The 72,089-nt window shown below is 35.9% G+C and overlaps 4 protein-coding genes, 1 long non-coding RNA gene and 1 other non-coding gene across 6 annotated transcripts; 5 read left to right on the top strand and 1 right to left on the bottom strand.

Moving 5' to 3' along the window:
* Window positions 1-17,575: 17,575 nt before the first annotated feature.
* Window positions 17,576-20,415, top strand: LOC110888925 (probable LRR receptor-like serine/threonine-protein kinase At5g48740). Its single transcript, XM_022136421.2, has 3 exons — window positions 17,576-18,469; window positions 18,584-18,634; window positions 19,375-20,415. The coding sequence occupies exons 1-3, from the start codon at window positions 17,576-17,578 to the stop codon at window positions 20,413-20,415; spliced, it is 1,986 nt and encodes a 661-aa protein (XP_021992113.2).
* Window positions 20,416-24,036: 3,621 nt separating this feature from the next.
* Window positions 24,037-24,999, bottom strand: LOC110891334. The gene is made up of 2 exons (XR_002565240.2): window positions 24,666-24,999; window positions 24,037-24,566 (listed from the first exon to the last, which is right to left on the bottom strand). It is a non-coding gene; the product is annotated as an uncharacterized LOC110891334 (long non-coding RNA).
* An 11,081-nt stretch (window positions 25,000-36,080) lies between these two features.
* On the top strand, window positions 36,081-41,886 carry LOC110888924 (receptor-like protein kinase FERONIA). The gene is made up of 3 exons (XM_022136420.1): window positions 36,081-36,191; window positions 40,358-41,269; window positions 41,860-41,886. The coding sequence occupies exons 1-3, from the start codon at window positions 36,081-36,083 to the stop codon at window positions 41,884-41,886; spliced, it is 1,050 nt and encodes a 349-aa protein (XP_021992112.1).
* A 6,181-nt stretch (window positions 41,887-48,067) lies between these two features.
* On the top strand, window positions 48,068-50,460 carry LOC110891333. The gene is made up of 5 exons (XM_022139021.2): window positions 48,068-48,166; window positions 48,301-48,661; window positions 48,743-48,814; window positions 48,953-49,080; window positions 49,790-50,460. The coding sequence occupies exons 1-5, from the start codon at window positions 48,099-48,101 to the stop codon at window positions 50,193-50,195; spliced, it is 1,035 nt and encodes a 344-aa protein (XP_021994713.1). The 5' UTR covers window positions 48,068-48,098; the 3' UTR covers window positions 50,196-50,460.
* Window positions 50,461-61,953: 11,493 nt separating this feature from the next.
* LOC110891332 (pyruvate kinase 1, cytosolic) lies at window positions 61,954-70,476 on the top strand. Its single transcript, XM_022139020.2, has 16 exons — window positions 61,954-62,258; window positions 62,429-62,525; window positions 63,657-63,754; window positions 63,876-64,031; window positions 64,795-64,872; window positions 65,032-65,163; window positions 66,274-66,354; window positions 66,459-66,530; window positions 66,623-66,712; window positions 67,237-67,381; window positions 67,461-67,549; window positions 68,862-68,957; window positions 69,055-69,122; window positions 69,239-69,338; window positions 69,428-69,487; window positions 70,118-70,476. Exons 1-16 carry the CDS (start codon window positions 62,190-62,192, stop codon window positions 70,268-70,270), a joined length of 1,584 nt encoding a protein of 527 aa, XP_021994712.1. The 5' UTR covers window positions 61,954-62,189; the 3' UTR covers window positions 70,271-70,476.
* A 1,031-nt stretch (window positions 70,477-71,507) lies between these two features.
* On the top strand, window positions 71,508-71,580 carry TRNAR-UCU. Its single transcript has one exon. It is a non-coding gene; the product is annotated as a tRNA-Arg (tRNA).
* Window positions 71,581-72,089: the final 509 nt, after the last annotated feature.

Raw genomic sequence — 72,089 nt, 5'->3', positions numbered from 1 at the left:
AGTTTAAGTAGCGGAAGCATAATATGAAAACCCAATGTATGTAATAAGTTCAAGTGTTATAAAGTTTAACATAACATTCATGATCCATGCTCCACAACGACCTACTCCTTCCTATGCAAGCTCCATAAGTACCTAAGGTCCTGCAAGGCATGCAACAGAGAGTCAACAACTAGTTAAGCGAGTTCACAGTTAATAGTTCAGTAATCGTAATAGTATAGTAAGCCTTGTGTTCGTTCATTAAGTCATGTATCATATTAGTTCGTATCGCGGCCCTCTAGGCATGTATGCGAAGATTAGGGGAAGTTTCCCAAGTATTCTAGACTAGGTATATTTGTATCGCGGCCACCCGGCATGTGTGCGAAGTTTAGTGTACAGTTCGCGGCCTTCCTAGGCATGTGTGCGAAGATTAGCCATATTATCGCGGCCAACCCCGGCGTGTGTGCGAAGATCAGTTCTATAAGTATCATTAGTCTAGTCGTATCTTATCAATAACCCTTCCACACCCGAGGACCATATAACTAAGTTCCATATGTTAGGTAAGTACAAGTAAATAATCCAGCCCATTCCCACCCTAGGAACCCCATGCCTTGGCTGTGTGAACTCACCTTGGTTTGCTCGGTATGCTAAAGAATACACACGCTCACAGTCAATCAATCACGACCTATCGTACGTACGTATGTATAATCAGTTTTCGTTCGTAACAATCTTGCACACAAATCTAACGTCACATAGTGTGTTTGGCAGTTAATCATCAAGCGGCATTTAAGCAGTCAGTCAAATCCATGTAAATTCATGCTTGACAGGATAAACATGCAGTTAACATACTTTACCAGGTTAACACATTTAACAGGGTTACATGCATATCTTAATAGAGTTAACATCTAACGGAATTAATAAACTAATAGAGTTTACTAAGTTAACAACGTTAATAATGAACAGGTTCAATAAACTAACAGTGTTTCATGCTGAACAATGTTACCAACATACTTAACGGGGTTAACATATTTAATATAACGAGTTTACTGTACTAGCATCTTGGACAAAAACACAACAGACTTGTCCTATATGTCATTCAAAAACTCGGATCATGCGTTAGAATTTAAAGCTCGGATCATTCAACACTTATAACTTCTGATCACAAGAAATATAAAACTCAGACCAAGGGGTTTCCCCCCTTTAAAACTTGGACAAGGGTTATCCCTTACAAAGCTCGGATAAGGGTTACCGCTTACAAAACTCGGACAAGGGTTTCATCCTTGTCAAAAAGTCGGACACCCCACATGGGTTACACAAAAGTCGGACAAAGATCTCTTTGATATAAAAATTCGGACAACAGCCTTTTTAAAACTAGGACCCCCTTATGTCAATAAAGTTCGGACATATATATATATATTAAAGAATTCGGACCCCTTTCCATGAATTAACCAAAGTTCGGATCCCTTATAATGAGCAAAAAGTCGGATCCCTTATAATGAGCAAAAAGTCAGACAAGTAACAATCACATAAAATTCGGACAAGTGAATTACATAAAGTTTGGACTCATGAGCATCTCATAAACTCGGACTCCTTATACCCTTCATAAAGTCGGACATCATGTGTCCTTTATAAAACTCGGATCTACATGATACATGATCAAAGTTCGGACAATGCATGTTAATCAAAACTCGGACCTTTAAACTCATATCAAAAGTTCAGACTTCATATTACTAATCAAAAGTCGGACTAGGGTAAAAACTCAGAGTAATCAATTCAAGCGTGAATTCCAAAACCAGTTTACAGAATCAATGGAACAGTTACATTCTTTCGTTCATACGATCAGGAAAACCCTAATTCATTAATATGAAATCCAATTATCATTCAACAATTCTAACATATAAGGTATCTTGACATCAGGCAATGATTGCACACTAATCAAACCATTTCACAATAATCAGAATTCAATCAACACAAAACCATTACATGTAGAATTAGGGTTTTAGCATGAATCACATAATCAAGGATTAATAACAACAAACAATCATTAACAATTACATTGGATGGTTTCTAGACGGATTGGTAATCAAACTTGATGCAAAAGAACTTGTGAAGCCAAGGATGATGAGAAGATGGTTGTAGGAGAGGAGCGGGGAATGTGAAAGTACGTGTGATGATCTTTGTGAATGATTAGGGAGGAGGTTAGGGTTAAGAATGATTAGAATTTCACTAATTACTCTATTCATCCCTAACTATCATTTCTTACATAAAACACCCATAACAATGTAATTTTAAAGTTTCATCACCACATTCAAGTATTTGTCAAATCTTTCACAAGTAACACATAACCATGCACAATTACAATACACTTTATCGAATCCAAAACAAATACAGTTACAAAGCAAACCAATTGTGCAAGTAAACAACTAAACAAACAGTGAACGTGCAATAAATACGAAAGTGGAATCTCGGAAACTCGAGTTGTCACATTATCCCCAACTTAAAAGAAATTTCGTCCTGAAATTTAGCATGTGGTTACCGAGGAAGCTAGGTAAGTTGTATCGTTTACGGTTTTTCCTGGGGTGTCACATCATCCCCCCGTTGATTTGGAATTTCGTCCCGAAATTCTGCAGTAGTAGCTTCAGCCTCAGTAGTGGTTGCACGGTTCTCGAATAACTGGGGATACTTGAGTTTCATTTGGTCTTCTCGTTCCCAGGTGAACTCTGGGCCACGACGGGAGTTCCAACGAACTCGTACAAGAGGTATTCTAGTGTTCTTGAGGACCTTGACATCCCGGTCCGTGATTTCAACTGGTTCCTCGACGAAATGTAACTGTTCGTCGATAGTGAGCTCCTTCAAAGGAACTATGAGGGTCTCATCTGATAGGCACTTCTTCAGATTCGACAAGTGACATACATCGTGGACTTCCCCGAGTTCTGCTGGTAGATTCAGTTTGTAGGCTACTTTGCCTATTCTCTCAATGATTTCGAATGGTCCAACGTACCGCGTATTGAGTTTGCCCCGTTTGCCAAAACAAACCACACCCTTCCAGGGTGAGACTTTAAGTAAAACCCGGTCCCGGCCTGAAATTCCAAGGGTTTCCTACGCTTATCAGCGTAACTTTTCTGACGGTCGCGAGCTGCCGCCATACGTTGACGTATCTGTGCAATTCGTTCGGTAGCATCGACTACAAGTTCTGGACCTGTGATTTGACTATCCCCCACCTCTGCCCAACAGAGAGGCGACCGGCATTTACGTCCGTACAATGCCTCGAAGGGAGCGGCTTGTATGCTGGTGTGATAACTGTTATTGTACGAGAACTCCACTAAAGGGAGGTGCTTTTCCCAGCTGTTGCCAAAATCGATAACACATGCCCGAAGCATGTCTTCTAGGGTTTGAATCGTGCGCTCAGACAGCCCATCCGTTTGAGGGTGATAAGTTGTGCTCATATCTAACCGAGAGCCAAAAGATTTGTGCATCGCTTGCCACAGTTCTGAAGTGAATCGTGCATCACGATCCGAAATAATAGAGGTGGGCACCCCGTGCCTTGAGACCACTTCCTTAAGATATATGTCTGCGAGAGTGGAGAACTTATCCGTTTCCTTAATAGCCAAGAAATGAGCAGACTTTGTGAGTCGATCAACGATCACCCAAATAGTGTCATTCCCACGCTGGGATCTAGGCAGGCCAGTAACAAAATCCATAGAAATTTCCTCCCATTGCCACTGCGGTATCTTGGGTTGCTGACGTACGCCCGATGGTTTCTGATATTCGACTTTGACCCTTGCACAGGTCAAACATTTACTGACGTACATTGCGATGAGAGCTTTCATGCTTGGCCACCAATACGTAGTTCTGAGATCGTGGTACATTTTATCCGACCCTAGATGTACTGAGTAGCGAGACTTGTGCGCTTCATCCATCACAAGTTCGCGTAGACCGCCATAAAGTGGGACCCAAATACGCCCCGTCACATAGTAAGCACCGTCTTCCTTTTGTTCTAATCGTTGTCTTGAACCGCGCAAGGCTTCAGCCTTGACATTTTCTGGTTTCAATGCTTCTACCTGAGCATCTCGTATCTGTGCAGGAAGACTAGACTGAATAGTAAGCTGTAGGGCTCGCACGCGTCTAGGTAAAGTATCTTTTCGACTGAGGGCATCAGCCACAACATTGGCTTTGCCTGGATGGTACTTGATGGCGCATTCGTAATCGTTTAGTAGTTCAACCCATCATCGTTGACGCATGTTCAAATCCTTTTGCTTAAGGATATGCTCGAGACTCCTGTGATCGGTGTAAATAGTGCACTTGGTACCGTACAGGTAGTGTCGCCATATCTTAAGCGCAAAAACAACAGCTCCCAACTCTAAATCGTGCGTCGTGTAGTTTCATTCATGAACCTTGAGTTGGCGCGAAGCATAAGCAATAACTTTATCCCACTGCATCAATACGCAACCAAGCCCCTGTATCGATGTGTCACAATAGACCACAAAATCATCCGTGCCCTCTGGCAATGAGAGAATAGGTGCACTGCAGAGTCTATCCTTTAAGTACTGAAAAGCGGTTTCCTGGGAATCTCCCCAACGGTAGGTGACACCTTTCTCTGTCAGTAGTGTAAGCGGCTGCGCAATCTTTGAGAAATCTTTGATGAACCGTCTGTAGTAACCCGCCAAACCCAAGAATTGGCGTATTTTCGTTGGTGTACGCGGTGCAGGCCAGTTCCTGATCGAATCTACCTTGGATGGATCAACATGAATCCCATCCCTGTTCACCACATGGCCTAGAAAGTGGACTTCACGAAGCCAGAAGTCACATTTTGAAAACTTAGCGTACATTTGCTCCTTTCGAAGAAGTTCCAAGATAAGACGCAGGTGCTGCTCGTGTTCCTCCTGACTCTTGGAGTAGATCAGAATGTCGTCGATAAAAACAATCATGAACTTGTCTAGATAAGGCTTGCACACCCTGTTCATAAGATCCATGAAAACTGCCGGTGTGTTTATCAACCCGAATGGCATGATAAGAAAGTCGTAGTGGCCGTAGCGAGTTCTGAATGCTGTCTTGGAGACGTCCTCATCCCGGACTCTCAGCTGATGATAACCCGATCTCAGATGAATCTTGGAGTAGAAGCTCGACCCTTGCAACTGATCGAACAAGTCATCAATACGTGGAAGAGGATAGCGGTTCTTCACTGTGACCTTGTTCAGTTCACGGTAATCTATGCACATTCTGAATGTACCGTCTTTCTTCTTCACAAATAATACTGGAGCTCCCCAAGGCGAAGAGCTAGGACGAATAAAGCCCTTATCCAAGAGCTCTTGCAATTGCTTAGATAGTTCTTCCAGTTCGGTTGGAGCTAAATGATACGGTGCTCGAGCTATGGGTGCTGCTCCTGGAGCTAGCTCGATTTGAAACTCGACCTGGCGATGAGGCGGTAGACCAGGTAAATCTTCAGGAAACACTTGAGGATAGTCGCGTACCACTGGGATATCTTCCAATTTCTTTTCTTTTGCTGATGCATCGGTAACAAGTGCCAAAATAGCAGTGTGGCCCTTTTGCAAACATTTCTGAGCCTTCAAGAAGGAGATGATGCCAACCACAGCACCACTCTTGTCGCCTTGAACTTCGAGAGGTTCTTGACAAGAACGAGGAATACGAATGATCTTCTCTTTGCATATGATCTCTGCTTGCTGCTTGGATAACCAATCCATACCAATGACGATGTCGAAACTACCCAGAACTATAGGAATGAGGTCGATAGAGAAAGCTTGACCAACGAGGATAAGATTACAACCCCGAACTATGTGTGCGGCCTCTAGATTTTTACCATTAGCTAACTCTACGACATGTTTGGTGTTTAGGGGTGTTGGTGCACGTTTTAACATTTGACTAATCTTTAAAGACACATAACTGGTATCCGCACCCGAATCAAACAAAACAGTAACGTAAATGTCGTTGAGAAGAAACTTACCCATGACCACGTTAGGATCGTTCCTTGCGTCACCTCGACCCAGCACAAAAGCACGACCCCTAGCTTCATTGCCGTTATTGTTCCCACCGTTGTTGTTACCATTGCCTTGGTTGTTGTTGTTGTTGCGATTCTGGTTCTGGTTTAACTGGGGGCAAGTACGCTTGAAATGACCTTCAGCCCCACACTGAAAACATCCCCTGTTGCCCCGCTGTTGCTGCTGCTGCGGGTTCTGTGGAGCCGGTAGAGGGAGTTGCTGGTTCTGATTCGCAGGTCGCACACTCCTGCAGTCTTTAGCTTCATGCCCTAACTTGAGACATCTCTGACAACGTTCTTTGCGACACCGCCCACTGTGGTGTCTGTTGCACCTGTTACATAGTGGGTGATTTCCCCGATATCCACCCTGCCCCTGACTGCCTGATGATTGCTGACTCGGATTCTGATAGTCATTTGTCTTGCACTGCTGTGCATGAGACTGAACCGAAACTGATCCCTTGCTGGAATCCCCATCCCGTTTCCTCTTGTTGTCACTGGGAGTAGCAGAAGTAGTAACAACAGTAGTGGTAGCACTAATGCGTTTTGGCAGCTTGTTCTGTTCCACTGCTTGATCGGTGAGTCGATGAGCAAGACGCTGAATATCTTGGATGTTGTTAAGGTTAGCCGATGTCACATGGCTCTGGATCTCTGGCGCAAGTCCCTTGAGGTACAACTCAATGCGCTTAACTGGAGGGTCCACCATAGTTGGACACAGGATGGCCAGCTCGTTTGACCGCTTCGTGTAAGCTTCAATTTCCGACCCAGTCATTTTCAGGTGATACAGTTCCACCTCCAACTTATGGATGTCATCACGCGTGCAATATTCTCGTTTGATCAGTTCCTTGAAATCTTCCCAAGGTGTGGCGTTAGCAGCTGCCAACCCTAGGATCTGTACTTGCGCGTTCCACCAGGTTAGTGCTATTCCTTCGAGAGTGCCAGTGGCGTACTTCACCCTGCGAGCCTCAGGGCATTCACACATTTCAAATATTGACTCTAGCTTCTCAAACCAATGGAGGAGTCCCACTGCCCCCTCGGTGCCACTGAAGGTGCTTGGACGACAGTCCATGAAGTTCTTGAATGTGCAGACCGGTTGTGGAGCGTTTTGACCTATTCTGCATAGAATAGGACAATATTAAATACAAAGGTTGATTTAGGAATGTAGGATTCAAAGATCCTAATGTGTATCCCATCCGCAGGGTATACTACCTGTTTGTGCAGCTGCAAGTGCCGCAGCTACTTGTTCAGCAATGGGAGCCGTCAACTGGGCTTGAGTCATGTTCACACATCTAGACATGATCTTCATAGTAAAAGTAAAACAAGTAAGAATGGTTCGTGAGTAGTGCGATGACAGAAGAGAGTAAGCACGTAGGTGTTCTCAAGCAATAGTGAATAGTAGGCAATGTAATCTAAGCATACCACGGGCAAGGTTCTATGTAATTCTAGCAAGTAGGCAATAAACATAAACCTTATTACCTAGGATGTCGAGTCTTGCACGTGGAGCGAAGCGTCGTTGTGGATCGTTGAGAGCACTGTTCTGGTTATAGTCTGGTGTTAATAAAAAACGTTTTCCCCATATTAAAACCAAGTTCTCTATAACCATATAAAAAACTTATGTCAATAAAGTTCGGACATATATATATATTAAAGAATTCGGACCCCTTTCCATGAATTAACCAAAGTTCGGATCCCTTATAATGAGCAAAAAGTCGGATCCCTTATAATGAGCAAAAAGTCGGAAAAGTAACAATCACATAAAATTCGGACAAGTGAAAAACATAAAGTTCGGACTCATGAGCATCTCATAAACTCGGACTCCTTATACCCTTCATAAAGTCGGACATCATGTGTCCTTTATAAAACTCGGATCTACATGATACATGATCAAAGTTCGGACAATGCATGTTAATCAAAACTCGGACCTTTAAACTCATATCAAAAGTTCGGACTTCATATTACAAATCAAAAGTCGGACTAGGGTAAAAACTCAGAGTAATCAATTCAAGCGTGAATTCCAAAACCAGTTTACAGAATCAATGGAACAGTTACGTTCTTTCGTTCATACGATCAGGAAAACCCTAATTCATTCATATGCAATCCAATTATCATTCAACAATTCTAACATATAACGTATCTTGACATCAGGCAATGATTGCACACTAATCAAACCATTTCACAATAATCAGAATTCAATCAACACAGAACCATTACATGTAGAATTAGGGTTTTAGCATGAATCACATAATCAAGGATTAATAACAACAAACAATCATTAACATTTACCTTGGATGGTTTCTAGACGGATTGGTAATCAAACTTGATGCAAAAGAACTTGTGAAGCCAAGGATGATGAGAAGATGGTTGTAGGAGAGGAGAGGGGAATGTGAAAGTACGTGTGATGATCTTTGTGAATGATTAGGGAGGAGGTTAGGGTTAAGAATGATTAGAATTTCACTAATTACTCTATTCATCCCTAACTATCATTTCTTACATAAAACACCCATAACAATGTAATTTTACAGTTTCATCACCACATTCAAGTATTTGTCAAATCTTTCACAAGTAACACATAACTATGCACAATTACAATACACTTTATCGAATCCAAAACATATACAGTTACAAAGCAAACCAATTGTGCAAGTAAACAACTAAACAAACAGTGAACGTGCAATAAATACGAAAGTTGAATCTCGGAAACTCGAGTTGTCACACTATGTGTTCTAGGTTCGCTTGAAAAAACAACCTATATATAGATGAAGGAGATTCGCTTATATGGTCAAGTCAGAATAAGCGAACCTGCAAACATCCATAAAAGCGAACCTGACCTAGATCTATGACATACAAGCGAACCTGACTTGTGACACATGAGCGAACCTTATACAAACTCTTGTTTCTAGGATTTTGTGCCAGATCTAACTTATACAACATTAAGACTCAATGAAAGACGTAGTCGACAGACGTAAGTGCACCAACATTTTTGTAATTCTCCTCCCCTTTAAATCTAATGTCTATTTACCCAGATTTCAAGAACACTCATCATCTTTATCCTTCCCATTTTCACTTTCTTAAAACCCTAGCCCCAACTTCCCTATTTTTTCTACAACACACACCTTATCTCCATTTTCACCACACATAACAGGTATCCATTTACTGAAAAACGCCAGATCAACTCGGTTTTATAAAATTCTTGTGTTGCTCGACAATTCTCATGGTTGTGATTCTTTACTTGATATTCCATATACTGGAGGTGTTGCTTCCATTCCTGGTAATTTTCTATCCAATAGGTGCATATAAACGGATCTGTACAACTATTGTGCTACTGAATGTCTAAAATCGGATACGAAGTGATGGACACCTGAATGTGCAATGATAGCAAGAACTTCGAAAAAATAGGGAAGTTGCTCTTTTCTTAATCACTGATTCGAATCTGCATGTGCAATGATTCGAATCAGATTTGGGGGTGTATGGTGGTGATTTAACGAATCTGAATCACCCAGATCTGTTAATGTCTGATTCGAATCGGATTTCGTGGGTTTCATTCGAACACAAACACTGATCTGTTAATGTTTGATGCTGGAATTGAATGCTTGTGTTGTGGTTTTGAGGAATTTGGTTAAAATGCATTCTTGAAGAATTAATGATTTCATGTTAATTGGACTTTCTGTATCTGCAAGAGATATCGTTGTTGAAATGTATTATGATTCGAACTGTTGATTTGTTCTTGTTCTTGAATTTGGGTTTTGGTTAGGGGATGATGATGATGGTTGAAGGTGGTCATGTCCTTGAAGATCTGGGTTTGAAGTGTTCTTGAAGATGATGATTGTTCTTGAAGATCTGGGTTAGAAGATGATGACGTGCAGATGATGGGTTCTTGTTCTTGAATTTGCGTTTTGTTTTTTTTTTATTTGTTCAAGTTCATGAAGATCTGAAACTGAACTGTTGATTTAATTATTGTTTTTTTATTTGTTCAAGTTCATGAAGATCTGAAACTGATCTGAAACTTTTGGTTTTTTTTATTTTGTTCAAGTTCATGCAGATGATGAGTGTTCTTGAACTCTGGGTAAATAGAAATTAGATTTAAAGGAAGGAGAAATTACAAAAATACCTTTGCACGTGACAAATAATAAACCAGGGTTATGAGTTGAGTTAGACTTAGGGGATAAAATGGTTAGTTATAGAGACCATGGGGACATATATGTTAAAAATTCTTATTTTGTGCTAATATAGTAAAAGTGGTATAACCACAGGGGCCAAAAATGTAATTTACTCTAATTTTTATTTAATTTAAATTATTAAATATTAATTAAATTAATATAAATCTTATCAACTCTAAATTATTGGCATGAACTTAACTTCAAATCGTAAAGTCTTATCTAAACTAAAAGATATTGTTTCACTTAACATAGATAAACATGCATATTATTTATTGTTAATGTTAATGTTATTATTCTTAACTATGAGAAATTATATTAAACAACTTATTAATCAAACCAAAAATTTAAAATAGTATTAACCTAATTTAAAAAATAATAAAAAAAATCAATTTTGATTCAGAAAGATTTTTTTTAACAACAGATAAACCCGTGTAATACACAAGGTTTTTAAAGATATAACATTTTTTATTATTTTCTATATAAAATTAGATTTATTTAACCCGTACAATACACGGATTTTTTTTTAAATATAAGTTTTTTTATTATTTAGTATATAAAATTACATTTCTTTCACGTGTGAATACACAGGTTTTTTTTTAAATATAACTTTTTTATTGTTTAGTATATACAATTACATTTAATCAAACCGCACAATAAACGAGATTTTTAAAGATATAACTTTTTTATTATTTAGTATATAAAATTATATTTACTTAACACGTATAATAGAAGGGGGTTTTAAAAATATATTGTTTTTTTCTGTATATAAAATTACATTTATTAAACCCGTGTAATAAACGGGGTTCTAAACTAGTTGGGAATTCAAACGAATACTTTTAGGAATATTTCTTTTGAAAAAATAATTTGTATTAAGTTAAAGATTTTTTTGCTTAATTTATTTTATTAATGTGTATTGTATTGTAGATTTATAGATAAAAAAAAGTTGTCAGCTAATGGACAAGTGAAATCATGTAGCATAAAATATATAACAAAAGTCTTCTAAATTGTTATGTTATCTAACAATGTGACAACACGCAGTTGTTTATATTCTCTTTATTTAAATAATAACGAATACTTTTAGGAATATTTCTTTTGAAAATTTGTATTACGTTAAAGATTTTTTTGCTTAATTTATTTTATTAATGTGTATCGTATTGTAGATTTATAGATAAAAAAAAGTTGTCAGCTGATGGACAAGTGAAAACAACATGTAGCATAAAATATATAACAAAAGTCTTCTAAATTGTTATATTATCTAACAATGTGACAACACCCAGTTGTTTATATTCTCTTTATTTAAATAATTTTCATTTTTAAATATGGTTTCCTAATATACCTACCACACATGTATAGCTGGATTATAGTTTTCATAATTTATAACATAGCCGAAGAGTGCAATTAATTAAAACTTTTGGGTGGTTTGGCAACATCTGAATGATTAAGCGTTGAAGTAAATCATTAAGTGTTAAACCGTTAAGAGGTCTGAACCAATAAAAACCAGTATAATGTTTAACCGTTCAGAGGCAAATGTCTGGCCAATTCAGATTAGAGGTCTAAACCCTTCCGACCCAGTATAATGTTTAACCATCCAAAGGCAAATGTCTGAACTATTCAAACATCTGCTCGCGAAACAAACAACTATTAAGTGCCGAACCATTAAGAGGTTTGAACCATTAAGAGCCTCATTAAAAGCTAAACAAACAACCCCTTAATATATAAAAGTGTGGAACAAGCGAGATTTATTACTAATTTGGTGATACTACCTACTAATCCGGTTAGCAATATTATAACAGTACGCCGTTAAAAAAACCAAAGTAATTAAGAGTGATGAATTACTTTCGGATAGAAAGAATTTGATAGTTTAATTACTTGAATTTCTTGATCGGATAAAACTCTGGATGTAATTACGAAAAAACAATGATACGTGATTTTGACCAAAGGGATTAATACGTATTTAATTATCAGAAAAAATAATTTCTCTCAACCAGTTAATTTTTAGGGCCAATAACTTCTCGTTATATTTTTTAATTATATTTTGCTTTAAAATCGTAGCTAAATTCTATCCTGAATTTTTTTAACGGGAAATTTTGAATCCATGAAAGACCACTGGAGTATTATTGTGTCATCAACGGAACCACCTGATCATATCCATCTCCATTAGGCTATAATGTTATACACGAATTCAGGAGAAATCTAATAAATCTGGAAAAACCCTTTCTTGTGAGAATCGAACATGGGATGTTTTGAGAATCAGACAAAAAAAACGTTACAAACCGGCACATAATAAGCCATCCTAACAATACCAAAAGAGGATACATCCTGGGGAACCGGGAGAGACCAAGTGGTGGTCTCTCCCCCAAATCTAAAACCTTCAAAGCTTGCAAATGACCTAAGGGTACCACCTTCCCATGGAAATCCAACTTCATGTGGAAGGTCACTTGCAAACGCACACGATCAAACGAATAACCCCTTCGTTTGGCCACTTCAAACGAATGGGTCTAAACACATTCGTTTGACCGTTTCACAAACTATTACATAATCAGCAGAAATGTAATCTAATATATTTTGGATCAATGAAGGACCACTGGAGTATCACCGTATCATCAGCGAAACCACCCGATCATATCCATACCCATTAGGCTATAATGTTATACATCAATTCAGGAGGAAACCCAATAAGTATGGGAAAACCCCTTCTTATGGGAATCAAACTCAGGACCTACTGGTATCTAAGCCTTATCTCACTCCTAAGATGCCACTAGGCTATAATGCCATAGGCAAAAAAACAGAGAAACATGAATCAAACAGGGGATGTTTTAGGAATCGGACAACATAACGTTACAAACTGGCACATAATAAACCATCCTAAGTCCTAATAATACCAAAAGAGGATACATCATGGAAATCACCCTTATTTGGATATTTGTGAGATTGGAAAGTCAAAGGAACATTTTGAGAATATTCCTTTTAGAAAAGAAAAATACAATTAAGTTGTATTACATTAAAGATTTTTATTGCTTAATTTATTTAATTGATGTGTATTGTATTACAGAATTTTAGAAAAAAAAAAGTTGATGGACAAGTAAAACCAACTTATGGCATCAAATATAAAAACAAAGTCTTCTAAATTATTATCTTATCTAATAGTAATGTGACAACATGCGAATAATTTTCATTTTTAAACATGGCTTCCTAATATACCTACCACATGTAAAGTTGGATTATTTTTTTCATAATTTACAACATAGCTGAAGAATCCAGTTAAAACGAAACATATAAAAGTGTGGAGCGAGTGACTTAAGCCTTATACTTCCATGGTGACTTCGAACAAAACCAAACTAATCTAAGAGTCGTGAATTACTTTCGGATAGAAACATTCGATGATTTACTTGAATTTTCTCAATCGGATAAAATTCGAAAATAATTATACAAGACCATTGATTTGTGTAGAATTCGTTAGCTTGAGATATTTTGACCAAAGGGATGAATACGAGTGGCTACCAAAATAATCACCTATATGATGTATATTATGGTACACTTTCGTCAACAAAGTAAATTCAATTACACCAAAATAATCACCATCCTCCCTCCCGCCGCCTCGCAATCGTAATTGTTTAGAGGATTGGGTAGCAGAATAGGTATTACAAGGCAACAACTGAACACGCTTTGCCATTTTTAACTATATATTTTGAAGTTTCGAATTCCAATTACCGAATGTGAGATAGAAATCAAAACTGGTGCTGACTGTAGTTTAACAAAGCAAGAAATCAAGCCAACAATTGGACATGCTCATGACATCTTTCATAGAAACACCGTGGGAGTCATTGGGCTCCAACGTTATAACAAGTATTGGGGCTTTGGACTCGTGGAACAATCTCATCGTATTCAGAACACCGTTGATTAACCTTAGTGTATGGGCGTCACCGCCCTTATTTGGATATTTGTGAGATTGGAAAGTTAAAGGAACATTTTAGGAATATTCCTTTTAAAAAAGAAAAATACAATTAAGCTATAATACATTAAAGATCTGTTTTGCTTAATTTATTTAATTTATGCGTATTGTATTACATAATTTTAGATAAAAAAAAGTTGATAGACAAGTAAAACCAACTTATAGCAGCGAAACATAAAACAAAGTCTTCTAAATTATTATATTATCTAATAATAATGTGATTGAATAATATTTTAATTTATAAGTGTTACAAACCCGTGTATTACACACGTATTTTTTTTTTTTTTTTTTTTGTAAATCATACTTCTTTATAATCCTGATCACATAGTTAAAAATGTAATAATAGTATAATCTAATTATTGGGTGTGTCCGATTAGTATTAATATAAGGATGGTTTCGTAAAATAGATCTAATTATTGTATTTTTTTTATTTTACGATAATATTTAATAAAATACATTGTATATATCTATAAAATTAATTAAATAGTGCATTCTAATATGGTTATTGTTTTGGTCAAAAATCAGACTAGGATAATGCAATCAAATCTTATTTTGTGAGATGTGATGCTTAAATGAATGAATGAATGTACGGACAGTTTGTAAAGGAAATGAACAAGAGACACAAGGATTTATACGAGGAAAAAGCCCTTGATCAAGGTATGATCTCCGGCACAAAAAACCTCGGGTGATGAAAACTAACGATCACCAACTATATTAAACAAGTAAAGGTTACAATTCGAGATGATAACAAGCTTGTTACAAGGATCACTAGTGTGCAAAATGTGTGTAATCGCCAATAAGTTGCAGAGAGTTTTTGAGTGTGTGTGTTTGCTAATTGTTCTAACTATCAAGCTCGTTATCCCCTTTTAAAAATGGAAATAAACTAAACAACAAACAATCCGCAAATTGTGCTAGCTACCCACGACTTCCTTAACGGCCATTCAAGCTATGCACGTGTAGAATAATAGAGCATATTCCCCAAGAATCTCGGCAAGACCAAGTCCCATGCTAATATCCCTGTAAAACAAGTTCAAATATAGTGGAAACAACCGTTAGTGTTAGGATAATAATGAGGATCCTGGATCCTTAAACCTGCAACGTCTTCTGAGGATCCTTAATTCAAACAGAATTGAGTATCCGTGATCCTGGCTGCACTTGAGGTTCCGTGATCCTTAGGTATATAAAATCCATCCCTAACAGTTATTAACATATCGAAATTGAATTTATTATATTAGTAAGGATAAGGATTAAAAAAATATTTTTAAATAAAATGTATGTCTAAACTGTAAAGTTGAAGGAGGGAGTGACTCGTGACAATAATTGGATTCTTATATTAAAAGTAAATAAGATTTGATATTTATTTAAAGTTAAATTAGAGTGACATATGGCATTAAGGTGACTTTTTTATTAGTAGATTTGTTACTTTATCATCTTTATCAATAATTAATATTTTAAATCATTTTGTTTTAAAATATATGTGGTTAATCTAGATATGTGATTAATCTTAATGAGGTGTTATATTATCAAATAAAGTAAATATAATAATGTATAAATAATTAAATCAGGGATATTAATAATAATAACAAAATAATAATAGTTTCGTAATAGATAATAATAAACCTACGATTAAAAGACTTTTGATTTTAAAGGATATTCATATTAAATACAGACGTATTAAAAAAATATAATGACCCTTTATCGTATGTCATAGAGGTGAAGATAATCTTGATCTTTAATATGTAAAGTCGGTATATTCAAGAGATAAAGTAATTCTTATATTTTTATCTATATATCATATAGTATAATTTAGTGACTCAAGCATCAAGGTATATCAAATTATTTTGAGTGAGATGATGCATAAAAAATTATTTATTAAGGTGGAGAATGGTCTTTATATTAATTTAGTTATTATTGTTATTTATTATGGTGGATGTAGGATAATAAATTGCCACATGGTATTTTGATAAAATCCTTTATTATGAAAGAATGTCATGTGGTATTAAGGAGACCTTTTTATTAGTATTAGATAGTTATATTTTCAACCCGTTGAAACCTTCACGCGTTGAAAAGTTTGAATGTTTGGCTTCTTTCTTGACGAACCTTAATTGGCCTTGACGAACCCTTCTCTCATTTGAGAAACCTTCTCTGTGACGAACCTTTCACTGGGCTTTTTGGGCTTTTGGTATGTAATTTATTTTTTCACTGGGCTTTTGGTATGTAATTTATTTTGTGGCTCGGTCATCATAATTTAAAATAAAAAATTAATATTTTGCTATGTAATTTATTTTTTAAGTTTAATGAAATTTATATTTTAGTGTTTTGTTGTTAATTTATAATTTTAAAATGAAAATTAAAAAAATTGGGAGTGATAGAATTCCATCACTAGTGATACCACACCCTTACATTTCTATCACTAGTGATAGAATATTGGGTGATGACATGACATGATTTGATTGGATAGTGAGAGTGATAGAAATCTATCACTAGTGACCACCCCTCCTCCCCTTGTAAACATAAGTGTTTGTATTTGATCTCATTCCTATTATTCAATGGTTTTCTTCTTCTTTTATTTTTTAAAAGGCAACGACTTTTATTTACTTCATCAAACAATATAGGGTCAGGGCGAGTAGCAAGATGCTATACCTATATATCAAATTGTTGCCCAGTGGAGTTGGATAATTAAATCAATATATATCAACAATTATTTTTTTAACGGTAAATTTAGATTACTGACGGATCACTGAAATATCATCGTGCTACCAGCGATATCACCTGATCATATTCATCTCCACTAGGCATAATGTCTATACACCAATAACCCAATAAATTTAGGAAAAATCTCTCTTGTGAGAATCGAACCTAGGACCCATTGGAAAAAACGATGGGCATCAATAATTATTCAATGCCTATTTAAACCAAGAAAGAAAAGCGCCAAACCTTGTGACCCTCTCGGAAGAGCCTACAAATTAAACTCTTTATCTCTCTAACCAAAAATCGTTAGATTCCCAGCGACGGTAACCGCGCCATCGCATCTCCGTCTTGGTCGTGAAGTCAATTTTCATTTTGTATTTCTTCCGGTTTGCAATCACGATCTGTTGGTCTTTTGGAGTTAAAATCCAAGTTTCATAGTTTGTATTCAAAATCAAAATATTGTTTCTTTGTTTTTCTTGATCCTTTTCTGCTTGTGTTTTGGTGGTCGTGTCACTGGCTCACCATAGGTGTTGATTTCATTTTTTGTGTTTTTCTTGATCCTTTTCTGTTTTTGGTTTGTATCTTTTTTGACCAGTTCATACGCGTTTTCACTCTGCAGAATATTAATTAATGTCTATTAAGAATGGTTGTGATAATCGCCAGCTGCCATAATCCTTTTGTCTTACCCGAACCCCCCACCCCTTTTCTTACTCTTTTAACTTCAATTCACCTGCTAGCTTGTTAAATTTTTTGGTGCCGGTGTTTACTTTGGTCAACACAAGCATCATGTCTTCATCTACCCAAGAGATGGACTATAATGAATATGTTGAATCCTTACTAATCCCAATAGAAGACATAGCATTAGCCACCAACAACTTCGCTGATGATAATCTCCTCAAACGTGGTACATATTATGATGTTCACAAAGGGAAACTCTTGCATTCTGGGGATTTAATCAATATTGTTGCTAGGAAATGTAAGGAATTCAGCTTTCTTTTCAACGAGTTAGTGCTTCTTAAAGATCTCAAACACAAAAATATCGTTTCTATATATAAGTTGGCTGCTGGGGAAGATGATAGATTCATCATCAACAAATATGAGGCCAATGAAAGTCTACACAAACATCTTGGTAGTCCAACACTCACTTGGATGCATAGATTGCTTATATGTGCCGGGGTCGCACATGCATTGAGTTACCTTCATTATGATGCAGCAGAAAATCATTATTTCATACATGGTAACATTAAAAGCTCCAAAATTTTACTAGATCACAACTGGGAACCCAAGTTACATGGTTTTGCATTTGCTGTTGAAGTTAGAAAACATCATCTTCACCTTACCAGCAAGTACAATGGCTCATTGCATTATATGGACCCGGCATTTGAAGACACAAGAGGTTTGAATCATAAGTCAGACATTTTCTCCTTTGGCGTTGTGTTGTTTGAAGTCTTGTTTGGGAGAGAAGCATATATTCAAGACGATGATAATTGGTATTTTGCTCGAATGGCAAGAGCACATTATGAAGAGAGAGAACTTGATAATTTGATAGATCCTGATCTTCAGAAACAAATGAACGTGCAATCATTGAACATGTTCGCTGAAATTGCATATTGTTGCATAAAGGAGAAGCGATCACAGCGTCCCGACATGAATACGATACGCACAAGACTTGAGAGAGCATTGGAACTTCAACGCAAACATGTAAGACCATCAATCTAATTTTGAATTCCTTTTTTTACCTTTCATCATTTTTTTTTTTGTAATAACTATCTTCTATTAATTTAATTCTCATTGTTGGGATTATTCAAAATGAAGGAACAAACAACACTTGTGGCCGTTGAAGGTACAACATCCAACCATTTGAAGGTAAGATAACTTTTTTCAGTTTGATTCAAGTGATTGCAGCAAATAATAGTTACCTTAGACCAATACTACAAAGTACAAACAAAATATTTAATCGAAGTTACTTTTATGTATACAATATTATTTTTAACTCTTCTTTGTATTTCCTAATATAGGTAGAGGATCCTGTAAAAAGTGCTCAAAGTGTGAGAAGTGTATTATAACACTATATATAATACTATATAACACCATATAAACACGGTATAACAATATGTAACACCATATAATACCATATAACACTATGTAACAAATATAACAATATAGTTTGTCTGATAGCATGTCTATGATAGATGTATAGTGTTATATTTGTTATATGGTATTATATGGTGTTACATATTGTTATACGGTGTTTATATGGTGTTATATAATATTATATATAGTGTTATAATACACTTTTCACACTTCTCACACTTTAGGCCATTTTTACACTATCCTTACCCTCCTAATATAAACATCACATATACTTTAAACCTAAAAAGACTTGAAAAGGTTAGAAGTTATTTTGAGCTTTATCTTCAAAAGGAACATATCAATGAAATGATAAAGACATGGCAATATTGCATTCTCATCCTTACTAGCAAATATATCATGCATTTCTCTACTTGTCTTCTAATCCGTAATGTTAAATTCGGGGCATCCCTTTTTATGGGTATTGTAATGTTAAAGTGCACCTGCCTGCTTTTCTCTAACACGTAATATTGTAGGGGAAAAGCTTGGATCACTTGAGACTAAGATTGAGTGACATAGAGTTGGCCACTGGATATTTTTCTGAAACCTACTGCATTGGGTCAGGTGGATATGGTATGGTGTACAAAGCAAAACTTGACCATTTTGATGGTATAAATGCTTTGGAAATTGAAGGAAAGAGTAAAGGTGAATTGCATAAGAAATATAGTTCTGTGGCTATCAAGCGCCTCTATAGTAGAGTAGACAGACAAGGAGAAAACGGGTTTGTTGCAGAAATTAGAACACTTAGTAATTGTAAGCATCCGAACATTGTCCCACTTTTAGGATTTTGTGACGAAGGACGTGAGTTGATTCTCGTTTACGAGTATGTTGCTAATGGAAGTCTTGATGATTATTTGGGTAACATGGATAACGTGACTAATCTTGTTTGGGCTCAACGTTTACAAATATGCCTAAATATAGCACATGGATTAAATTATCTTCACACCCATATAAGTGACAAACCCATGATAATACATCGAGATATAAAAAGTGCAAACATCTTATTGGATGATACTTGGATGGCAAAGATAGCCGACTTTGGGCTTTCGAAGTTACAGTGTACAAATCAACAAGGTACCACCCTTATTACCAACAATGTTGCCGGTACAGAAGTGTACTTAGATCCAGAATATGTGAACACTGGGAAGTTGAAAAAGGAATCAGATATTTACTCTTTTGGAGTAGTTCTGTTTGAAATATTGTTTGGGAGGTTGGCATATGATCAAATCTATGGTGAGAAAGGGCTTCCATCAGTAGCTCGACAACGCTACAATGAAGGAACACTGAAGGGAATGGTAGATCCAAAATTAATGGAAGCTGATGAAATCATTTCTATGCTAAAAGGGGGTGTCAATCAGGACTCTATAGAATCGTTTTTAAAAATTGCATATCAATGTTTGGCCGAAACTCAATCCGGGCGTCCGACTATGGAAGTCATCATCAAAGAACTTGAAGAAGCATTGAATTTTCAAGTAAGTAACCTGTTTCAAAATGTGACTTCCTTATTCGTAAATTAGTTACCCTATGATCTATGTTCACATTAGTTTATAACGCATGGATTAGGATCAAATACAAAGGATCTTAATTGTAAGAAGTGTAAGAAGGATTTATAGAGTGACAAGTGTACAATAACCTAAAAAAACCCACTACACAAAAACACCTCACTATAAGCCCTTGTGTAATGGGGCGCTTTGGCCAAGCATGGCGCCCAAAAAACGCCCGGAACACCACCCCCCTAGGCGCTATGTTTCAAAAATGGGGGGAGGGCGCCAGATTTTTAGCGGCGTTATTGTTGTTTGGTTAATTCATTTGACCAATCAAAAAATAGAAGAGTTTTTTTTATATTAATTAATAAAACTTAAAATTATTAAATAGGTAATGATGGGTAGGGGCTTTATGACTACGGCCTCAAATTGCATAACGCCCCATAAAGCCCCTTGCTGACGTGGCACGACACGTGTCGCATAACGCCCCACAAAGGGCTTTATGACTACACATGGCCTAAAAAAAACCTTAAACATCCACCACCACCAAAAACCTAAACCCCCCCCCCCGCCCCCACCCACATCACCCACCCAATTTTTTTTTTTTTTTTTTTTTTTTTTGCCGAGGGGGTGGGGTGGGGGTTTAGGGTTTTTGGGTGGTGGTGGGTGTTTAGTTTTTTTTAGGTTTTTGAGGGGGGTGGGGGGTTAGGTTTTTGGGGGCTGGGGGGATTAGGTTTTTTGGGGTTTGATTGGTGAGGTATAGTTTTTTTTTTTTTTTTTTTTTTTTTTGCCGGGTGGTGTGGGGGGTTTCGGTTTTTGGGTGGTGGTGGTGGTGGGGGGTTAGGTTTTTGGATGGTGGTGGGTGGGGTGGGGGTGGGTGGGTGTTTAGGTTTTTGGTGGTGATGTAGTGCGTTTAGTTTTAGGTTATTGGACATTTGGCACTCTATAATTTTTTGTTACACTTCTTACAATTAAAAGCTTTTGTAGAATAACTTGACCCTATAAGGCATAAAGCTCAAACCGAAAAACTTGATATTACAAACTTTATATAAAATATAATACACCATTAATTCATAACTCATACCTTAATTTTATTGTGAGTTCTATTATTTGCTGAAATTTAAACATAGAACTAGAAACTTGATGACATGAGTTCAATCTAAATACATAAAAGAATACATATACCGAAAATGGTTTGAAATCTTAGCAAATATTTTTATTTCGTGCGTTAAGCAAAGTCTTAAAAGATTACGGAATAAATATTAAAAGGAAGGGAGAGAAAATGAGGAATCTATACTATATAATAAAAGAAACCATTTTTGGGACACTTGTCATCATATTAGGCCATGTCTTATGGATAATTATTATTTTAGTTTAATATTTTCTAATTAAATATAGATAATCCTCCTACTAAATATTTTTTAGTTTAATTATTACTTTTATATTTATCTATTTACTTCAAATTCAAGTTTAGTTATCTAATTTGATATTAGAGAAAATTACGATTTTTGCCCATGTGGTTATATCACTTTTACCCTTTTATCCCAAAAAGGAATTTTTTAACATTCTGAGCGGTTAACATCTTTTTTTCTAACCTTTTAGTCCCCAACGCCATTTTTTCTAACCCTTTTGTCCCCTAAAAGTAAATGGATGGGGTTAGTGTTTGGGGCCAAAAGGATTAGAAAAAAAGATGTTGTATGCTCAGATGTTAAAAGATTCATTTGTTGGCTAAAAGGGTAAAAGTGATATAATCACATAGGCCAAAATCGTAATTTACTCTTGATATTAACTATATATTTAAACGTTTTGTTTAGTTTGGTATCAAATAGATTTTACGAAACTTAAAATAAAATTAACTGATATTATTTATCATTTCTACATTTACAAGTTTTAAATACATGGTTAAATTTATTGAGACTTCGTCATTTACAAGTTTTAAATAAAGAGTTAAATTAACTTTTTATTATTCGATATATAAAATTAAATTTATTCAACTCATACAATACACGGGGTTTTTCAAGGATATATATATTTTATTATTTAGTATAGAAAATTACATTTATTCAACCCGTGTAATACACATATTTTTAATAATGTAACTTTTTTAATATTTGGTATATAAAATTACATATATTCAACCCGTGTAATAAATGAAGTTTTTTAAAGATGTGTTATTTTATTATTTGGTAAACAATATTATATTTATTCAACCCATGTAATATATATGGTTTTAAAGATATAACTTTTTAATTTGGTATATAAAATTATATTTATTCAACCCATACAATATGGTTCTTATAGATATAAATTTTTATTATTTAATATATAAAATTATATTCATTCAACACGTGTAATAAAGGAGGTTTTTAAAGATATATTGTTTTATTATTTAGTATATAAAATTTATTTATTCGACCCGTGTAATACACGGGGTTATAACCTAGTTTAAATATAATTTAAAAATAATAAAAATGAGGGAGAAAAGGGAGTAGGATGTGTGATAGAGGTTTTCTAAAACCCACCACGTTAGATAGGTTTTGTCATATTTCTGAAGCCCTTACTTTATGGATTTTGTCATTCAACTAAAACAAACACATTAATGCCTTTCAGATCCATTGCTTTATTCTAAAACTCTACAACTAAACACATCCTTTATGAATAAGGATTAGGATTAAATACAAACTATCATAATTGTAAAAAGGGTATAATGGCTCCTAAAAAATCTACTACAAAAAAAACTTAAACATCTACCACCACCCAAAAACCTAAACACCACCCCCTCCCCCATCACCCACCCAAAAAAAAAAAAAAAAATTGCCGAGGGTGTGGGGGTGGGGATTTAGGTTTTTTTTTTTTTTTTTAGGTTTTTGGGGGTTGGGGGGGGGGGGGGGGGGGTTGAGGGGGTTAGGTTTTTGGGTGGTGCTTGTGGGGTGGAAGGGGGGGGGGTTAGGTTTTTGGGTGGTGGTAGGGTGAGTGTTTAGGTTTTGGGTGATGATGTAGTTGGTTTAATTTTACGTTATTAGACACTTATCACTCTGTAAATCCTTTTTACACTTCTTACAATTAGGAGATTTTGTAGAATAACTTGACCCTTATGTATAAATGTGCATATATAACTTTTTAAGGTCTATTTTCTATTATGAATCTATTTAGTGTTAATCTCATCTTCAGTTTATGAATCTATTTACTACTGTTTCAAACAAATTAATTATTACTTGAATCACCAAGTATATTTTCAATTGGTATTTTGTTATCATGAACTTAATATTGGCGTATAAACATAGTACGTGGGAAAACAAATATGGTATACAACGTAAAAAGGCATGTTTTGTTTCAGACTATATACGTCACAAAATATGCTTGAACGCAGACCTGGCAAACGGGTCGGGTCGGGTCGGGTCATGGGTCGAAACGGGTTTCGGTCACAGCGGGTTCGGGTCAAAATGGGTCAATTATAAAAAAGGGTTGTTTTGGTTCGGGTCGAAACGGGTCCGGGTCAGAGGGTTGTTTTGGTTCGGGTCGAAACGGGTCCGGGTCAGAACGGGTTTCGGGTCGGGTCGGGTCGTTTTTTTTTTTACAATATAACTTTGGTGATCATACGGACCGGCCCGTAAGTACTGTTATTACATGCTTAGTTGCCTCACTGATTTCTCGTTTGAATCAAAACTTATTAGCATTCATAAAAAAGATCATAAACATGTATACACAGCAGCTGGATACTCAAAGATGTGAACATGGATTCAGCAGCTGTTAACATGTATGCACAGCCGCTCGTTTAAATCAAAACTTATTGGCACTGAATATATATTTTTTTAATGTGAACCTGGATTCAGCAGTTGTTAACATATTGATAGTAGTTTCCTTAGCAGACATATTCTCCAACTTCACACTATTAAAGCACCAAGAGCTACAGATGTGCCACTTATATTTTCACGCTCATTACGTTTCCTACTATACGTCACACACTTGTGTACGTCCAGTTTACTATCATTACTCTCACTTTGATGCAAGTCAGCAACCGTCAACGATGTAGCAGGCAGGCAATTCACGTCTGCTTTCGCATTAGCATCTTGCGCAACACTTTCAGTCCCTTATGAGGATGAAGCGTTGTTAAGCGACAGCGACGAATCCATGAATACGATCCTCCTTTTCTTGATCGGCAAATGTTTGGCCGAGGCTTCCATCTGCAGTTCACAGAAACCGAAATGGAATCATAATTAAACTTTTCAAGCCAAAACAATCAACATAAACAATCCTTATCAAAACAAGGTTAAGTTCTTCACCTTATTAGATTCCAAAACAAGCGGTTTCAACCCGTTTGAATCCATAGCAAGTAACCGTTTCAAATCCGACATCCAAATCACGTAAATCTTGATCCAATTAACATCAATTAATTGTTCAAATCACGAATCAAGAAGTGGGTTCAAATCCCCAACTCAACTAACATGATGATTGACTGTGGTAGCGCCTCTGAAGTCGAAAAACTGGGCGAAACCGAAGATGACGCCGGCGTCGCTGATGTTGTCTTCAGTTCTTCACCAACCCTAGAGAGAACCCGTTCACAATTCTCAACCCTAGAGAACCCATACCTTCAGAATGCTCAACCCGTAATGCTCAACCTATAATGACCCATGGAATACTTCTTTGTTTTTTTAATTAACCCATTTTGACCCTTTGACTTAAATTAGTTTATACCCAAACTAGAATTACCACCCGCCGCAATGCGGCGGAAGATTCATTAGTTATATATCAAGACAAATGTTTAGCAAATGACCACGAGACTATGTGTAAAACCGAGAAAAAAATAACTAAGTCGATCTCTGACTCACAAGTTACGAACGGGAAAAATAGACGCGCTGCGACGGACACGTCAAACAGGAAAAAAATAGATGAAAAAACGTTGAACCCCACACGTGCGTTGCGGCGTATTAACTCGGAAATTTAGAGCGACACGTTAAACAGAGAACTTATGAAAGATGAAAAGTATATAAGAGACTAAAGTTGAAAGTAAAAAAAAGTGTTGAGATTAAATTACGATAGATGAAAAGCTTTGGGTTGAAAGTAAAAAAAATTAAAGGGATTAAATTGCAAAAGATGAAAACTTTTAAATTAAAAGTGAATAATCAAATTAATCAAAGGGTTAAAATACCAAAGATTGAAACTTTAGAGTTAAAAAAGAAATCAATTTCGTATTATGAAAACAAAAGAGAGAAATAGATTTAGTTAAATTGATGTTTAATATTATTATTATTATTATTATTATTATTTAATAAAAGAGATAAATAAAAAATAAGGGTGAGAAATTACTAGAGAATGACACGTGTCCAAAAAAGATTTTTGTTTATTAGTATAGATAAAAAGAGATATATAAAAAATAAGGGTGAGAAACTACCAGAGAATGACACGTGTCCAAAAAAGATTTTTGAAACTTTAGAGTTAAAAAAGAAATCAATTTCATATTATGAAAACAAAAGAGATAAATAAATTTCGTTAAATTGATGTCTAATATTATTATTATTATTTAATAAAAGAGATAAATAAAAAATAAGGGTGAGAAATTACCAGAGAATGACACGTGTCCAAAAAAGATTTTTGTTTATTAGTATAGAGAGATCCACCCATAATATGTTATAAATAACCCAAAATGACTCGTATTAAAGACTTTGGGTGAATTGCCCCCTCTACTTGAACGATAAGAGGATATGTTCGTTATAGATAAATCCATGATATCCAAAACAGAGGTCTCTCTATTTCATATGGCTTATGTAAAACGGCCCATCTAAAACCTGGCAAGTTGAATGACAATTTGGCCCACTAGGTTAAAGCAATATTTGTATCAATCTGAGTAGGAATAAAATATATTATTAGATTAGTCCGATATCTTTTGTATTTTAGAGATAGATTTGTATATATTTTACACCTATCTCTTCCATATATTGTGGAGATCGTTTTTGTATTTATAGAGGTTTTGTGGAATGAAGAGAGATATCGAAATCAATTATCTTTCATGGTATTAAGACCCTGTCAATCCTCTTAACCTCGCATCAACCTTCTGCTACCTTTAAAGCCTCTATCCATTCCCTCAATCTTTAACTCTGTTACTTCCCAATCCTCCCTCTAAAATTCATCATGTCTTCCCCTCTTCACCATGCCATTACTGTCTCCAACATTCGTACTTTTATCCCTATAACCCTAGACATTGAAACCGGTCATTACACGTCATGGTCGGAGCTATTCAAGATTCACTTCAAAGCTTTTCAGGTTTACGAGCACTTACATCCATGTGTAACACATACTACTTCATCCTCGGACAAAGAAAAGGAAAAGGGAACACCAGTCGAATCATGGAACGGCTTGATTCAATCGTGCTTCAATGGATATACGACATGATTTCAACGGATCTTCTTCACACCATCCTAAAACCGAACACCACCGCTTATGATGTTTGGTCCGCTCTCTCAAATTTGTTTCAAGACAACAAGGCTACTAGAACTATTGACCTTAATAATGGATTTGCCAATACTCGATTAGAACAATTTACCTCTATGTCTTCCTACTGCCAGTCCATGAAGGTGACTTATGACTAACTCACTAATATCGTTGCTACTATCACGGAGGAACAATTAGTTTTGCAGATATTAACAGTGCTCGGTGAAGCCTATAAAAGCATAACCCTTATCATTCAAGGAAAAAAACCTCTTCCCACTTTTTATGAAACACACTCGCAACTTTGTATGGCCGAGACATATAAGAACATTCAGGCAAAACAGGCGGCTCAACTGACTGGCACCACATTTAACACCACCACCGAACGAGATCGGAATGCTCCTTCACGTCAATTGGAGTTTCATGGTGACCAGGCGGAACGTGGCAGAGGACGTGAGCAGGCAAAGTCGACTATTCGTCTTCACTTACTCAAAGGAGCCCCTGAATGCAGACCAATCCCCCAAGGGACTAAGCGCATTCAGTTATCTTTCAAAGAGCTTATCGGTGGCCGTAGCCGCGGTAGGGGCAGAGGCCAGGGATCCTCTTCTCGTGGCAGAGAAGGCTCATGGAACTATTCTGTTGGTCATCAATCGTCTTCTCAGACCTCATCTCTACATCCTCAATGGGGCAATCCCTTGAGTTATTAGACTGGCCCACCTCAACCATTTAACCCACAATCTTGGGCCCCTTGGATGGTACCCCCTGCCCATACCCAACTGCACCCAAATAGAATAACGTAGGCCCATGTCTTCTAGGTCCACGCCTGGCCCAGTCTTATGTTGCCTCTTATACCGACTCTCAGACACCAACGGACACAAACCAAGCACTCTACAATATGTCATTGAATCAGCTGGATCAGAACTGGACCATGGATACAGGTGCGTCTGACCGCATGTCTCAACATTCTAATAATTTCTCATCTCTTTTTAATAATAGCATTTTTTTTCAACTGTAGTCGGTAATGGTAAAACCATTCCGGTTCATGGCCACGGTAACCAAACCTTGCCCCCACCTTTCAAATTAAATAATGTCCTTTATGCCCCCTCCTATATTTAAAAACCTGCCTTCCGTCCGTCGTTTTACTAAAGATAACCAAGTTTCTATTGAATTTGACCCATTTGGTTTTCTTGTGAAGGATCTCAAGACCCGGACCCCTATCCTACGGTGCAATAGTTCTGGTGACCTCTACACGCTTGATCCTACACAAGTGTCCAAGTTCACCTTTCCAACCACCTTTGCTACAATAAGTCAAGACATTTGGCATCAACGTCTCAGTCATCCGGGCTCAAATTTATTACAACATCTCAAACAATCTAGTTATATTAATTGTGGTAGTTTGAAAAATAAACTGTGTCAATCATGCGTGTTTGGTAAACATGTTAGGCTTCCATTTTTTCATTTGGTTAATTTTACTTCTTTGCCTTTTGATATATAATATTCACATCGATCTATGGACCTCTCCTGTTTTGAGTTAAGGAGGTCATCGTTATTATATCTTATTTCTTGATGATTTTACTAATTTCTTATGGACATATCCGATCAGTAAAAAATCACAAGTTTTCTGAATCTCTATTGCCTCCTCACATTTGATTAAAACACAATTTGAACGACAAATCAAACAATTCTAATGTGACAATCGAAAAGAATATTCTAACACACAGTTTCAAAATTTTTGCAACCAAACTGGTATGCACTTTCGTTTCTCTTGTCCACATACCTCCTCTCAAAATGCTAAACTGGTATGCACTTTCATTTCACTGGTATGCACTTTTGTTTCTCTTGTCCACACTATTAATAATGTCATTCGGACCCCACTTGTCCAAGCCTCACTACCAAACACTTATTGGCATCACGCTCTCAAAGTTGCCATTTATCTCTTAAACATCCTATCTAGCAAACTCCTTCAATTCAAATAGCCCATTGAACGTCTTTATCTGAGCCGTCCCTCTTATGACCATCTTCGCATTTTTCGTTGTCTTTGCTACCCACTAATTCCTCATACCACAATTCACAAGCTTGAACATCGGTCAATGCCATGTGTCTTTCTCGGTTACCCTCCTAATCACCGAGGATACAAATGTCTTGACCTTGCTACAAAGAAAATTATAATTAACCGTCATGTTATTTTTTATGAAACCACTTTCCCATTTTCCAATAACCCAAAACCCTCACCCAACTCCTACGATTTTCTCACAAATTCTTTACACCCACTTTATTGGCCACACATTAATGGCCCAACCCCAACCCAACCCCCACCTCCATATCCCCTGCTTCTACATCCGTTGGCCCAACCAGCCCACCTACACACCCAGTCCCTCTTTGTCACACCCCAACCGATGGCGGAAACATCAGGATGAGACGAAGTGTGTAGATTGCTCAAAACGTCATAACACTATGTGACAATAATTAATTAAATTCAAATTTCATTTCAAAACTAAATGTCATACATAATTCAAAAGGAAATAACAACTTTGTTTCATAACATATCATAACAAACAAAATGATAGATTAATCTAGGTGTGTATCTAGTCCACCCTAAATCTCGTTTCATCTTTAGTCCATACTTCAACAATTAACCTGCAACATGTATTAAAATAGAGTTCAATGCAAAAGTAAAGGCGAGTATACAAGTTTGACTACATAGCATAATAGAATAAAAACTCATATCCAACATGTAACATAGTGATTAAATTTACTAGCGATGCAATTTTTGGCGTACTATATGATCAAACCCAAGAATACAACGCACAATAGCCTAATCCCAATAGTTTAGCGGGATAGAAATGTTTAACTCAACAATACCCAATTAGAATAGCGGGCGGGGCGTTAATCCTATAGCTCTAAAATTGGCGGATGTTACACTCTTACCAACCCTACCTCTAGCTCCGACCCGCATCCTAAACAGCCCAAACCACCCGAACCCACTAACACAATATATAAACCTCCTATTACCCGCCAATATTCCCGCAAGCCCAAGCCTATATCTCCCACCTCACAACAGCCTCCACACCCTTCTCTTATTCCCCATCCACCACCATAGCCTCTACAAGCCCGCACCATCCGCACTCGTTCCATGGATGGGATCTCTACCCCTAACGTACTTTTAACCTTAATAACACTCCTCTCACCCCAATCCAAAAAAAAACTAAGGAAGCCTTGTCCACACTGGATTGGTATAACGCCATGACTACAAATTTAATGCTCTTATTAAAAATAGGACGTGGGAATTAGTTCCCCGTACGGCGGACATGAATGTCATTCACAGCTTATGGTTATTTCGACATAAATTCCAGTTAGACGACATGTTAAAAAGGTATAAAGCTCGTTTGGTATGTGATGGTAGCACTCAATAGGTTGGTATTAATTGTGATGAGAATTTTAGTCCGGTTATTAAACCGGCCACTATTCAGACTGTATTGACACTTGCATTATCTCAGTCTTGGTCCATTCATCAGTTGGAGATCATGATCGGAGTGTTGCACCCCGGTCAAAGATAAAATTTATATACCCGATTTACCCTTAACTATGTGTTAGTGGTAGTAAGGGGTCGAACCACGAAGAGTTTGTGGTTTGTGTATGGACGAGATTGATTTTAGATGTTGTCACTTTTATGAAGCTTGCTAATGGTTTTAATTTGATTAATTGTTTGATTGAAAGAGGTGTCAGATTACACTGACAATTTGTATGAACTAATTAACTATGAAAAACTAAAATAATTATATGAAAACTTGATTGTTGATTAAAACAATAATTTGGAACAAGGTTTACACCCGGTTCGGTAATTGAAGCCCTAGGGTTTCTACACGTTTTAGATTCAATTCAATTGCAAAAGTGATTAACGGAATTAGTGTCACATGGCTTAGGTGCCAAGAGCTATCAACGTCGTAGATGACGGACCGCAATACACTTCGTTACCAAGAACATGTAATTCCTAACCTTGACAAGGCATAAATGCACAAATTTATTTCGCAAAGTCAAATTTTATAATCAATCGACAATTCACAAATTCAATTCAAATACATGACAATTATCAAAGGTTTCAAAATCAAAATACAACTTGTCATGAATCAAATCTCAAAACAATGTTTAAAACCTAAAATATTACAAAAACCTACACCGGGGTGAAACCCGAGATGATTAGCCGCTCATGGTAGACGGAACTTGATCACCGGATGATTGAGACTTGAGCACGAACATCTTGAAGCTTTGAAAGTGATGGATATGGTGGTTAAGTTTGGGATGGATGATAGTGATGGTGATGGTGAATGGATTGAAGAGATAATAGTGAATTATCCGCTCAAACTCCTTCTTCATCTCCATCTTGATCTCTTGATTTGAATCTCTAATAGAATTCATGATCGCATCAAGCTTGGAGTTTAACGGGTCATCACCAACCGATGAGAATTTGAATTTCCACCCCCATTACCGCCTTGATTGTAGTTCCTTTGGTAACCCCCTTGGTTACCGCCTTGGTGATTCTGGTATGAAGATCCACCTTGATTTCCCGGTTGGAAATTTGGGTTCATTTGGTTGGAGGCATTACCATACCTAAAGTTAGGATGGTTCCTCAACCCGGGGTGGTAAGTATTGGAGTTCATATCATATTGCTTCCGGTCTCCATAGACTTGATTCACATCCATGGTGGATCGAGTCATGTTTACTCGATGTCACCACATTCTTCACACACGGCATATTGCACCGCACCCACCTCTTTCTTCTTCATACGGACCAACTCCCGCTCTAACGCTTCAATCTGATCCTTAGAACTAGCATCGTGGTCGGGCTAAGACCATGAGGTTGAATGCTTTTTAACTCGGTCTGCCATAACAACCTGTTTGGAGTTTTGCTCATTCTTTCTATGAACTCACAATCGTCTTCCTCATGGTTATTCAACAATGTACCATTGCTTGCAGATAATAGGTACTTGTGTTCTTCCGAGTCTAATCCCCGAACGAAGCATTTCAACAATTCCCACCAAGGAATCTAATGGTGAGTGCATTCTCGGACCAACTCTTTGAATCGAGTAAGAGCCTCGTGTAACAACTCCCCTGATAAATGGGGAAATGACTGTATCTCATCCATTGCATCGTCAGTCTTTGATATCGAGTAATATTCATCAAGGAATACTTGTTGCATTTCTGCCTAAGTACGAATACTACCTGCCGGGAGCGTAAGGAATCACTATTTCACCTTATGTTTCAACGAAAACTGGAACAGTCATAGCTTCACCTCTTCTATCATACAATTGTGGCCCCCAATAGTACCACATATATCGAAAACTTCTCCAAATGCGTGTAAGGCTCATCATGTGTCCTACCATTGAAATGAGGTAGGATGTTGATGTAATTAGGCTTGCACTCGAATGATCTTACTCCTCGAGGTGGAGGAACAATGGGTGAGTCATTTTGGCTGACCACCAGCCTAAATCGAGCATTCACACTTTGTGGAGCTCATTGTTGCGGTTGTTAACGGTAAGTGTCACACCCCCAAAATACTAAATGCGGCAACCCCCGCTAGGTGTGTGATGTACAAGGATCCAAGCCACCAATCACATTGAACTACGCATAATATTTAAATAAAACATTCCATTCATTTCAAAATATAAATCCAAATCATAAGTTAAGCCAAATAGATATTCAGCGGAAGCATAATGTAAACTGTAAATAAAATGTTTCAAAACATGAGTTCATAATCAACGAAGCAAGTATCCAAGAGTCTCGACCCATGACCACTCCAACACTCCCAGATACCAAGTCCATATCAAGAATCTAACGACCTGCAAGCATGCAGACAAGTGTGTCAGACGACGCTGGTGAGTTCAAAATTTTGTTAAGGCGTTTAGTTACCAGACATGAGTATAAAACAGTTCAACGATTTGACTTGATGTTGTTATTAACTCGATTACCGCAGAAGGCTACTAGATTTATTTTCCCAACCCCAATGTCTCTATCAAAACATTGGTCAAGTGGTGAAGGTAATTAGTTCACACCCGTCCTCCCCGGTACGGTGTGAGGGTGCCAAACCTAATAGCGCGATCAACTAATAACCTCGTTGCCTCCCCGACAACTAATCGGTAGATGTAAGGGGTCTTATCGATAGAAATGAGTGTAATAACAAACATCCTAATAACCTGGCATTCCTCCCCGGAACGTTACCCAATATCCCTCCCCGGGATGCATGCTTGGAAAAAGAGCAGTGAACTCACCTTGGTTTGCTCGGTATGATTAATTACTTGTTCACACATAAACAGTCACATCCTATGGTATTCACGTATGCGATGTCAGTTTACATTCACAGGGTTCGCATTTAGATAAAAATCATAGTGTGCATGTTCAAGCAGTGATTCTCAACTGGCACATAGCAGTTAAATAATTCTTTCACATCCACAGTTCACAAGTATGTTATGTAACCATGCCTAACAGTTAAGTGTGCTATGCGTAAGAACTAGATCATGTCTCCTTGGTCATAATTAATTATCGTTAACAGTAAGTACAAAGATTTCATTAGCAAATTCATCCATCAACAGAATCAACTTAGTTCACTGTGTTTCTTTATCCTCTTGACGAAACACCCCTGTTTCGTCATGATCCCCCATTGACGAAACATTGTCGTGACCCTCCTTTGACGAAACACCCATGTTTCGCACCCATGTTTCGTCGACATGCATGAGTTACGTCGGGAAAGAAGTTTCGTCACCTGCTTAACAGTTTAAACTATGCACACACAGAAAACCCTAATCATGTTGCCAAGAACCATAACCAATCCAATTGCCACCATTAACAATTGACAGTTCCTATTCAGATCCAACCAAGATCATGCATAATAGATGACATAGCATACATACTACAAACAAAATTACCAAGTCCATATAGTGAATCATGAATGAATACGAGACATCACATTCTCAACCTGCATGATCTCATCTACTGACTAAACAATAACTAATAAAACCCTAGTTAACACAGAATCACAATCATCAGAATCCCATCAATCAAACCCTTAACATAAATCGACACAAACACTAACCCCTGTTCACAATTTCAGATCATACAGAATAGGCTTCGATAGCAATTATCAATAATTCAACAAGATTACAATCAGGTAAAACAAGAACTCGAATGTAATATAGATAGGATGCTAACCGCTCGCTGGAATAATCACGAAGGTGCAAGAGAACTTCGGGTAGAAAGATAGATGATGCCGATGGTTCAAGGAGAGAGCTAGGGTTTGATAACAATAGACTTACATAAATGTGCGAATACAAAACATATACTAAGTCACTACTGGGCCTCAACTGGGCTGAAGGCCTATACGGCGAAACACCCTTGTTTCGTCGATCAGGATAATGGCGAAACTCCCTTGTTTCATCGAGTTACAACAATGACGAGAGACCTTAGTTTCATCGAGTTTCAAGACAAGAGCCTAAGTTATAAACATGCACAATTAAGTCTAGCAACTGTCAGGGCTCTATTCTTTCAACAGTTACAAGTTTCATACACAAACAAATCACCAAAATAGAATTACAACACAAGCGATACATAAATGAAAGAACTTGAAATATCGGGTTATCACATCATCCCCAACTTGAAAGAAATTTCGCCCCGAAATTTGATAAGCAATCCACAAAATAATACAGCAATCCACAAAATAATACGACGTTAAATCAGGTTGACTGAGTGTTATCCGCGGGTGCCACATCATCCCCAACTTGAATGGGAATTTCGTCCCAAAATTCACTAGTTGCATCAGATTTAGATTTTCCAGACTTGGACTTGTCATCTGGGAATAAATGTGGGTACTTGAGCTTCATCTGATCCTCGTGTTCCCATGTGAACTCCGGTCCACGCCTTGAGTTCCAACGAACTCTCACAATCGAAATTCGACTATGGTTACGGACCTTGACCTCCCGGTCCATAATTTCTATTGGCTCTTCGATAAACTGCAGCTTTTTGTCGATCTTCAGCTCTTGAAACGGTACGACCAGTGTTTCATCAGATAAACACTTCTTTAATTGCGACACATGGAACACATCATGGATGTTACCCAACTCAGCAGGTAACTCTAACTTGTAGGCCACTTTACTAATCCGTTCCAGAATTTTGAATGGCCCTACATAACGAGGGTTTAGCTTGCCGCATTTTCCAAAACGCACCACACCCTTCCAGGGTGAGACCTTCAACATAACACGATCATTAACTGCGAACTCCAGAGGTTTTCTACGCTTATCGGTGTAACTTTTCTGTTGATCATGCGCGCCATACGATTCCTGATTTGAACAATCTTTTCGGAAGTTTCAAGAACAAGTTCAGGGCCTATAACCTGGCTGTCACCCACATCAGCCCAACAGAGAGGTGAACGACATTTTCGTCCGTACAATGCTTCGAATGGTGCTGCCTGAATGCTGGTATGGTAGTTGTTGTTGTAAGCTTCGTTACCAATCAAGAGTAGGCTATTTGAAACTAAAAATTATGTAAAAACATAAACTTAAACATAAAAGAACATCGGTTTTCGACCACGTATCACGTCACTGATGCTTTTTTTACATGGACATCTAAATGAGACAGTCTGTATGTATCAACCTATGGGTTTTCGTCACCAACGATTTCCGGATTATGTGTGTCGACTAAAGAAATCCTTATATGGATTGAAGCAGGCACCACGAGCATGGTACCAAAGATTTACTGATTTTGTTTTGGTTTGTTTCGGAGATTGGTTTTCAACAAAGCGTGTGTGACAACTCCTTATTCACCTATCATCATGGATGTGATATTGCTTATTTACTTATTTATGTGGATGATATTATTCTCACCACTTCTCATGATACATTATGTGTTCGTCGCATGCATCAATTGGCGGCTGAACTTGATATGAAAGATCTTGGTCCTTTGAGTCATTTTCTGGGTATTAATGTGACTCATACTCATGACAGTATGTTTCTCTCTCAGCACTCTTATGTAGTGGACATTTTTGATCGGGCTGGAATGTCTTCGTGCAAGCTAGTTACTACTCCTATGGACACTAAATCCAAACTTAGTGCTGCTTTCAGTACTTTTTTGACAATCCTACTCTCTACCGGAGTCTCGCGGGTGCCCTTCAGTATCTCACCTTCACTCGTCCTAACATCAGCTATGCAGTTCAATAGATTTGTAGGCATATGCATTCCCTATGGATTGATCACTGGAATGAATTAAAGCGAATTATTCGCTATCTTCATGGTACCTCTTCTCATTGACTCACACTCGGATATGTTTCAGACTTTACTTTACGGGCTTATACAAATGCGGATTGGGCGGGTTGCCCTTACACTCGGCGTTCTACCTCAGGTTATTGTGTTTATTTGGGCTCCAATCGTCTATCATGGTCTTCTGAACGCCAGACGGTTGTTTCTCGCTCCAGTGCCGAGGCTAAATACAGGGGTGTCACCAACGTCATTGTAGAAATTTATTGGCTTCGAAATTTACTACTAGAATTACGCAGGCCATTGCCCGGGGCTAGCCTTGTCTATTGTGATAATATTAGTGTAGTTTATCTCTCTAGAAATCCGGTTCAACATCAACGTACTAAACATATTGAATTGGATATTCATTTTGTTCGTAATTTGGTTCAGCGTGGTATTGTTCGGGTTCTTCATTTTCCATCTCGTTATCGAACTGCGGACATCTTCACCAAAGGTCTAGCTCGGGTCTTGTTTGATGACTTCAGATCCAGTCTCAGCATTCGGCCTCCTCTAACTTCAACTGCGGGGGTGTATTAGATTAGGACGATATCTTTTGTATTTTATAGATAGATTTGAATTTATTTTACACTTATCTCCTTCCATATCTTGTGGAGATAGTTTTGTATTGATAGAGGTTTTGTGGAATGAAGAGAGATATCAGATTAATTATCTTTCATATATAAATATTAATAGTTTTGAAGTATAGTGACACGATCCGCCTAAATACACAGCTTTCTTCGGGAGTTGTCGAAGGTTCCGGAACACTAAAGATTTGTCTAGGGTTGCCCGGAAGTTTCCGGAACAGCCTACAAGTTGCAGGAACATCTTGACACCATCGGAAGACTCTAGATCAGCCAAGAACACTATAGAATGCAATGAAAACACTTAGAAGTCATGGATATTTTGAAGGAATTCTCTAGAATTCAGCTTATAAATATCCTAGATATTTGTATGGAATTCTCTAGTTAAGAATTCTCTAAACTAGTATGAACAAGTATAAATAGGTGATGAAGGTCTCATTTTGAGATGACCCCTCGTAACTCATTCATAACCCAACTTCTTGTAAACACTTTGTACTTGTAATTTTGTTCAAGTAATACATAACCATCTTTGTGGTAGTATTGCACTACAACAACAATCTTGTGTTTACACAAACAAAGACTTCCGCTGCTATACATAACCAAACCTGTCCAAAAGGCTGAACTTAGAAGTATTCTAAGTGTCGTACGAGAGTTTAAGAATAATTCCGTGACAATAGTTTCTCATAGTAACCTGTCTATAGTAAGACTTTACTGGAAAGTTAATGCAAGTTCTCGATAATAATCATGATAAACAAAATATAATTTTGAATCAGAACTACTAAATATATAATAGAGTAAATTACAAGTTTTGTCCTTTATGTTTACATCAAATTTCAGACGTTGTCCTTTAGCGCAAAAGTAGACAGGCGGTGTCCTTTATCTTTCAAAATCTTGCACGTTTTGTCCTTTAGGCCAAACACAGTTAGATTTTTTAGTTAAATCTAGTCATGTGGTACTATTGTAATTTCACCTTCCAAGGACTATTTTGTAAGATTAATTATATCAAGGGGCTATTCTGCATGGTTGCAAAAATCGCGACTAGTCGGCGATTAATCGCTGACTAGTCGCTAGTCGCTCATCAACTGAGTAATTTTCAGCTAATCAGTAAAAAAATCGCTAGTCGGCCTAGTCGGCCCTAATCGGCCCTAGTCGGGCCTAATCGCGACTAGTCGGTCGGGAAAAAATCGGAAAAAATCGGGAAAAAACAAAAAAAATCGGAAAAAATCGGAAAAAATCAGAAAAAATCGGAAAAAAACACATATTCCAGCCAAAACCTCCCAGATTCCGGTCAAAACTTGTCCACTTAAAAAAATTACGTATAAAAATATATGTATCTATGTATAAAAACTTAAAATTATATATAAAAAGTCCGATCCGATTAATCCCGATTAATCCCGAGTAATCCCGAGTAGTCGCTAGTCCCTACCTCACCGACCCGCTAGCGACTAGCGAGTTCTCCAACCTTGCTATTCTGTATTAAACTTAAAAATAAAAAATATATAAAAACTCTCACACTCTCTCTCTTGATTCTCTCTCTTGATCTGAGTCCCTCCCTCTCTAACAATTCCACCATAAACCACCACCACCCTCTCTCCCTCTTTTCCATCGCCACCATCAGCCTCCACACACCGCCGCTACACCGACACACCACCACCATATCCTCGCCGTTCACTCTCTCTCTCTCTCTCTCTTAGACTTTACCCAGTTACCCACCACCCCACAACCTTCATCACCACTAGCCACACCTACTGAACACCACAAATTCCACCACACCACCCAATGGTTTATCTTGCTAAATCTCTCTGAGTAACCTTCTTCAAGGTTTAATCAACTCCGGATATTCAAAGATCGTGACATAAACAGGCAACTTTTATTTTCAAATTATGCAAAAATAAAAACAGCTTTATTGAAGTTACCATGCTTTTTTCACAAATCCTCTTATCATCAGTGAAGATCAAAATGAAAATTGTAGAGCTCAATTTCATCAGCGACTTCGAAGCCGGAATCAAATGCTTACAAAACCTCTCCCTCCTTTCCAATCTTTCTTTACACAACCTCGTTATACACCAGATCCGTTTCAGATTCTTATCCTCTTTTCAAACCTCACCCCCAGCAAATTCTCTAAGACGATGATTTTGATTTTTACTTTTCCGATGACGATGGTGACGATGATGCGCCGTCGTCTGTAGCAGAGTCCGATGACGGTCTGTAGCAGAGTCCGATGACGGCACACGCATAAAACAACCTGTTTGACCCATAACCTGGCCTCCTTGATTTGTCACCTCTCATCATATCTATCACCTGAAAATGAAAAGGATATCGAAGGGAAACAGAGCATCTGAAACTAGAGCTGATAAGAAAGCTGCGCTTAGGGAGAAGTGATGAGAGAGAGAGAAGAGAGAGTTTTAATATTTCTTTTTTTATTTTTTTTATTTTTGATTGTTTTACATATAGTCCCTGACTAATAATTTATTTCAAGATAGCCCCTGCAAGATAAAATGACAAACATATCCTCATGTGCAAGTCACATGATCATATTAACAAAAAAATCTAACTGAGTTAGGGTTAAAGGACATAACATGCAATATTTTGAAAGATAAAGGACACCGACTATCAACTTTTGCGCTAAAGGACAGCACCTAAAATTTGATGTAAACATAAAGGACAAAACTTGTAATTTACTCTAAATAATACAAATCTTGTAAACTTTATTTGACAGGTATTATTTTTATTTTTTACGTCCATAAGACAAAAAATTGAAACTAGTATACAATTTAGTTAACAACTAGTCCTTTTTACATTAAATATCATGACCAATATAAAAATTAGAATACGGTTGTTGCATATTGCAATTGCATACTAAATTTGAAAAAAAAAATATTTCTCTGTCTTTGAGTACGTTAGATGGTTTAATTATTAAATCCAATGTGCTTACACACATACATATTTTTTTAGTTAATGGTATTTTTTATTTAATTATTTTTTTATTTAATTGTTTTTTGGAATAATAATTTTAATAATCCCAACTATTGTTCGTTGGCCTGCAATGGTCCCAATTTCAAAAATTCTCGCTGGCGGTCCCAGCTTTTCACATATTGGCCTTTTTAGATGCCGACTAACAGAACTCTAACGTCGTTAGTCTTCGGTAGCTGAAAAAACATTTTTGGCCGGAAAACTCAACTTTTTCGTCTCAAACCTCTTTGTTACTTTATTACGCACCTTTAGAAACCTTTTCTAGTAAAAAGCCTATTAAGGTCGCCGGGAAAAACTCTTTTTTCATCAGAAAACTTCTTTTTGGCCGGAAATGTCAACCTTTTAGCCGGAAAGCTCAAAGTTTTCGTCCTAAACCTGTTTGTAACCATAGATCGGACCTTTAGGAACGTTTCTCTGACCAAAGACGTTTTTTCGGCGACTAGAGACTAACGACGTTAGAGTTCTGTTAGTCAGGGTCCATTAAAAACCAATGTTTGAAAAGATGGGACCGCCAATGAAATTTTTGAAGTTGAGACCGTTGCCGGCCAAATGGCAATAATATGAATTATTAAAATCCATTATCCCTTGTTTTTTTAAATGCAGTATTAGTGCTTTAATTACCAGTAGGTAATTTTTCTATTACAATTGTTGCATATTGCAATTGTATGTAATTTTTTGTAATTACAAAGTTGATTTTTTTAAGTGCTATGATTCACAGAAAAATTACAAGGACAACCTTCATATATCACTTACAACTATAAAACTGGGTACACAAAACTTTAGTGATTGCAATTGCATTGGAGAAGGAAGATTTTGGAAGCTTTATGAAGGAGAAGTAGATCATGCTTATGAATGTACCCGCGTTGTTGTAAAGCGGTGGGATGAAAAGTATCATCAAGGACGTATACAGTTTTTGACGGAGTTTGAAACTCTTCTCAAATATAATCATGAGAATATCATTGGTCTTGTAGGCTACTGTAACAAAATGAATGAAAAAATCATCGTTTATGAGCATGCCTATAACGGAAGTCTTGCTAAACATTTGGACAATCCTAGTCTTACGTGGATGAAACGCCTCAAGATATGCATTGATGTTGCAACTGGATTAAAATTTCTTCATGAAGGTGGTGTAGAGCAACAGGATTCGATGATGCATAGGGACATTAGAAGTGGTAGCATTCTACTTGATGGTGATTGGAATGCTAAAATTTCTAATTTGGAATTCTTTTGCAGAGCATCAATTGTTGAAAGAGCTGAACATGTTTATGATAATGCCGGCACCTCGCTAGGATACATTGGCCCATACTACGAACAACATGAGGGTTTCTTATTACAAGAATCGGATATATATTCATTAGGTGTGATTTTATTTGAGATGTTGTGCGGGAGATTGGCATGGGAAGAGGGATGTACGGATCACTCTCAATCATTAGGTCCTTTTGTTGTAAGATACTACAATGAAGTAGGCAACCTTGAAAAGATGATATTTGAGGGTATAAAGGAACAAATTACCCCAAAATCATTGACTACATTTCAAATGATCGCAATTCAATGCGTACATGTTGACTGGTTTGAGCGGCCAGATATAGACCAAATAATAATACAGCTTCAAAAGGCATTGGAATTTCAGGTAAGTTTTCATACATCTATTTTAGTTAGCTTCCTACTTCAAGTACATTTGTAAGAAAACTATTTTAAAGAGTTGTATAAGCACATCAAGAAATAAAAGCAAGAAAAAAATATCAATTGTTGAACCTCAAGAAAAATATTAATGCAAGTAACGGTTAAGAAATAATATTTCTTAAGGCTGAAACTATTCACACACCAAGGCTGCCTATTTTCACACTTAGGGTTTATATACGCTGCGTATAGAGCTATACTCAGCGTATAGGGTTACACCTATATGCAGCGTATAGAGCTATACATAGTGTATAAGTTGCATGGAATTCAGAGCTTGCCCAACAATCATTGGCACAGACAACCAGGGTTTATATACGCCGCACATAGAGCTATACGCAACGTATATAACTTGTTTGGTTATTTTGATGTATTTGTGGTATAAATTCTCACACGTTTCCAAAGTTAAATCGCTTAAAATATATAACCGTTAATGTTATACCATTAAAATTAAATATCGTTAAATTTTTTTAAAACAATGTATATATGGTTCAAAAATATTATATTGTTAACGTTTAAGTTAAAATATTATACCACGTCTAGCGCGGTTTGAATGCTATAAAAGTTTAAATATCATACCGTTAGTTATTTTTAAATACTTGTGTACACCGTAAATAGTTTCAAATAACCGGGTACGGTTTGAATATTTTATACCGTTTCAATACTATTCCATTTAAATTAAATTATTTTACCAAGTCTCAGTGCAGTTCGAATATTATACCATTTAAGATTTTTATACCGTTAATTTATTAGTTTTAGGATCCTGTAAAAAAATCATTTTCGTGAGAAGTGTGAGAAGGCATAAAAATTCAGATGTAGACATCATGTTTTGGACTTAGGCATAATGTTTTGGGTTATTTTGGGAAGAAAAACACAAAACATAACAATTTAAGACACAATGCAATGAATTCTAGGCTTAAAACTTAAAACACCATGCCAAGAATGTTAAGTAGTGTGTTTCAAGTGTTAAATAGTGTTTTTGAATTTCATGTCCATAATATGTTGCATTGTGATTTAAATTGTTATGTTTGGTGTTTTTCTTGCCAAAACAACCCAAAACATCATGCATAAGTTCAAAACATGATGCCCACATGTCAATTTCTTTCCCTTCTCACACTTCTCACGAAAAAGACAAATTTTACAGGAACCTCACCCAATTTTATTAAATTACTCGGGTACGGTTCAAATATATTCTACCGTGTTTCCATACTATAACGTCTAAATTAAAATATTATAGTAGTTTTAAATTTTTATACCGTTAATTATTATAAAATACCCGGGTACGGTTTGAATATATTACACCGTTTCCATACTAAACCACACCTATGGTATAAGTCTCGTATAGGTTTCCTATAGGTCTTGTATATGCCTATAGGCCTATACGGGACCTAAACCACACCTATGGTACTATACGAGACCTATACTACACCTATAGACCTATACAAGTGTTATATCGTACAGTATAGTATATTGTATCGTATCGTATAGTGTAGTATAAGTCTCGTATATGTCCCTTATACGTCTTGTATATGCCTACAATACTACATCTATAGTTCTATACGAGGCTTATACGGGACTTATACCATACGACACTACACCTACACGTGACGATACTACACCTATATGATATTTATCCTATAAAAATGTAATGTTGTATAAAAAAGTTTGTAAGAAATATTTACTTTTTTATTTATTTAAAATAGCAAACTTTTTTTTACAAAACTTTACTAAAACCATCAATATTGTATAAATGTTTCTAAACTAAAAAAACCTTTTTATATGCTGCGTATAAGTCTATACGCAACATATATAAAGGGTTAAAAAGACAATTTTACCCCTGGTTTGGGCTGCGTATTGCCCCCAACCCAGGGGTAAAATGGCATTTTTTACCAAACTTGCCCCATATATACGCCACATACAGGACTATATGCGGCGTATCGTAAAAAAAAGACCATTTCACCCGGGATTGGGGGCTATATACAGCCAAAAACAGGGGTAACATTATCTTTTTGACCCTTTATATACGCTGCACATAGGTCTATACGCAACGTATATAAAGGGCTGTTTTTTGACCCCAAACCTGTGGTAAAATTATCTTTTTGACGCTTTATATAGGCCGCGTATAGGCCTAAGCGCAGTGTATATAAAGGGTGTATTTTATTTAGAAAACAATTTTATTCATTATTTATCGTTTTAGCAAAGTTCTATAATAAGTACTTTTAAAAAAAGCATTTTCAAGTATCGTATCGTATAGTATAAGTTTCGTATAAACCTCGTATAAGTCTCATATAGGTCTTGTATATGCCTATAGGCCTATACGGGACCTATACTACACCAATAACCCTATACAAGTGTTCTATTGAATCCAATAATATTGTATCGTATTGCATCGTATCGTATCGTATAGCGTATAGTATAAGTCTCGTATAGGTTCCCCATAGGTCTTGTATATGCCTATATTTTCCTATACGGGACCTATACTACACCTATAGGCCCATGCGGGTGTTCTATGGTATCCTATAGTATCGTATTGCATCATATCGTATCATATAGTGTATAGTATAAGTCGCGTATAGGTTCCTATAGGTCTTGTATATGCATATAGGCCTATAAGGGACCTATACTACACCTATAGACTTATACGGGTCTTGTATGGTATCCTATAGTATCGTATCATATTGCATCGTATCGTATCATATAGTCTATGGTATAAGTCTCGTATAGGTTCCCTATTGGTCTTGTATGTGCCTATAGGCCTATATGGGACCTAAACCACACATGTAGTACTATACGAGACCTATACTACACCTATAGGCCTATACAGGTATTATATCGTATCGTATACTATAGTATAGTATCGTATCGTATCGTATAATGTAGTATAAGTCTCGTATAGGTCCCTTATAGGTCTTGTATATGCCTACGATACTACACCTATAGTTCTATACGAGGCTTATACAATACAATACAATACAATACTACTCCTATACGTAACATATAGTACGCTATACATTACAATATCACACTTATAGGCTTATACGAGGTCAATACGTAACCTATACTACACCTATACGATATTTATCGTATAAAAATGATTAATGTTGTATAAAAAAGTTTGTAAGAAATACTTACTTGTTTATTTATTTAAAATAGAAAACTTTTTATAAAACTTTACTAAAACCATCAAGATTGTATAAATGTATCTAAAAAAACCATTATATACGCTGCGTATAGGTCTATATGCAGCATATATAAATGGTCAAAAAGACAATTTTACCCGGAGTTTGAGCTGTGTATAGCCCCCAACCCAGGGGTAAAATGGTCTTTTTACCAAACATGCCCCATATATACGCCACATACAGGGCTATACGCGGCGTATAGTAAAAGGACCATTTTACCCTTGGATTGGGGGCTATACGTATCCAAAACAGGGGTAACATTGTCCTTTTGACCCTTTATATACGCGGCGTAGAGGTCTATACATAGCGTATATAAAGGGTAGTTTTGTTTAATCCCAAACATGTGGTAAAATTATCTTTTTGACCCTTTATATACGCCGCGTATAGGCCTAGACGCGGCGTATATAAAGGGTGTATTTTTTAGAAAACAATTTTATTCATTATTTATCGTTTTAGCAAAGTCTTATAATAAGTACTTTAAAAAAAAACATTTTTAAGTATCGTATCGTATAATATAAGTCTCGTATAAACCTCGTATAAGTCTCATATAGGTCTTGTATATGCCTATAGGCCAATACGGGACCTATACTACACCTATAGGCCTATACGGGTGTTCTATAGTATCCTATAGTATTGCATCATATCATTTCGTATAGTGTAATAGTATAAGTCTCATATAGGTTCCCTATATGTCTTGTATATGCATATAGGCCTATAAGGGACTTATACTACACCTATAGGCCTATACCGGTGTTGTATGGTATCCTATAGTAATGTATCGTATTGCATCGTGTCGTATAGTATATAGTATAAGTCTCGTATAGGTTCCCTATAGGTCTTGTATATGCTTATAGGTCTATTAGGGACCTATACTACACCTATAGGCTTATACGGGTGTTGTTTGGTATCCTATAGTATCGTTTCCTATTGCATCGTATTGTATCATAGAGTGTATGGTATAAGTCTCGTATAGGTTCCCTATAGGTATTGTATGTGCCTATAGGCCTATATTGGACCTAAACCACACCTATAGTACTATACGAGACCTATACTACACCTATAGGCCTATACGGGTGTTATATCGTATAGTATAGTATCGTATCGTATCATATAATGTAGTATAAGTCTCGTATAGGTCCCTTATAGGTCTTATATATGCCCACGATACTACATCTATAGTTCTATACGAGGCTTATACATTACGATACTACACCTATACGTGACATATACTACGTTATACGCTGCGATATCACACTTAGGCTTATACGAGGTCAATACGTGACCTATACTACACCTATATGATACGATATTTATCGAATAAAAATGATTAATGTTGTATAAAAAAGCTTGTAAGAAATACTTACTTTTTATTTATTTAAAATAGAAAACTTTTTTTTTATAAAACTTTACTAAAACCATCAAGATTGTATAAATGTATTTAAAAAAAACCTTTATATACGTTGCGTATAGGTCTATATGTAGCGTATATAAATGGTCAAAAAGACAATTTTACCCCTGGTTTGGGTAGTGTATAGCCCCCAACCCAGGGGTAAAATGGTCTTTTTTACCAAACATGCCCCATATATACGCCTCATACAGGGCTATACGCGGCGTATAGTAAAAAAGACCATTTTACCCCTGGATTGGGGGGCTATACGTATCCAAAACAGGGGTAACATTGTCTTTTTGACCCTTTATATACGCCGCGTAGAGGCCTGGACGCAGCGTATATAAAGGGTGTATTTTTTTTAGAAAACAATTTTATTCTTTATTTATTGTTTTAGCAAAGTTTTATAATAAGTACTTTAAAAAAACATTTTTAAGTATTGTATCGTATAGTATAAGTCTCGTATAAATCTTGTATAAGTCTCATATAGGTCTTGTATATGTCTATAGGCCTATACGGGACGTATACTACACCTATAGGCCTATACAATTGTTATATGGTTTCGTATAGTATTGTATTGTATTGCATCGTATCGTTTCGTATAGTGTATAGTATAAGTCTCGTATAGGTTCCCTATTGGTCTTGTATATGCCTATAGGCCTATACGGGACTTATACTACACCTATAGGCCTATACGGGTGTTCTATGGTATCCTATAGTGAAGTATCGTATTGCATCGTATCGTATAGTGTATAGTATAAGTCTCGTATAGGTTCCCTATAGGTCTTGTATCACGGGACCTAAACCACACCTATGATATTTAACGTTTATAGCATTCAAACCGCACTAGACGTGGTATAATAATTTAATTTAAACGATAACAATATAATATATTTGAACCATGTATACGTTTTTCAAATAAAATTTAACGGTATATAATATTAATGGTAACACATTAACGGTTATATATTAAGCGATTTAACGTTGGAACCGGGTGAGAATTTATACCACAAATACATCATAATAACCAAACAATATTCTGATGCGTTATATACATTACGTATATATACCCTGGTTGTTGACGTGAGGTTGAAGTCTCACTCAAATTTAAACCAAATACAACTATTAGATAGCGGTAAGTAGGTATCGAACACATGAAGTTTGTGGAATGTATGTTATCTAAATGTATATCTAAGTTAACTAAGATTAAACTAATTGCAAGGAAAGTAAATTCAAAGAGTTGGATTGTTTGATTTTAAAACTAAGATTACTAATTAAATTGCGAATTGAGAATTGGTTTTGTAAACAATTTAGAGACAAATGACCATCCTAGACTTCCGATTTCAATTGACATTCATGCTTTAATCCTACTAGAAAGAACCACATAGACATAGTTCATGTGTAGTTACTTGTTTGTGATAAAAGGGAACTAAGTACTCGGATTCCTAGAACGTGAGATTGTTACCCGATGACCAATCAGTCAATACCCAATCCTAATTCCTCCCATGATATCTCGATTGCTCCTCTTCACCTGCAAAGCCAACTATCCCGTAGTTACCAAGTTCCACAATTTAACCGAATTAAGCATGGGATTTTTTATCATTTTAAAACACTCAAGGGTCATCCTTTGAACTACCCGTCAGTTGTCTGTACCAATGATTGTTGGGCAGACTCTGAATTCTATGCAACTTATACGCAGCCTAGGTACTTGTAGGATTTGGTGTATAAATAGCTTTGTTAGTGTGAAAATAGGTAGACCCTTTCTTAAAAGGTGAACGTGCTATTTTGTACCTGAAATCAACTTTTGTTGTGTAAAAAAAAGTATCACGTATCAGCATTCAGAATGAAAACCAATAACATATTAAATGAACTTTCTTTGATAGTTTAATTATTAAATGTATAGGAGGATTACGAAATATGGGAGCCCAAGCTGCCTATAGACTACAAAGAAATAATCAAGGTGTCAAAAAATCCACAAATCTATAAGCAAATAACGAAAAAGGGTCTCTACCATATGTTCTCTAAAGGAATCCTCCTACAAGATGACAAAGTGGTAACCCACTCCTCGTATTTCATTTCACTTACCATCAAATGGTTTATGAATTTCAAATACTTCACGATTTAATAACTGTGCAAGGGGTTTTAAGTTCTTTTTCTTATTTTTTTTTTTTGTGCAACAGTTGTTTTCACTCGGAAGTAACAAAGAAAGAAATGAAATGATATCAGCAAAAAGATTTTCATATAACTATTTGTTACCTAAATGGCGATCTCTTCCAGAATCAAGGTTCCTCTTTCATTCACTTGTGCATTTTGTATGATAATCTATTTTCAGTTTTATAAATGACAAACATCTTGAAGCCATTCTTTTATTTAACAAAAATGATTAACATGGCCTAACTCATTCAATGGTTGAATCAGGTTTCCGAAAGTAGCAAAGATGTTTTATATTTCGAATCTGAATATTCAGATCAAGATAAGAACACAATATTTATCTCCAAGTGTCAATTACAAAGTTCATCTCATCTTTAGATTTCGTGGTCCAAGAAAATCTCAAGCTAAGCGGATGTATGTGAACCTAAAGTACAAAATGGGGAACAAAAGCTTGAATGCATATTTCGCAACATGGAGAGAAGATGGGTGGATGATGATTGAATTATTTCAATTCTTGAATCACAAAAAAGATACTGATTTTGAGGTTCTACTTGAAAGCTTTTCACGATGCTATTGTGGAACTGATTCCATCTACATTGAAGGCATTCAGTTTCAAGCAATTAACAATGCAAGTTTCAAATTACCATCTGGCTCCGATTATATATTGTTCTATCAATTAAACGTTTTCAATTTTGTCTTAATTATGCAGGTAAAACACGAAGAAATTGAAAACTTAACGGAAGACCATCAAGCCTTGAAATCAAAATCGAAGGCGAATAAGGTGTGAAAATTTCCGCCTAATTATGATGAAACTTTTTCTAAGAAGAGCCTGTATTGTAGAATAAGATTGGGGTTCTTGTTTGTTTTGTTTTTTTTTTTTTTTGTATTATTAACTAAGTCTTAATCTTTGATCAAACAGTTGTGGTTCTTGCCAAATCCGATGAAGGAAAAGAAAGATCACACGATTTCGTTCTCGTTATGTCAAATAGAGAAAAAGAAAGATGAGTTGCTTTCTGCAAATGAAGATATGCTATCAATCCAATCCGGGTTTGTTCCCTAATTTCTTCATATTTGTTTCTGATAATCATTTAGTTTTATTGTATAAGTTTATAACAAAGCTAACCGGTTCAAAGTTTATTGAGAATTTATCAAAGAATAAAATGTTTAATGTTTATATAACTAAAACGGTCAAAAAGTGTGATAGAAGTTTTAAAAACTGACATGGTTAAAGTTTTATTAAATTTTAATAAGAACTAATTAGTCAAAGTCCTGTAAAAGTTTATAAAAGCAGTAATTTGGTTAAAGTTTTACAACTGTAATTATAAACAAAAGGAAACTGATTTTAATAGGTGTTATAAATTTTGAGTAAAATTATCATTATTTAAATGTCTAAAATTTTAAAGAAAAAAAAAAGATTTTTGTTATGATAATAAACCAAAACACAGCTGGGGCCCACCATTTTTTTTTTAATATCAAGCATTTGATGGTGGTCACTTGAGTGATGATTACTAGCTTCTTGGAATGGTATGTATCATCACTATCACACACACGTGAATTGTGATTGGGCCCACTATTATATGCTTAAGTCAGGCTCTTAATGTAAATGAGTATATATAGTCCAATGAAATGCCAAATGGGCCCAATAGTCCAATGACACCCACCAAATCTACGAGGCCATGTAACACTACTCCTTGTGCTGTAAGTTCATGTCAGTTAAGTAGGTGGACTATGAAAGTTTTATATGTCATACATGCAGATTTACTGACGCAGTTGAGTGTTCACGACAACAAATATTGCAAATCAAGTGCAAGATTAAAAGTCAAATGTTGTCAGCAAACACCCAATATGCGTGCTACCTTGTGTTCAAGCTTTCAGAGAAGTGTTGTGGGTTGCATGGTCCGGTGATAGTACGAGATTTATTCAACTGGAGAAGCAAAGAGACGGGAATTCTTTATTTTAGACATACAAACCCCTGGAATGTACGCGATACTGACTGGGTTCCAAGACAGAGGAAAGATGGATGGATGGAGGTTATTGTGTGGAAATTCAACTCAAATTATGAGCTTAAAAATGATCATCTTTTTGTTAATTTGAAACTCATAACTTATGAAGGGACTATGTCGGGCCTTATTGTACGTGGCATCAAGTTTCGTCCGATCTAAGTTCGTACATGACAATTTTAGCCATATTTTAGTCTTCACCGGAAGCAGCTCGGTAGGCAGGTCCGTTTAAAGAACATGATCATATACTTGGTTCTGATGTGGTAGTGTGAGCGAATCACCCGTTAAGAATGATAAGGCTGGAGGTGTGTCAAGGCTCCACCAGACATGACACCCTGAATGTTGATTTAGATGATTCTTTGTGTAACACATCGTTGTAATCTATTGCAAGAAGTATGAATGAAGTTTTATGTTTCTCTTGTTAAAATTATGTTCTTATAGGTATGAATGTTGATTCACTGCATGCTTATCATCGAAACCCGTCACAAACTGTATTAACTTTATCTTTGATAAATATGGAAAATTTCCTTTGTAGCATGACATGAACAAGTTTGTGATGGTGCCATATTGTTTCCACATAATATGCAAAAAAATAAAAAAAAAAACATTTGATTGGTTGGTACTACTTGCTCAAAACTGTGCAGTGAAGAAAAAATATGCAGTGAATATTTCCTGCAATCTAGCTCGACCCAGTTGGATCCGACTGACTCAGAACCATCCCACATAATCTGACCCATTAACTATTGGACCAATATCATCATTTTCTTGCATATCACTAGGCTTGTTAGCAAAATTTGAACTTGGACCAATATCATCATTTACTTGGAATTTTCTTTTAAAAAGATTGCTACTAAGAACTTGTTTAGAACTTGTTTCATCTTCCAAGTTCCAAATGGCATTATAGCCTAGTGGTATCTTGGTGGTGGGATAAGGCTTATGACCATTAGGTCATGGGTTCGATTCCCACAAAGGGGGTTTTTCCCAGATTTATTGGGTTTCCTCCTGAATTGGTGTATAGGCATTATTGTCTAGTGGAGATTGATATGATCGGGTGGTTCTACTGGTGGCACGATGATACTCCAGTGGTCCGTCAGTGATCCAAATTTGCCTTTCAAAAAAAAAAAAAGAAAAAAAGAAACAAAATGTAAACTATAATCAAGTGCACATTTACACATAAAAGTCATAAACCCTAATAAATTGTACAAAATGACATAAACCTTAGAAATCTAAAATCAATTGCACTTAAACCCTAAAACCAATTGCACATAATCTGATAATCCCCTACCAATTCCATATAAAATTATATCCCACATAACCAATAAGAATTTAGGCAAAAGTAGAATAATACCTCTATACAACTTACAATGGAGGCGTGGAATCATGAAAGCGGAGGCGGAGGGCGGCGGTGGCCTAAGCAATGACCGGCGGAGGCTGAGGGCAACCTGAGGTGGGTGAGTGGCAAAGTGGATCATTGTTGATGATCTTGAATTGAGAGGGCGCGTGTTGTTTTGTTCGGGTTTCAAAAATCAAAAGAACCCAGTAATTTGGGTTTTTAGCCAACCCTTGGCTTTTAATATTTTGTGTTTATCTGGTATTATTGAATTTTAATTATAACTAGATTTTTGACCCGTGCCGCGCGTTATAGCGGCATCGTTGTGTTAGGCGCGTTGTTACATGTATTACGATGATGACTTAAACGTGTGATATCCGCGCATGACGTGACTTGTTTTTTACTTTGTCACACACGTTACGTTCGTCACATTAACGTGGTTAGGCATAGATAAAGAAGAGTATAATGTCTCGCACATTGTGGTGTGAAGTCGTAAAAGTAATTTAAACAAAAGAATTTGAAATGTTGGAGAAGATGAGGTGTGAAGTTATTAAGTAGAAATTAACGTGTAATGCTTGCGCCTGACGTGACATTCATGTGGTTAAGCATAAATAAAGAAAAGTATAATGTCTCGCACGTTGTGATGTCAAGTCATAAAAGTAATTTTAAACAAAAGAATTGAAATGTTGAAGAAGATGAGGTGTGAAGTTATTAAGTAGAAAAAAATAGGACGAATCAAAGTTGTTAATTATCAAAAGTTAGGTGTTAAGGTGCCACTTACCAAAAAATGAGGAATGAATTAGAAAATCTATAAAGTTAAAGGACAAATAGAAAATCTCTAAAGTTTGTGGTGAATTTGAAATCTTTAGAGTTGGGGATGAATTAGAAAGTCTATAAAGTTTGGGGTGTATTGGAAAATCTTTAAAGTTAGGTGATGAATTAGAAAAATGCATGGTCAAAACCACCGACCATGCATTTTAAGATTATATACAATGGGCTTTTAACCATTTATTATTGGGCTTTTGATCATAATTTTGCGATAGAGCTTTCAATAAAAGCACGTTTTTAGCGGTAGCTTAAAATAATCTCTGAGGTAGCGCAACTTTTTTCAAGGTCTCAGGGAATCACGAAATGCAAAAAAAAAAAAAAAGTTACAAAAAATTGCACTTTGTCGTAAAAGTTGAAAGGTAGCGGGTGCTACTTCTACCAAAAGGCTATGTCTGCCCCTGAGTCTAATTCATAACATATCATCGTATGATGGTATACATCTTCATCCTATAACAATAACGAAAATTCGGCCAATATTAATCAGGATGCATATTGCAACCAAATCTGTTAAATGTGTTTATGCTTTTATTTAGTATAATAACATAAGTACACAACTTAAATTAGGGTGTGCAAGTGCGGTTTAATTCGGTTTTTATCTTTATTCATAACCATATCCGCTAGCTTCGGTTATGGGATTTCCATTACCATAACTGAACTTTGGTTTCGATTACTCGGTTATGAAGCTCGGTTATGGTTCAGTTTCGGTTAATTTCAGATAATTATCCATCATTTCCATATTACTTTTAACTTGTAATTTCAAACCAAATAATAATAGATTTATATACTGATCTAATCTGCTAACATATTAGGCCATTATTGTATTAGTTACAAACATTTTATATAAAACAAAGACAGAGAAAAACATTAACATGCATAAAATGAGTCAGAATTTGTATAATAGTTATTCTTAAACCTTTTAAAACTAATTATATAGCATAAAAGGCTTGTACATGTATATGAAGAGTTTGATTTCTTGAAGATATATTTTTTATATACGGATATAATTTAAAAGCATGTCTTAATTATTTTTAGTTCGGTTTAGTTAACATTCGGTTATGGGACACCCTTAACCATAACCATAACTGTCAGTTAATCTTGGTTATCGGTTAATTCGGTTAGGTGACGATTCGGTTACCAGTTAATTTAGGTTAATGGGTTTGTGTTGGGGATAATCGAAATTGCTTGGATGAATTTGAAGTCGTGTAATCACTTTCAGATCAAACAATTGGAGTGGCTACCAATCTTTGATCGGATAAAATCAGAATTGATTCTAGATTTCTATATGAAACTTTGATTGAGAGATTTTGAGGGATTTTTCAAAGTGGAAATTCGTCCAGGGTTCGAAATTGATATGCGAGAGCGTATTTTCAGTTGTTTCCACAACTGCTTGCGGTTATTCTTTTGAACACAACACCTTTAGTCCCTCAAGTTCCAGCCAGAGGCTCTGCCCCTTGGACCCTGCTTCTCTCGGGGGCACTGCCCCCGAACCCTCGCCAAGCTGCCCCTTTGGATCCCCCGTTAGTCCCGATGACATTCAAATAAGCGTGCAATCTTATTTGAATGTCAAACGCAATCTCAAATTACACTAAAATATCCAACAGTTTGCTCATCGCTAAATATAAACTAGTTATCTTAGTTTTGAGTATTTAAGTTGATCTGAAAACCATATATATAATGAAATAACCGATTGTGTGATCGATTGCAAATGTTTAATTCTAAGTAAATATTACATGGTTCCTTTTTAAAGATTTTCAATTAAAATTAAAGACTATTAATCTAGAAGTCAAGAGACAACGGTCAAAGTCAAAAACAAAAATGTCGTTGTCAAGCTTGGCATATTTGAAAGATCCGAATTTTTGTCACGGCTTCTAGAACTATTTTGCAGGAAAAATCAGTTTCTAACCTTCTAGACCTTTTAGTTTTCAATTTATATATTCTCCATTGATTTTTTAAAAAAAATAATAGTTAAATATTGTTATGTACGGTAAAACTGACGGGATGGACTCAAAGGTTTTTCAAACCTTTCCACGGCCAAAAATTTTATGCAGGTACTCAGATTAACTACGCTCGAAACCTTAGAGACCAAATTGTATTTTACTCGTATATAAATAAATACCTAAAAGATTTTCAAATATTAATCATACAAAATAAATGAGTTTAGTCATTTGTCATTGATTCATGCTAAACATAAAAGAAGATATCAACCATAAATATGAAACACGTTGTTTTGTGCGACAAACTGGTCCAACAAAAAAAAAAAAAAAAAAAAAAAAAAATTGGCTACTTTATACCTTGATGACTCATGGCATTAACTCTATTACATTTTGCAAATCGGATGACGGGACGCTATGGAGGAAGACACCGAGGTCCCCCTTATACTAGGGAGACCCTTCCTTGCCACCGCCCAAGCAGTGGTAGATATGAATGACGGGACGCTCACCTTGAGGTATGGGGATGATGAAGTGAAGTTCGGAGTTGGGAAGAGAATAGAGGACGACGACCCGGTCAATTACATGAAGGTTATTGATTCGAGCTTGGATGCTGCTCTCCGACGGTGTAACATGGGACGCCAGGCATCCCACTCAGAAAAGCATGGTTGCAAAAATCGCGACTAGTCGGCGATTAATCGCTGACTAGTCGCTAGTCGCTCATCAACTGAGTAATTTTCAGCTAATCAGTAAAAAAATCGCTAGTCGGCCTAGTCGGCCCTAATCGGCCCTAGTCGGGCCTAATCGCGACTAGTCGGTCGGGAAAAAATCGGAAAAAATCGGGAAAAAACAAAAAAAATCGGAAAAAATCGGAAAAAATCAGAAAAAATCGGAAAAAAACACATATTCCAGCCAAAACCTCCCAGATTCCGGTCAAAACTTGTCCACTTAAAAAAATTACGTATAAAAATATATGTATCTATGTATAAAAACTTAAAATTATATATAAAAAGTCCGATCCGATTAATCCCGATTAATCCCGAGTAATCCCGAGTAGTCGCTAGTCCCTACCTCACCGACCCGCTAGCGACTAGCGAGTTCTCCAACCTTGCATATAACCTCGCATTGGGTCTAGCCAAGGACCCTCATAAACGTGGCGCACCACGGAGGCATTCAGCGGAACTATCCTTAGTTTAGTTTAATCTTTTAGTTTTAATTTGCAGAATAAAACACACTTATGGTGGTAATGGATGAAAAAGGGAACGAGAAAAATGGCCTCATGCACAAAGAACAAGAGCAACCCGACACAAATCTCCATCACAGAAGGCTTAACACGGGCCGTGCCCAACCAACACGGCCCCATGCTGAGCCACCTACAGAAAAACGCCCAGTTCAGGTAACTGGACACGGGCCGTGTTCAGCGGACACGCCCCCGTGTCCAGGCTTCTGTCTTATTTCTTTAAATTCTGTTACTGGCACTTGACCACGGGGCCGTGCCCGGTCACCACGGGGCCGTGTCCAGGATGCCAGTAACATAAATCTTTGCTTTTTAACCCGCTTTTACACGTTCTAATCAACCGAAAATGTTATTTTTGGGACACATTGAGGACAATGTGTAATTTAAGTGTAGGGGGGATGCTAAAACCTTGAATTTTGCAAATCCTAATCACAAGCCTTACACAAAACTCTATTGGAACCGCTAAACACCGCAATTTTTTTCAAAAACTTTTCTTTTTTTTACTTGTCTTTGTTTAATTTGGGAATAACAAGTTCTAAAAAGGTTATATTTTTACAAAATTTACAACCGATAGCGTCGTGATAAAAAGAACCAACATAAGAAAATTATGAAACGGCATGACAAGCTTGGTTAAAATTCGATTATATATACTTGATCACATAAAAACCCATTCCCACAAAAGTGAGTTTTGAGCCTTTATTGAGCATACAAATATACATCTTTAGATTAAATGCTCATTTTTCGTTTCTTGTGTGAATAGCCGCTTGGTTCTTACAACTCTAGAACTTGCCACAACGATGCATTCCCGGTCCTTACCAACTTAAACCCAAGTAAGTAAGTGATGGAGGCATTAGGACTAACCATATTTTTCTTTCTAAACCATTATTTTTCATTTTTTTACCACCTACCCAAAATCCCCCTAGTTAGCCCATTTGAGCCTAAACCTTTCATTTCATTACCCTAAAACCCTTTTTACCCACCAAAAAACCCTTTTTATTTTTCACCCCTTTATTTTAGTAACAAGCTCGGTTTTTCGTAAGCTCGCTATTTTATACGACTAAAATATATATATATATAATATATATATATATAAATTTGATGAAGTCAAACACAAACAAAAGCTATATAAAAGCTTCTTTGGAGAAATACTTCAAAATAAAAAGTCGCTAAAAAAACGAGGTGTGTCACGAAAATCGACGCTTTTTACGATTTTCGCCCTTTTACTAACTACTAACCCAACCACCCACCTTTAACCCAAGCCTAACCCTTCACCCAAAAAGTCCTCTTAATATTTACAAAGGTAAAAAGTTAAAAAGGAGGAGGATTGATTGCTTGGCAAGCCTATGGAAGGCGTAAGTTCCATGCCGCTCTCGAGTGATTCACTAAAAATTACACCTTCGGCCGAGTGTTGAGTGATCTCCCGTGAGGTATGTGAACTTGTATATAAATGGAATTTTAATAAGGCATGCTATGCCCGAATAAGTAATTTATCTTGTGAAACGTTCTAAATAAATCATAACGAATATGATTGTAAATAAATAAAAATAAAACTTACAAAGATCTTGGATTCCCGACACTCTATGACAAGCCAAAAACTTTCTCTTCTACCTATTCCATTTGGGAGTGTAAGCCACATTTAAAGAGTTTTGCTTGAGGACAAGCAAAAGTTCAAGTGTGAGGGTATTTGATGTGTGTAAAATGCAACATATAAATCACATCAATTAAGGCATAAAACTAACCTTTTTTAAGTACTAATGTTGGAAAAAGAGTGTTTTTGTCTTTCTTTTGTATTTTCAGGATGAAATGAGCTCAAATTCACAAAAGAAGCAAAAAGACAACTAATTCTAGCATAAATACAAGAAAAGGAATAAAAGTAGACTGCCCGGACCCTCAACAGCATCCTCCAAAGCAAAGAAGAGAAAGCAGGAGTCTAAACACGCCCCGTGCTCAGCCAGCACGGGGCCATGCCCAAGAAGCAGCATAAAAGACAAATCTATAGAAGCTTCTATTGCCCACCACGGGGCCGTGTCCAGCGGGCACGGGGGCGTGGTGAAAGTACAGCAGGCGCATTAATTGTAATTGCGAATTACAATTAATGAAGAGAGACAGTGTCAGACGGGCACGGGGGCGTGTCCAGCGGACACGGGGCCGTGCCCAGCCTTCTGTTCAGCCTATAAATAGGAGTGCTTGGTTTCATTCCATCTCATCCCTTGGCACACCACCTCTCTCACACTTCATCCACCACCCACCACCACCATAACACCATCATCCACCACCACCATCCATTGTCCATCGTAGAGTGTGTGAGTCATCTCGGGATCCAAGATCGATCGTAAGAGTTCTTGACAATCAAGGCCATGTTTGCCTAAGTCTCTTACATCACTTGGTGAAGACAAGTGTTTAGTATAATACTTTTTATTTTTAATCTTTTGCACTTTTTGTTTGGTTTTGTATTAATGACTTTAATAACTAGTTGGTTATGTTGAAGGTGATCTTTCCTTATCGTTTGTCCGTGGTGTCTTGGCATTATTTTACTGTCTATATAAAATAAAAGATTTTCACCATTCATATCTCCACGGTGTATATGGAGGTATGTTGGCTACCTGGTCGGGGGTTAAGGGAACGGTTTGGTAAGGGTCTTGCCCTTGTTCAGCGTTTAGAGGTCCTGCTTGGGACCTGGGTCAAATTTAGTAGGATCTCCTTCAATACCCATAGTTATTGGATGGCGGGGATCCAAACTCTTTGACCCCCTCATAAGTTAACTACTATTAATACTATAACCCGGCTATTTAGGACTGTATCCCTGCTGACTCAGACTACTTAGTCGAGGGTAACGTCACCGCCGAAAGCGGGGCCTACCACAATTTGCATTAATAACTTAATTCATTATCTTTCAATAATCCGACCCTTTAGGATTGTATCATTGCTGACTCAAACTACTGGGTTGAGGGTAACGTCGCCTTCAAAAGAGGGGCCTACTACAATAACTAAGATAATCTCTTAAACAAGTGCAAAAGTGCGAAAATAATCAAAGGTTATACTAATACACGTGTCGGATCCAAGTGATTCATCTTGTCTATCTGTTTTTATTTTATTTTATTTTTCAGCATTTAGTTAGTTTTTATTTTCTTAGTTTAAAACATTTTTCTCACTTTTTGATTTGATTAGACGTTGAGGATAAACCGGTATTAAAAGCTCTTGTGTCCTTGGACGACCTCGGTATCTTACCAACACTATACTACGTCCACGATGGGTGCACTTGCCCATATGTGTGTTTAGTGTTAGTGAATATCGTGTTTTACAAATTTAAAACTTGGCTAAAAGTGTAAAAAGGGGCTTAAATATACATAAAAAATATATTACACTACACACGCATCAGTACCTATACGTATCAGTACCGGTACCGAACCGGTGTATTCGGTACCAGTACCACTTTTCCTCCTTTTTTCAGTACCGGTACTTTCGGTACCGAACATGTACCGTGCTCATCCCGTTACATAACAAAACGAATCGATAACGTTTGAATTACCCGCCGTGTAGTGCGGGGAATTAATTTTTATAACCAACCGGTACGGTACCAGTATTTACGATAAAAACATTGTTAAGTACCGATACCGTTTCGGTACCGGTACCGAACCGGCGTATTCGCTACTGGTACCACTTTCCACGTTTTCCGATACTGTTACTTTTGGTACCGGTTCGGTAACAAAAGGGCGTTACAAACGAAACAAATCGATAACGTTCGAATTCCCCGCCGCGTAGTGCGGGAAATTGCACTAGTTCTAATCAAATTGGGTATAAGGTTGAACAGTTTGATTTTAAAAATATTTTTTTAAAAGATATTTAACAAAATATATGAAAGTACTAGGTTTTTAAGTAGATGAATTACAATAAATATTGTTTTAAGTTAAATTTCAGAACAACTAGTAATAAGATCGAGCTCGTTGCGGCGCGGGTTCTTTGCAAATATCGAACGGATTAGCCCAAGCGTTGTGTGATGTGTTAACTATATAAAAACACACGTTTTGACGTATCCGATTGAACACAATGTATCATATAGTTGCATTGCGATTTGATTAAAATGTAACGTAAATCGAATTTATATCGTACAATGATAACGTATTATACGCGACCTAACTAACTCGAATTTATATCGTCAAGCCAAAAACTCTCGAGGGGGTGAAAGTGGCATTTACAAAGTTCATAAAAAGTTAAGTGGTTAAAAATTGAATTTCCTAAACTTAAGGGCTAAGAAATGGTAAAGATAAAATTTGATAAAGGTTTGGGGTAATCAATTAACCATTGTCAACACTTTTGAGTATAGTTTAAACACTTTTCATTGAATGGCATGATACACTCTCGTTGGTTGATTTTGAAGTTTACCACTTTCAAGTGTCTAACCACTCCCTACACCCTTATAGGTGTAGGAATAAATAACTCAGTTTATAATAAACACTTTTCATTGAATGACATCACCGGAGAAGACACTATAATAAACATGGTGTAAACGTGTTTGTGAAGGTAAAACACATGGTATAAATGTGTTATTTACTTCTATTTTCTTATTATCAGCGGCAAAAAAGTCTTTTCACGTTTCAGAGGGTAATATTGCAATGTTTTTCAATAGTTGAGGGGTAAGACAACAAAATTTCCCTGAGAGATGGTAAGAGTGCCAATCGCATCTAAACTCAGTGGGTAAAATTGTAGTTTACTCTATATAATTATAGGGGTTGGCTAAATGCACCCCCCTTTTTACTAAATGCACCCCCCTTTCCATAAAAAAACTTTTTAAAACTTTTCAAATTTGACCCTTTAAAAATCCATGACTCACAATTAGAAGAGGTTACACCAACCAAAAGATTTATTAAGATTGAGTGAATTACCTTGAAGGCGTGACGCGGTTTGCAACCCATCAACTGCAAAGTGTTGTGAAGATATATTGAAAATAAAGTATTAAAATTCCATGACTCTTATTTTTTATAACATAAATCCATGACTCTTATTTTTTATAACATCCAGATTCAAAATTGTTTGACTTTTTTTTAGATATATTGAACAAGATGTACACAATTAGAAGAGGTTACACCAACCGATTGAAAACCACAATTTTTAGATATATTGAAAATAAAGTCTTAAAAATCCATGACTCGCATTTTTTATAACATCCAGATATACACCAACCGATTCAGTTCGTAAATGATCTATAACCAACTGAAATGTTCAAACTTGATTCAAAATAAACCGAATATCAAACAAAATCAATTCAATTTCATCGAAACATAATCAAATCAATCCAAACATGCATCTACAAGGTTCTTATCCATAAGTAACAAATGAAGTTTAAAAAAAATTGCAATTAAAGATTAACCAACATATTGTATACTTCGGTCTGGATTATGTTCATCTCGTATATGAACTAACTTCCAACAATCATTCATTTTTGTATATGCTCCGATCAATTCAAATGGACAGTTTATTTTTTTGGTGCCAGTAGCTTTACTTGTACCATTAACGGACCTATACACACCACCACGTTCACACATTAGTATGACTTTAGAATAACCATTTGGCTTTGTTCTTGATCTCTTAGTGACGATAACATAGCCAACATCGCGTGCGGTGTTTTGAACCCATTCCATCATCTCTTCACGGGATTTGAACTCCTAAAAATAAACTAATATTAGATTTGGGACATGACTACAGACATTATCAATACAAGCTTATAATCATAGCTTCATCCTTCAAATAAAAATTATACCTGATCGGTAGAAAATACAGACATCTTTTTGTATAACTCTTGATGTCGAACTGTGATAAACCGTCATAACTAATATCAGAGGCATAAACTCGAAAACGATTATTAACATATACAATAATATAATACATAAGATAATATATTAATTAATATATACTCTATATCAAACAAGTATGTACAGGAAGGAATATAATATATTAACAAACAGTGAAGATATAATATGTATAACTCTTGAAGTCTTCATGCGCAAATCGAAAAATATAATATGTATAACTCTTGAAGTCTTCATGCACAAATCGAAAAATATTATAAAGGCATCTTTATTTGTAAATCCACTACAGACATGATTTGTGGTAAAGTTTGAATCGAAAAAAAAAAAAAAAAAATAAGAAGAACTATATTAATGAGAAAGATGAATACATACCAAGAACGCTCAATCAATTAGATTTTTTATGAAAATCAAAGTTGCACTAAATCGTTTTTCAAGGTCTCTCTTAATCTCCTTCTTTCAATCAGCAGTAATTTTGTTATGAAGCCATTCTAATGTAAAAGAAAAACACGTTTAGGTAAGTATTCAAATTATGGGAAGTGGATAAACCCCTATAAAAAATAGGTATAGTTTCTTATGCAATTTAAAAAAAATAGAAAAAACAAGGGTTCATTGTTTTTATTTACAAACTTCAGGGGGGAGGTGTAGCCAGTAAAAAATTGAAAAAGGGAGGTACATTTAGTATCACCCATAATTATATAATAATTTATTAAAAACTTAAAAAAATATTATTTTATTGATCTGAAAATACTTTTGAGAGTTTCCATAAATACACCTCGAATGAAAACAACCCAAAACAAAACTTGGAGAAAACGAAACTTGGTGCAACCAGTTTTACCCAAAACCGGGTCCTCCTCTTTGAATATAATAAAACTCCAAACTCCACCATATTATTCTCTTAACTAAATCTCCCCTACCCTAATCTCATTATATTATATTATATTATTCTCAAATCAAACATTCATCTTCTTCAAATCACAATTTCAATTTCATCTTCTCAGATCTGTTATCATCTGTTAATCACTCATCATGCATTCTAATCACCTCCTTCTCGAAGAACCTATTCGTATGGCCTCGATTCTCGAGCCTTCGAAGGCTGTAAGTTCATTATTAGATCTGTTTTCGTTAATTTTCGTTGATTTTTGTTTGATATATGAATTTATGCGTGTGAAATTATTCGATTGATGTGTTGATGTGTGTCTGTGTTTGTTTGTGTATTGATGATCTGGATTTGTGAAGTTTTTTGATTATGTTAACGTGTTTTGCAGAGTTTTTTCCCTGCGATGACGAAAATCGTTGGAACTTTAGGTCCGAGATCGCGATCGGTTGAGGTTATATCTGGATGCCTGAAAGCTGGAATGTCTGGTATGAATTTTGATTTGTTTACGTGTGTAAATTGAGCAGACTTGTGAGTTACTTGAGATCCGCTTGTTAAAAACTCAAATCGAGCAGTGGTTGAGCTTTTTTTAAGGCTTATTTATTAAACGAGTTCGAGACCAAACTAGTTTTTTTTTATTTTGTATAATTCTTATTTAATATATTAAATATCTATATTTATTATTGTTATACAAATTATAATTAAACAAAATATGTGTAAATATATAAATTTAATAACTAATAAATAATAAATTATAAAAATCTTAGTTAACAAAATATATGTAAATATAATAAAAATATATTTAATTAATATAAATTAAATAAGTAATAGATAATAAATGATTTGAACTCAAGCTTGAAAAAATACTCAGCCGTGTTCGGGCTTTAGAATTATAGCTCAGAACGAGCCGAGCTCATAGTTGTCAATAGCGACTGTCGCTATTTGGGCCATAGCGACCTATAGCGTGAATAGCGACAGTTAGTTTTTCTTTATGTAAATAGCAATTAGATATAGCTATAAACAGTGGCGGACCCAGAAATTATTTGCTGGAGGTGCGGATGAGGTGTTTAACCATATTTTCAAGGGGTGCGGTCGGGTTTTTTGCCTAAAATATACACTAAAATTTTTTTTCAAGGGGTGCGGCCGCCCACCCTGGCTAAAGGGTAGGTCCGCCCCTGGCTATAAAATAGCTGGATTTATAGGTTTTTGTTAAATATACATGTAAAATAGCATATATACCAAGGTATTTTGATATAATATACATATAAAAATTTTCAAAATTCTTTTTCTAGTGTATGTGTATCGCTATATATAAAATAGCAGTTGCTATTCGTCGCTATTCGCTATGTAGCATATAGGTCCCTTGTCGCTATTTGTCGCTATTCGCTATTAACAACCATGGCCGAGCTCTCGTAAGTTAAACGAGCCGTATACTTGACTTGAAGATTTGTGATTTTGTGGTGCTTGTTTAGTGATGTCAATTAGGAATTACTTTTTGCATGTAATGTCAAACCTTTTTTTTTTTTCTTAAGATCCATAATGATATGATTTTGTTGTTGTTAATTGTGATAACTTTTGTGATGGTTTGGTTGATATTGATGTTGATGATGATGTGGCAGTTGCTAGATTTGATTTTTCATGGGGAGACTCTGCTTATCACCAAGAAACTTTGGATAATCTGAGGACGGCTGTGAAAAGCACTAAGAAGCTTTGTGCAGTATGCTGTTTTTATTTTATTTTTATTTTTTAATCCGGTTCAGTTGATCATGTTATGATGTTAATGTAACTGCAAGTTTATCTCTGAATTATATCAAATTGATTTTTTTTTTAATTTACAGGTAATGCTTGATACAGTTGGTGCTGAGATGCAAGTTGTGAATAAGAGTGAGAAGGCTATTTCTCTTCAACAGGATGATAATGTGATTTTGACCCCTGACAAAGGTCAAGAAGCTTCTTCTCAAGTACTGCCAATTAACTTTGATGGACTAGCTAAGGTGAGAAAACACTTTTGGCTCCTTGTTTATCTAAGCAGTTGATGCGGTATAAAAATGGATATTGGTCAAGGACTGATATTTGAGATATAGGTTATCGTGGTGGGATATGGGTAGTTTTACATCATGTAGAATTTATATATATAGCAATTTAACAACAATTTAGTATGCGCTCCTACGGTTAACAAATTAACCTTTTACAACTTGCAAAACACTAACAATTGTAGCAAGTAGGAACTCTTTAAGACTTTTAGAACAATAACATATAACAATTAAGACTTAAAAGTTAAAACACTAATAGCAACAACAAGAAGAAAGACAGATACTAGAACTAAGAAGAAAGGTATTGATATCGGGAAAATCGGTGACATACCGGTCATTATCGCCAATAATATCGGTATTGATATTCTGACCGATATTTGACACCGACTTAACTGCATAGTTATTTATATTGTTTTTTTTAAACTTAATTACCTGATACCATCCATATTAATTTAAGAAAAATATGAAAACTCTGTAAATTTAGGTGCTTCTAAAATGTTAAGGTTTGAATTACTATCTACTGTTGATGATTTATATAAAAAAAGAACATATAAAAAAAGAAATTTCTCAAACTTTTATGTGTTGGTATTATGAAGTCTGTAGATTTAGGTGCTTCTGTTAATGACATGCTCTGCGCGCGGGTATGATTTGGGTTAATTCTGGCCTGTTTTAGTCTTTTAGTGGCGCATATATGCTTACGAGACTGTTTACGTGTTCTTTTCAGGCTGTGAAGAAGGGTGACACCATTTTTGTTGGTCAATACTTGTTCACAGGAAGCGAAACCACCTCTGTTTGGCTGGAGGTAAGATTTATATTTTCAATCATATACTTTAAAAACATATTTTGTGGATATGGACATGTAAAACCGCTGTACATGATTGATGTAACACTTTCTCTTTTACCAATCTACAACCTGTATTATTTAATAAACTAACACATGCAAAATAAAAATTTTGATCAGGTTGATAAAGTTAATGGGAATGATGTTGATTGCAAGATAAAGAATTCTGCAACTCTAGCTGGTGCCTTGTTCACTCTCCATGCCTCCCAAATTCATATTGATCTGCCTACTCTCACTGAAAAAGATAAAGAGGTGAGGAGTGTTCATATAGTTTTGGTTCAAACTTTCGAAATTAATGTCTTTATATTATTTGTTTTCTCCAAGTTGTTATGGATCATAGTTGTTAATAGCGACCATGGCGGTCGCTATAGCGCGCTTTATGGCGATGCGACTATGTGTCGCTAAGTTGGTCATGGCGATGAATAGCGATTTTAGCGACAGTTATTAATTTTTTTTGTAATTTTTTTTTATTTTTTTTAGTGTTATAAAGGGTTATAGCTATAAAATAGCTAGATTTATAGGTTTTGTTAAATATACATGTAAAATAGCATATATACAAGGGTATTTTGATGTAATATACATATAAAAATTTTCAGAATTCTTTTTCTAGTGTAATCGCTATTTATAAAATTGCCGTCGCTATTTGTCGCTATTCGCTACGTAGCCTAGCCATGCCTTGTCGCTATTTGTCGCTATTCGCTATTGACAACTATGTTATGGATATTTCTTGATATTAATAGTTACTATCAGCTCCTTCTGAATCATGAGTCTTGACTGTTTAATAAGGGTCTTATATATCGTTGTACCCTTTAGGAAATAGGATATGTTGTTTGTCAAACCAGTAAATTACGATCTTTATGTAATTTAAGTATTTAACTGTAATGTAAGTAATAAATAATGATAATAGTTTAGACCTTACTTATGTGTTAATTTGTCATTAAAAGGTTTCTATCATTTCTACACAATGTATTTGTATATGCGCACGAGGTTTCTGGTTTATATTATTTTTGTTACTTGTATCTTTATTTATTAAGTACTTTTTGGTTCATCATTAGGTTTGGATAAAGGTCTAACTGGTTTAGCGCTCTTAAACGTTTAACACCTTTCTTTTTTGGTGCTGATTAATGTTAAGAAACACGTGCACCGTTCTTCCAGTCAATTGCATCCTAAACTGACACATGATTAGTTGGATAGTTTCGATGATGATTATTAAGCTCAATGACCAATTATTTGCTATTTAATCAAATTAACCCTTTTTCATATTTATTTTATTAAGTAGATTATTAATCAGATGGTCTGATTTTGTAAATTGTAAAAGGAAAAAAATAATGTTTTGTTGATTATTTTTGTCTCTTGTTTCAGAAAATTAGCTCTTGGGGCGTTGCAAACAAAATTGACTTCCTTTCATTGTCATACACACGCCATGCACAAGATGTTCGTGAAGTAAGTGTTCTTTTACGCATTTGCTTTTATTTTTTATATTTTTTTACATATCACTTCCACTTAGTTTATCTGGTTATTCCAATAATTCCGACATCCAATCTCAGGCACGCGAATTTCTTTCGAAGCTTGGCGATCTTAGTCAAACTCAAATATTTGCTAAAATTGAAAATGTTGAGGTAATTTTCTTTGATTTAATTTTTTTTTTGGTGATTTCAAAGACAATATTTATTTGGCTTTATATCCATTGAAATCTTCATTTCTTCTACAGGGTCTAACTCACTTTGATGAGATTTTACAAGAGGCAGACGGTATCATCCTTTCTCGTGGAAATCTCGGCATTGATCTTCCACCGGAAAAGGTAATATTTCCCTTTTTTCGAGGCAACCGAAATATAGAGTAAAATGCCATTTTCGTCCCCGAGGTTTGGCCAGTTTTGCAACTGTCGTCCAAAGGTTTGTTTTTCCGCATCCGGATCCAAAAGGTTTAAAATCTTGCCGTTTTCATCGGGCTCGTTAACTCCATCCATTTTCCTCCGTTAAGTCAGGGGTATTACCGTCTTTTTAGACATTTTTATTATCAAACTAAGAACACTATAAGAAATAAAGTCAAGTGGATTTTTATTTCTTATAGTGTTTTTAGTCTAATAAAAAATGTCTAAAAAGACGGTAATACCCCTGACTTAACAGAGAAAAATGGATGGAGTTAACAAGTCGGATGGAAACAGCTAGATTTCAAACCTTTTGGACCCGGATGCGAAAAAACAAACCTTTGGATGAAAGTAGCAAAACTGGCCAAACCCCGGGGACAAAAATGACATTTTACTCCGAAATATAAGATCTTACATCTTTGTGGGCCTTAATCTGACCAATAAAACTTTGACAGGTGTTCTTATTCCAAAAAGCTGCTCTTTACAAGTGTAACATGGCTGGAAAACCCGCAGTGGTTACTCGTGTCGTTGACAGCATGACTGACAATTTAAGACCAACTCGTGCAGAAGCAACTGACGTTGCTAATGCTGTTTTAGACGGTAAATTACTTGTTTTAACTGCAGTGAATCCATATGTTTAACGTCTCATGTTTCCTGATAAAGCATTACGATTTTGCAGGAAGTGATGCTATTCTTCTTGGTGCTGAGACTCTTCGTGGATTATACCCTGTTGAAACGATATCTATTGTCGGTAAAATTTGTGCTGAGGTAACATATCATTCTCCATAGTGTTTTGGATTGTGTTTCGGAATTCGTATCTATTGTCAGTAAAATTTAATCTATTGTTCTGACACTGGCTATAGTAACCGAAAGAGAAAACTAAAAAATAAAGTCGTGATATGCCAAAATGATATCAACATGTGTTTTAGATCGATCGAAAACATAACGATATCAGTACCGATGTTGTTCTATTGGACATGACTCGGTTTGTCGCGGTACTGGCACTCGTATAGCTCAGGATACAAAGAAAAATAATTCTTTTAATGTAAATTTATGCCAGAATGCCGAGGAAAAAAAGTTGCACTAATTGCATATTCATTTTAAAACGAGTTAAAAGCATATATAACGAATACCGGTACCAATGTTCGATTAAAATCAAATTAAATAAATTTTAAGTTAACGAACACAAGGTATTAAAGAAAATCAAGTTAAATTGATTAATAGCGTGTATTTCGAATACCAGTATTGGTTCGATACCGGTATGTTGCAGGGTAATTAAATAATCAGTTTTTTGAGTATTTGAAATTAGGGGTGTTAAACGGGTCGTGTTCGCGGGTTGGCGGGTTCAACCCGACCCGAACCCGAAAATTTTAAACGAACCCGAACCCGACCCGAACCCGAAAATTGTGTCATACATATGAACCCGAACCCGACCCGAATAATCTTAGACTGACCCAAACCCGACCCATTCAACCCGAATTTTTTTATTTTTTTATTTTTTCAGCAAATTGATATATTAAAATTAACATCTACTAAAAAAACACAAATTTTGTATAATAAAATTACATTAAAATCATAAAATATTATGTCAATTTCTCTTTTTAAGTTATATTTATGACATAAAATTACACGCCTAATCAAATTATGACATAAAACATATTGTAAAAATATAATTTTAATATAAATGGGTTAAACGGGTCAACCCGCCAACCCGACCGGGTTGACCCGAACCTGACCCGTTTAGCTAAACGGGTTCGTGGGTTCAACCTGAAACTGACCCGAACCCGTTTAGACTAAACCCAAACCCACGAATTTCATGTTAGGTTCGTGTCGTGTTTTCGGGTCGTGTCAGAAATTCACACCCCTATTTGAAATTCTTATATATATATAGATATAAACATATAATAGCTTCTCTTCTATGATTTATATCAACATTTTCTGTATATCAGTAAACTATTTAAAATATATTAACATCTATAATTATAAATTTATCTAATAAATCTATAACTAAAAATCTTCTTAAAATGAAAATAATGCAAAGTGTGTTTAATTAATACTCTCACTTGAATATCACTCGCAGGCAGAAAAGGTTTTCAACCAAGATCTTTACTTCAAGAAAACCGTCAAATACGTCGGAGAACCAATGACTCATTTGGAATCAATCGCCTCATCTGCGGTATCCTTTAATTCTTTTCACAACATTTCCACTTTAAATCCAAATTTATATTTCCCGTTAGTGCAGTATTGTGATCAGTATATGTAACGCTTTTTAGGTTCGTGCGGCCATTAAGGTGAAGGCATCTGTTATTATTTGCTTCACCTCTTCCGGAAGGGCTGCAAGGTATGTATCATGTATCCTACTATGATTGTTTGATGGATCATGGATGGCACTTTAGTAAATAAAGTAAAATTCTAGTTTGTTTAAAAAGCAAGTCGTTTTAACTTTTTTAAATGCAGGTTAATTGCAAAGTATCGGCCAACAATGCCGGTTCTGTCGGTTGTTATTCCCAGGCTGAAGACTAATCAATTACGTTGGAGTTTTAGCGGCGCGTTTGAGGTTTATTTTATTCCCTTGATTTTTTTTTACTTTGTTTTTATTTTTATAAAATGCTAATAACTTTATTTATCCTTGAAACAAATGGTCAGGCAAGGCAATCACTTATCGTCAGAGGACTTTTCCCCATGCTTGCTGACCCTCGTCACCCCGTAAGTTTATTTATTTATATAATATTTTTGTATTTGATTTTATAAATCCTACTAGTGGGTGTCTGGGTGTGCGCTTTGACGCTTTAAAATGCGGTGAAAAATCGTTTGAGATATAGGTTATCGCGATGGCATATCGGTAATTTGAATATCATGTAGAATTTATATATGTAGCAATTTAACACTAGCAATTAACAATTAAGACTTAATACACTAATAGAAGCAATAAGAAGAAAGACTAATGGTAGAACTAAGAAGAAAGATACTGATATCGGGGAAATCGGTGATATATTGGTTCGATATCGGTCAATATCGCTGATTTACATGGGGACCGATAGCCGATATATCGGTGATATATATCACCGGGTTAACTGCATAGATCGCGAATCAGATTGTTGTAGACTTGTAGTGAAGGGTACAACGGTAATTAACATCACCATTTGATAATTATCTTATATTGCAATCAGTACGAAATTAGTTATACAATAATCAGATAATTAGAAGTAGAAATATAGATATGGTCATCCAAAGTCACAAAAGGGTAAATTGGTAATTTTACTTTACCTTAAATCCAAACACCACCTAATTCCTACAATATTATGTAAAATTGTAAACTATTTTTTGTGTTTTCAGGCTGAATCTACAAGTGCAACAAATGAATCAGTACTGAAAGTTGCACTGGATCACGGAAAAGCCTCGGGAGTGATCAAGTCGCACGATCGTGTTGTGATCTGCCAAAAGGTTGGAGATGCGTCTGTCGTTAAAATCATCGAGCTTGAAGACTAGAAACCATCTGCTCGCAGCATTTCCCGACGTTTGATGTTAACTTTACGGCATAATTTTTTGGAAACGTGTTTGACGTTACGGTTAGGGGCGATTTTTGGTTATACAGAATCTAGGTTCTGATACAATTAATTTATTTATGCCCCTTCGTTTATATATTTAATGGCTGATCGAGATCTTGAATAAAAACCAGTTTCTGGCTTTATCGCGTGTTTTATGCTCAAGTGTCATCCTTAGATGCTTATTTTCTTGAAGATGTAAGTTATGTTTAAAGCCATTTTTTTATTACACTGGCAAAACAGGTGGTTCGGGTCGGGCATGGTAACGGGTTTCGGGTATTAAAGCTATTTCAGACCCGGACCGACTCAATTTCTTGTTCCCAAAACCTAAAGGGATGAACAATACAAAGTAGTGCGAAAAGCAAAAGGCTAAACAATTGACATGAAATATATAAACCGAAACCGAACCAGAAATAGAACTACTCAGTAAAAAAGCTTTGTTCGTAGGACACTTTTGTGGCTGCTTGCACCATTTTCTCCCTCTTTAGATCGAATATGAATTGCGCTTACTGAATTGTGAATGTTGCTCGAATCTGAATTTGAGAGAGAATTGAGAACGTGTCAAACCATCAAGACTCGAGACTCACTTCGAGGCTCTAGAGACAACCGAGAAGCTATCGACTATCAGTCGAGAGAGAACTGAGATGGCCAAGGCGAACCCATTTTGCATGCTTATGTCTCATCATCGTGACGCGTTTGTTTTTTCCAATACTTTTAAGTGTATTTCTCATCTTCTAAGAATGCTACTTAACCAAAAACAAAGGACTTGTAGTTTAGCGGTATCAAGGTGTGTTGGAAATGTGTTTAGACAAGCTAATCGTTCAAAAAAGAACCTATTTCCTTATACATATTGTTTAAATCAGCTCAACTTTAAAATACCTTGATTAAGATTGTAGGGCAAAACTTCAAAATCTTACATCTTGATGAATCCATTTATCTTTATTACATGTATTTGATAATTTTTTTAGATTATTTATGTTTAACTTTTTTAAATATATTCACATATATTTATTTCACTTGATACAGATTATAATAAGTTTTAAAAAAAGTGGAACATTAAGATGGTATTTTATTGTTTTTATTTTCAGTTGAATTTAATACTAAGTTGTCACAAAATAGATAATTTGACAAAAGATTGTAGTATTAGTTTAATAGATAGTATAATGGATATAAACCAAGAAGCGCCCATGGCCTAATGGATAAGGCGTCTGACTTCTAATCAGGCGATTGTGGGTTCGAGTCCCACTGGGCGTGATTTATCTTTTTTTTTTGAATTTCATACGGCGTCGTTTTGTAAATAGAATATCTATTATAAAGTTTGTTATCTTTTATATTGATGATAATTTATAATTTACAATTCTCAATTCATTTTCCAAAATTATGCTCACTTTCTAAAATTTAAATGACTTCTTTAAGTTTTTGAGAAACAAATAGGAATTATGTCAATATATGTCTTATAAATTATATTTTGTTTTATAAATAAATTGGAGTGGAGTTTCGATCGGTAATACAACTAACAACTCCTTAGTTTAGACACATTCATCAACGAATAAGTTGATTCGAGCCACTTAGGTTGTAGCCTAATGGTAGAAGGAAAATACCCTCTTGGGGGAGGCATGGTTGTAAAAGTCCCGCCTAGGCTCTGAGTACTCTCCGAGTACTCGCTACAAGGTAGGCTGCCGAGGGACGGGTACTGGTCTCCCAGGCCAATTACTCCCCGAGTAATCTCCGCCTAAGCCGAGTACTTCCCGAGTACTCCCGAA

The sequence above is a fragment of the Helianthus annuus genome, chromosome 11, assembly GCF_002127325.2.
Source record: "Helianthus annuus cultivar XRQ/B chromosome 11, HanXRQr2.0-SUNRISE, whole genome shotgun sequence".
NCBI lineage: Eukaryota > Viridiplantae > Streptophyta > Magnoliopsida > Asterales > Asteraceae > Helianthus > Helianthus annuus.
The sequence above is the reverse complement of the archived record's forward strand: the minus strand, read 5'-3'. Positions and strand labels throughout refer to the sequence as shown.

Bases quoted from the DNA above. Each gene is read 5' to 3' on its own strand.
- LOC110888925 (XM_022136421.2), top strand. From the start codon at position 17,576: ATGGACTATAATGAATATGTTGAATCCTTACTAATCCCAATAGAAGAC. The intron at 18,470-18,583 runs GTAAGACCATCA...TTCAAAATGAAG, and splicing joins TGGAACTTCAACGCAAACAT to GAACAAACAACACTTGTGGC. The intron at 18,635-19,374 runs GTAAGATAACTT...GTAATATTGTAG, and splicing joins CAACATCCAACCATTTGAAG to GGGAAAAGCTTGGATCACTT.
- LOC110888924 (XM_022136420.1), top strand. From the start codon at position 36,081: ATGGTACCTCTTCTCATTGACTCACACTCGGATATGTTTCAGACTTTA. The intron at 36,192-40,357 runs GTTATTGTGTTT...TATGATTCACAG, and splicing joins CACTCGGCGTTCTACCTCAG to AAAAATTACAAGGACAACCT. The intron at 41,270-41,859 runs GTAAGTTTTCAT...TACCACGTCTAG, and splicing joins AAAAGGCATTGGAATTTCAG to CGCGGTTTGAATGCTATAAA.
- LOC110891333 (XM_022139021.2), top strand. From the start codon at position 48,099: ATGATATCAGCAAAAAGATTTTCATATAACTATTTGTTACCTAAATGG. The intron at 48,167-48,300 runs GTTCCTCTTTCA...TGGTTGAATCAG, and splicing joins CGATCTCTTCCAGAATCAAG to GTTTCCGAAAGTAGCAAAGA. The intron at 48,662-48,742 runs GCAAGTTTCAAA...TTAATTATGCAG, and splicing joins AGTTTCAAGCAATTAACAAT to GTAAAACACGAAGAAATTGA.
- LOC110891332 (XM_022139020.2), top strand. From the start codon at position 62,190: ATGCATTCTAATCACCTCCTTCTCGAAGAACCTATTCGTATGGCCTCG. The intron at 63,755-63,875 runs GTATGCTGTTTT...TTTAATTTACAG, and splicing joins GCACTAAGAAGCTTTGTGCA to GTAATGCTTGATACAGTTGG. The intron at 67,382-67,460 runs GTAAATTACTTG...ACGATTTTGCAG, and splicing joins TGCTAATGCTGTTTTAGACG to GAAGTGATGCTATTCTTCTT.